We start from the raw sequence: 72089 nt of genomic DNA, 5'->3' as shown, positions 1-72089 counted from the left end.
GGCACGGAAGGATGGTTTTTACCTGATATTCATGTTGTCACGGAAGGATGGTTTTTACCTGATATTCATGTTGGCACTGAAGTATGGTTTTTACCTGATATTCATGTTGTCACGGAAGGATGCTTTTTACCTGATATTCTTGTTGTCACGGAAGGATGGTTTTTACCTGATATTCATGTTGGCACTGAATGATGGTTTTTACCTGATAGTCATGTTGGCACTGAAGGATGGTTTTTACCTGATATTCATGTTGTCACGGAAGGATGGTTTTTACCTGATATTCATGTTGTCACGGATGGGTGGTTTTTACCTGATATTCATGTTGGCACTGAAGGATGGCTTTTACCTGATATTCATGTTGTCACGGAGGAATGGTTTTTACCTGATATTCTTGTTGTCACGGAAGGATGGTTTTTACCTGATATTCTTGTTGTCACGGAAGGATGGTTTTTACCTGATATTCATGTTGTCACGGAAGGATGGTTTTTACCTGATATTCATGTTGGCACAGAAGGATGGTTTTTACCTGATATTCATGTTGGCACTGAAAGATGGTTTACCTGATATTCATGTTGTCACGGAAGGATGGTTTTTTACCTGATATTCTTGTTGTCACGGAAGGATGGTTTTACCTGATATTCATGTTGGCACTGAATGATGGTTTTTTTACCTGATATTCATGTTGTCACGGAAGGATGGTTTTTACCTGATATTCGTGTTGTCACGGAAGGATGGTTTTTACCTGATATTGTTGTTGTCACGGAAGGATGGTTTTTACCTGATATTCTTGTTGTCACGGAAGGATGATTTTTACCTGATTTTCTTCTTGTCACGGATGGATGGTTTTTACCTGATATTCATGTTGGCACGGAAGGATGTTTTTTACCTGATATTCATGTTGGCACTGAAGGATGGTTTTTACCTGATATTCATGTTGGCACTGAAGGATGGTTTTTACCTGATATTCATGTTGTCACGGAAGGATGGTTTTCACCTGATATTCATGTTGGCGCTGAATGATGGTTTTTACCTGATATTCATGTTGGCACTGAAGGATGGTTTTCACCTGATATTCATGTTGTCACGGAAGGATGGTTTTTACCTGATATTCATGTTGGCACTGAAGGATGGTTTTTACCTGATATTCATGTTGGCACTGAAGGATGGTTTTTACCTGATATTCATGTTGGCACTGAAGGATGGTTTTTACCTGATATTCATGTTGTCACGGAAGAATGGTTTTTACCTGATATTCTTGTTGTCACGGAAGGATGGTTTTTACCTGATATTCTTGTTGTCACGGAAGGATGGTTTTTACCTGATATTCATGTTGTCACGGAAGGATGGTTTCTACCTGATATTCATGTTGGCACTGAAGGATGGTTTTTACCTGATATTCATGTTGTCACGGAGGAATGGTTTTTACCTGATATTCTTGTTGTCACGGAAGGATGGTTTTTACCTGATATTCTTGTTGTCACGGAAGGATGGTTTTTACCTGATATTCATGTTGTCACGGAAGGATGGTTTTTACCTGATATTCATGTTGGCACTGAAGGATGGTTTTTACCTGATATTCATGTTGTCACGGAAGGATGGTTTTTACCTGATATTCTTCTTGTCACGGAAGGATGGTTTTTACCTGATATTCTTGTTGTCACGGACGGATGGTTTTACCTGATATTCATGTTGGCACTGAATGATGGTTTTTACCTGATATTCATGTTGGCACAGAAGGATGGTTTTTACCTGATATTCTTGTTGTCACGGAAGGATGGTTTTTACCTGATATTCTTTGTTGTCACGGAAGGATGGTTTTTACCTGATATTCTTGTTGTCACGGAAGGATGGTTTTTACCTGATATTCTTCTTGTCACGGAAGGATGGTTTTTACCTGATATTCTTGTTGTCACGGATGGGTGGTTTTTACCTGATTTTCATGTTGGCACGGAAGGATGGTTTTTACCTGATATTCATGTTGGCACAGAAGGATGGTTTTTACCTGATATTCTTGTTGTCACGGAAGGATGGTTTTTACCTGATATTCTTGTTGTCACGGATGGATGGTTTTTACCTGATATTATGTTGTCACGGAAGGATGGTTTTTACCTGATATTCATGTTGGCACAGAAGGATGGTTTTTTACCTGATATTCATGTTGGCACTGAAGGATGGTTTTTACCTGATATTTATGTTGTCACGGAAGGATGGTTTTTACCTGATATTCATGTTGTCACTGAATGATGGTTTTTACCTGATATTCATGTTGTCACTGAATGATGGTTTTTACCTGATATTCATGTTGTCACGGAAGGATGGTTTTTACCTGATATTCATGTTGGCACTGAAGGATGGTTTTTACCTGATATTCATGTTGGCCCTGAAGGATGGTTTTTACCTGATATTCATGTTGGCACTGAAGGATGGTTTTTACCTGATATTCATGTTGTCACGGAAGGATGGTTTTTACCTGATATTCTTGTTGTCACGGAAGGATGGTTTTTACCTGATATTCATGTTTTCACGGAAGGATGGTTTTTACCTGATATTCATGTTGGCATGGAAGGATGGTTTTACCTGATATTCATGTTGGCACTGAATGATGGTTTTTACCTGATATTCTTGTTGTCACGGAAGGATGGTTTTTACCTGATATTCTTGTTGTCACGGAAGGATGGTTTTTACCTGATATTCTTGTTGTCACGGAAGGATGGTTTTTACCTGATATTCATGTTGTCACTGAATGATTGTTTTTACCTCATATTCATGTTGTCACTGAATGATGGTTTTTACCTGATATTCTTGTTGTCACGGAAGGATGGTTTTTACCTGATATTCATGTTGGCACGGAAGGATGGTTTTTACCTGATATTCATGTTGGCACAGAGGGATGGTTTTTACCTATTATTCGTGTTGGCACTGAAAGATGGTTTTTACCTGATATTCATGTTGTCACGGAAGGATGGTTTTTACCTGATATTCTTGTTGTCACGGAAGGATGGTTTTTACCTGATATTCATGTTGTCACGGAAGGATGGTTTTACCTGATATTCTTGTTGTCACGGAAGGATGGTTTTACCTGATATTCATGTTGGCACTGAATGATGGTTTTTACCTGATATTCATGTTGTCACGGAAGGATGGTTTTTACCTGATATTCTTGTTGTCACGGATGGATGGCTTTTACCTGATATTCTTGTTGTCACGGAAGGATGGTTTTTACCTGCTATTCATGTTGTCACTGAATGATGGTTTTTACCTGATATTCATGTTGGCACGGAAGGATGGTTTTTTACCTGATATTCATGTTGGCACTGAAGGATGGTTTTTACCTGATATTCATGTTGTCACGGAAGGATGGTTTTTACCTGATATTCTTCTTGTCACGGAAGGATGGTTTTTACCTGATGTTCATGTTGGCACGGAAGGATGGTTTTTACCTGATATTCTTGTTGTCACGGAAGGATGGTTTTTACCTGATATTCTTCTTGTCACGGAAGGATGGTTTTTACCTGATATTCTTGTTGTCACGGATGGGTGGTTTTTACCTGATTTTCATGTTGGCACGGAAGGATGGTTTTTACCTGATATTCATGTTGGCACAGAAGGATGGTTTTTACCTGATATTCTTGTTGTCACGGAAGGATGGTTTTTACCTGATATTCTTGTTGTCACGGATGGATGGTTTTTACCTGATATTCATGTTGTCACGGAAGGATGGTTTTTACCTGATATTCATGTTGGTACAGAAGGATGGTTTTTTACCTGATATTCATGTTGGCACTGAAGGATGGTTTTTACCTGATATTCATGTTGTCACGGAAGGATGGTTTTTACCTGATATTCATGTTGTCACTGAATGATGGTTTTTACCTGATATTCATGTTGTCACTGAATGATGGTTTTTACCTGATATTCATGTTGTCACGGAAGGATGGTTTTTACCTGATATTCATGTTGGCACTGAAGGATGGTTTTTACCTGATATTCATGTTGGCACTGAAGGATGGTTTTTACCTGATATTCATGTTGGCACTGAAGGATGGTTTTTACCTGATATTCATGTTGTCACGGAAGGATGGTTTTTACCTGATATTCTTGTTGTCACGGAAGGATGGTTTTTACCTGATATTCATGTTTTCACGGAAGGATGGTTTTTACCTGATATTCATGTTGGCATGGAAGGATGGTTTTACCTGATATTCATGTTGGCACTGAATGATGGTTTTTACCTGATATTCTTGTTGTCACGGAAGGATGGTTTTTACCTGATATTCTTGTTGTCACGGAAGGATGGTTTTTACCTGATATTCTTGTTGTCACGGAAGGATGGTTTTTACCTGATATTCATGTTGTCACTGAATGATGGTTTTTACCTCATATTCATGTTGTCACTGAATGATGGTTTTTACCTGATATTCTTGTTGTCACGGAAGGATGGTTTTTACCTGATATTCATGTTGGCACGGAAGGATGGTTTTTACCTGATATTCATGTTGGCACAGAGGGATGGTTTTTACCTATTATTCGTGTTGGCACTGAAAGATGGTTTTTACCTGATATTCATGTTGTCACGGAAGGATGGTTTTTACCTGATATTCTTGTTGTCACGGAAGGATGGTTTTACCTGATATTCATGTTGGCACTGAATGATGGTTTTTACCTGATATTCTTGTTGTCACGGAAGGATGGCCTTTACCTGATATTCTTGTTGTCACGGATGGATGGCTTTTACCTGATATTCTTGTTGTCACGGAAGGATGGTTTTTACCTGCTATTCATGTTGTCACTGAATGATCGTTTTTACCTGATATTCATGTTGGCACGGAAGGATGGTTTTTTACCTGATATTCATGTTGGCACTGAAGGATGGTTTTTACCTGATATTCATGTTGTCACGGAAGGATGGTTTTTACCTGATATTCTTGTTGTCACGGAAGGATGGTTTTTACCTGATGTTCATGTTGGCACGGAAGGATTATTTTTACCTGATATTCATGTTGGCACGGAAGGATGGTTTTCACCTGATATTCTTGTTGTCACGGAAGGATGGTTTTTACCTGATACTCATGTTGTCACGGAAGGATGGTTTTTACCTGATATTCATGTTGGCACAGAAGGATGGTTTTTACCTGATATTCATGTTGGCACTGAATGATGGTTTTTACCTGATATTCATGTTGTCACGGAAGGATGGTTTTTACCTGATATTCTTGTTGTCACGGAAGAATGGTTTTTAGCTGATATTCTTGTTGTCACGGAAGGATGGTTTTTACCTGATATTCTTGTTGTCACGGAAGGATGGTTTTTACCTGATATTCATGTTGGCACGGAAGGATGGTTTTTACCTGATATTCATGTTGGCACAGAAGGATGGTTTTTACCTGATATTCATGTTGTCACTGAATGATGGTTTTTACCTGATATTCATGTTGTCACGGAAGGATGGTTTTTACCTGATATTCTTGTTGTCACGGAAGGATGGTTTTTACCTGATATTCATGTTGGCACTGAATGATGGTTTTTACCTGATATTCATGTTGGCACTGAAGGATGGTTTTTACGTGATATTCACGTTGTCACGGAAGGATGGTTTTTACCTGATATTCATGTTGGCACTGAAGGATGGTTTTTACCTGATATTCATGTTGGCACTGAAGGATGGTTTTTACCTGATATTCATGTTGGCACTGAAGGATGGTTTACCTGATATTCATGTTGTCACGGAAGGATGGTTTTTTACCTGATATTCTTGTTGGCACTGAATGATGTTTTTTTTTACCTGATATTCATGTTGTCACGGAAGGATGGTTTTTACCTGATATTCATGTTGGCACTGAATGATGGTTTTTACCTGATATTCATGTTGGCACTGAAGGATGGTTTTTACCTGATATTCATGTTGGCACGGAAGGATGGTTTTTACCTGATATTCATGTTGGCAGAGAAGGATGGTTTTTACCTGATATTCATGTTGGCACTGAATGATGGTTTTTACCTGATATTCATGTTGTCACGGAAGGATGGTTTTTACCTGATTTTCGTGTTGTCACGGAGGAATGGTTTTTACCTGATATTCTTGTTGTCACGGAAGGATGGTTTTTACCTGATATTCTTGTTGTCACGGAAGGATGGTTTTTACCTGATATTCATATTGTCACGGAAGGATGGTTTTTACCTGATATTCATGTTGGCACAGAAGGATGGTTTTTACCTGATATTCATGTTGGCACTGAAGGATGGTTTACCTGATATTCATGTTGTCACGGAAGGATGGTTTTTTACCTGATATTCTTGTTGTCACGGAAGGATGGTTTTACCTGATATTCATGTTGGCACTGAATGATGGTTTTTTTACCTGATATTCATGTTGTCACGGAAGGATGGTTTTTACCTGATATTCGTGTTGTCACGGAAGGATGGTTTTTACCTGATATTGTTGTTGTCACGGAAGGATGGTTTTTACCTGATATTCTTGTTGTCACGGAAGGATGGTTTTTACCTGATTTTCTTGTTGGCACGGAAGGATGGTTTTTACCTGATATTCATGTTGGCACGGAACGATGGTTTTTACCTGATATTCATGTTGGCACTGAAGGATGGTTTTTACCTGATATTCATGTTGGCACTGAAGGATGGTTTGTACCTGATATTCATGTTGTCACGGAAGGATGGTGTTTACCTGATATTCATGTTGGCACTGAATGATGGTTTTTACCTGATATTCATGTTGGCACTGAAGGATGGTTTTTACCTGATATTCATGTTGTCACGGAAGGATGGTTTTTACCTGATATTCATGTTGGCACTGAAGGATGGTTTTTACCTGATATTCATGTTGGCACTGAAGGATGGTTTTTACCTGATATTCATGTTGTCACGGAAGGATGGTTTTTACCTGATATTCATGTTGGCACTGAAGGATGGTTTTTACCTGATATTCATGTTGGCACTGAAGGATGGTTTTTACCTGATATTCATGTTATCACGGAAGAATGGTTTTTACCTGATATTCTTGTTGTCACGGAAGGATGGTTTTTACCTGACATTCTTGTTGTCACGGAAGGATGGTTTTTACCTGATATTCATGTTGTCACGGAAGGATGGTTTTTACCTGATATTCATGTTGGCATAGAAGGATGGTTTTTACCTGATATTCATGTTGGCACTGAAGGATGGTTTTTACCTGATATTCATGTTGTCACGGAAGGATGGTTTTTACCTGATATTCTTCTTGTCACGGAAGGATGGTTTTTACCTGATATTCTTGTTGACACGGAAGGATGGTTTTACCTGATATTCATGTTGGCACTGAATGATGGTTTTTACCTGATATTCATGTTGTCGCGGAAGGATGGTTTTTACGTGATATTCTTGTTGTCACGGAAGGATGGTTTTTGCCTGATATTCTTTGTTGTTACGGAAAGATGGTTTTTACCTGATATTCTTGTTGTCACGGAAGGATGGTTTTTACCTGATATTCTTCTTGTCACGGAAGGATGGTTTTTACCTGATATTCTTGTTGTCACGGATGGGTGGTTCTTACCTGATATTCATGTTGGCACGGAAGGATGGTTTTTACCTGATATTCATGTTGGCACAGATGGATGGTTTTTACGTGATATTCTTGTTGTCACGGAAGGATGGTTTTTACCTGATATTCTTGTTGTCACGGATGGATGGTTTTTACCTGATATTCATGTTGGCACGGAAGGATGGTTTTTACCTGATATTCATGTTGGCACAGAAGGATGGTTTTTTACCTGATATTCATGTTGGCACTGAAGGATGGTTTTTACCTGATATTCATGTTGTCACGGAAGGATGGTTTTTACCTGATATTCATGTTGTCACTGAATGATGGTTTTTACCTGATATTCATGTTGTCACTGAATGATGGTTTTTACCTGATATTCATGTTGTCACGGAAGGATGGTTTTTACCTGATATTCATGTTGTCACTGAATGATGGTTTTTACCTGATATTCATGTTGTCACTGAATGATGGTTTTTACCTGATATTCATGTTGTCACGGAAGGATGGATTTTACCTGATATTCATGTTGGCACTGAAGGATGGTTTTTACCTGATATTCATGTTGTCACGGAAGGATGGTTTTTACCTGATATTCTTGTTGTCACGTAAGGATGGTTTTTACCTGATATTCATGTTGGCACGGAAGGATGGTTTTTACGTTATATTCATGTTGGCACGGAAGGATGGTTTTACCTGATATTCATGTTGGCACTGAATGATGGTTTTTACCTGATATTCTTGTTGTCACGGAAGGATGGTTTTTACCTGATATTCTTTTTGTCACGGAAGGATGGTTTTTACCTGATATTCTTGTTGTCACGGAAGGATGGTTTTTACCTGCTATTCATGTTGTCACTGAATGATGGTTTTTACCTGATATTCATGTTGTCACTGAATGATGGTTTTTACCTGATATTCTTGTTGTCACGGAAGGATGGTTTTTACCTGATATTCATGTTGGCACGGAAGGATGGTTTTTACCTGATATTCATGTTGGCACAGAAGGATGGTTTTTACCTGATATTCATGTTGGCACTGAAGGATGGTTTTTACCTGATATTCTTGTTGTCACGGAAGGATGGTTTTTACCTGATATTCATGTTGTCACGGAAGGATGGTTTTACCTGATATTCTTGTTGTCACGGAAGGATGGTTTTACCTGATATTCATGTTGGCACTGAATGATGGTTTTTACCTGATATTCTTGTTGTCACGGAAGGATGGTTTTTGCCTGATATTCTTGTTGTCACAGATGGATGGTTTTTACCTGATATTCATGTTGTCACGGAAGGATGGTTTTTACCTGATATTCATGTTGGCATAGAAGGATGGTTTTTACCTGATATTCATGTTATCACGGAAGGATGGTTTTTACCTGATATTCATGTTGGCACTGAAGGATGGTTTTTACCTGATATTCATGTTGTCACGGAAGGATGGTTTTTACCTGATATTCTTGTTGTCACGGAAGGATGGTTTTTACCTGATGTTCATGTTGGCACGGAAGGATTATTTTTACCTGATATTCATGTTGGCACGGAAGGATGGTTTTTACCTGATATTCTTGTTGTCACGGAAGGATGGTTTTTACCTGATATTCATGTTGGCACAGAAGGATGGTTTTTACCTGATATTCATGTTGGCACAGAAGGATGGTTTTTACCTGATATTCATGTTGGCACTGAATGATGGTTTTTACCTGATATTCATGTTGTCACGGAAGGATGGTTTTTACCTGATATTCTTGTTGTCACGGAAGAATGGTTTTTACCTGGTATTCTTGTTGTCACGGAAGGATGGTTTTTACCTGATATTCTTGTTGTCACGGAGGGATGGTTTTTACCTGATATTCGTGTTGGCACAGAAGCATGGATTTACCTGATACTGATGCTAGTGACACTCCTTACCAACAAGGTGCATCCGATAAAGCAATGCGTAGTCGAGGTGTAAGGATACTTTCATTGGCAATAAACGGCCTGAGTTAAAAAATGAACTAGTTTGGGATAAATTAAAATTGTGGGTGTTAAGTATCTTACCACAGACATAAAGAGGATGATATTGTAGGTTTCAAGAATTTTTGAATCAATGAAAATGATAAATGAATGGAAAATCTCAGTTTTTGTATTAAGTGATTTTAATTTACCACACGTACCTGGGAAATTAAAGCAGCGAACATTTAATCTGAATGCATATTTATTTTTCTGTTTATGAAACACATACTAATACTTTGCAATAGTACAACTGTATCCTAATGGTAAGAAAAAAAACACGATTTAGAAATATTCTGAACCTTTCCTTCTCAAACAAAATCTGGCATATCACAATTATACCTGGATTCCTGATATTATTGATCTAATATTATTCAAGTTCTTTCTTACACAAAACAAACGTGGTGCCACTGAGTTAATAATACACATAGACCAATGAAAGTTCCCACTAATGTATTTAATGGTACTGGAAGTATGGAATAATGTGTTTCCATAACATGTTATAAAATTCAGAATGTTACATCATGCCACTGGGTTATTACACTAAAATACTTAGTAAGGTCTACATTTTTAAATTTGGTTGTGGCACAGTTTCTTACTATTAAAGAAATAAAATGTTCAACCATGAAACTTGCTGTGAAAAAATATCTTTTCACACTCCCCTTCTCGTAAAGTTTATCATAGTTAACAAACTTTGTACACGAGAACTCTGGAAAACGTTTTGTATCGTAGCTATTTTTGTCAGTATCACTTATAAAAATGAAAGATCTTGTGTAATGCAAAAGTTTTTCAATCTCATTTGGTTGTTACTGTTTGTTCGCATTTATAGTCTTTCGCTGCACATGTTACAATTACGTCACATGGAATTCGGAACGACTTAGGTAGAGGACTTGTAAGATATTAAATAATGTTTTTACAGCTGCTTCGATATTTTATCAGACCTTTTTAACTAACTTTAACAAGTAAACAATTCAATTTGTAATATTTATTATACTTATAATACTTAATATCTCTTTCAAGCATTTGATTGACACACCCAGACATAAACATGGTTTAAAATTCTAGTAAATGGATGTAGCAATAATTGAATTGATCACCTTTCAATGTGTTACCTGATTTCTCTAATTTAGTTTCAATATGTTCAACACCTTAGTATCTTCCGACATTTATACCAAAATCGAAGTCAGTGCTCTCTTGGTTTATTTACTTTGCATCCATACGTTTATTGTGCTTGAAATCACGAAATAAATTAAATGCTGATTTCAACACAGAAACAATATTGACGAAAGTGGTCAGTGTATATGCATAAACACAAGTAACTTTGACAAGATATTAACGATCAGTCGTTAAAGCATTTAAACTCCAAACTTAGATGGATATATTTTTTTCTTCCTTTTAACGAGTATTTTAATTTTGCTGTGCCAGCTCCACGAGATATGGTGAGTTTCAAAGAACAATACTGAAGATACAGTGACAGTCAAAATCAGCTAGAATAGAATCAACGGATTTTGTTAAATACCTACTTTGTTAAAAAAAGAGAATGTCTGGATTTTGTTTCTTTGTTGTTCTGTCCTCAGTACATAGGAACTAGCTAGCTGATGCGAGTTTAAGTCTGCTTTGATTGATCTATTCATTGTCATTGAGCAATTTTTTGTTATGTTCCAGGTGTAGATAATTAGATACAGCTGATTTCGGACGACTGTCAATAACATATTCGAGGAGCACAATGAAAAGAATGTAGAGAATAAAACACCAAGGAGATTAATAGCAATCTTTTCTGTAAAACGGAAATTACAAAGATGCAAGATTCTTGTTTTATTACTAATTAAAGTTCAAAGTAGCATAATCAATTAGTTGTCTTCAGATATTACTGTAAAGCAAATCTGGTTTTAATTCATGAATTCACGTACGTTTACTCAAGGACACTTTACTGTCTTCATGCCACGAGATACGTCGTAATTTCACTTTCCTTGAATGGAAAAGATCTAATTATGTCCCAAAGAATTTATGACTTACTTTACATCAGCGTAGGCAATTTGTAGTACGCTACACTCAATTATCGTCTGCTCGTTTGTTCCAGAGCAAAGCCAGACCCATATAAATTAATTAGCCATTTCCAGAAACATAGACGCTCTAGGCTCGGTAATGATATATATTTTATTTCTCTCATCATGCATTAGAAGTAACAAAAAAATATCCTCTGTAACACTTATGTCCGTTCAGGGTTTTTTTCCAAGTAGTTCGGCTTTATCGGCACGATCTTTCGCATGAACTGTTTCTTTAATGTAGTTAGACGATAAAAGGCAAGCGTTAATTGACATAAAAATCATGAAACAAGCTGCTTTCATAAATTTGTATGTAAAATTCTATTATCACATTAATGTTGAGAATTTTGCATTACTCATTGTCGTTGTTACGTGGCGTTGCTAGATGTTATGCCATGCTGTGTTGAACGTTCTTATGTCCTGAAGTTATGACGTTAATAAAGGCGAACGTTGTATGATATGCAAAATAAACTGTCGTACACCTTTCATGTGATTCATCTTCTAGGAAAAATGAATGTTATCTCTAGGTGAGTTAAAACTGCTATACAATGGAAGATTGTCTTGAACGACTGCTGATTCAACAAAATATGTGTCAAACTATATCGTCAATTGATAATTTTACGTCAAAAATGTGATGTAAAATGTTTTGAAGTATAACGAATAATTTGGAATGAATAATTGCATAAATACCAGGTATATTAACTTTAATTGAATTTTAGGGTTTAGAGCTTAAAAAAAAACAACACACCTAGCTATTAAGACGATGAGTTTTAAACCTTTCAACATAAGTTTTTATTTAGAGATGTTAAAATATTTTGGTAATTCGTGAACACATACGTTTATAAGACAGATTGTTGGTTGGCCTTATCTTTAATGCACACCAAGACAGGAAAGGTTATATGGTTCCAACGCAATCAGAGTAAAGTGGTTTGACTAGCGATACATTGAATCGGTGGCACCCGTCTGATCTTGGTAGGATACACACCACCACTCTTGTGGACCCTAGTCCGGGGAAGATTAACCAATGAGCAACCGGAGCTCTTCAGTTTAAAATCAAACACCCCAGTTCAACGGATAAAAACTGACCCTAGCGAAAAATGAATTTGGATTCTTCTGTAGAATGGACGGTAACATCTAAACCTGGGTTTGTACGAATTTTATGATTATATGTTACATCTTGGTTTTGGGTCTCGTAAGTTGAAAGTAACTGTCGGGATATGAATAGTTTTGGATGGAGGTTTATCGATCTTTGATGCGTGAGGTAAATGTATCCATAATATTGATGTATTAAGATGGTCTTTGGTAATTTTCTTAAAGTACTTGTTAAGAAAATAAAATTCATTCACAAATTATGACCGTCACGTCGATTGTGCAAGTTTGAATATTTTCAATGAATTGCACTAGAAGACTTTGATACTGATGTTGGGTGGCTAAACGTTAAATTGATAGACAATGAGGTAGTTTTACTCTGGAGGGAAGATTGTGAGGAACATTGGTACAATATTATTTTGAAAGCCTATGACAAAAGGAATCCGAAGAAAACAAAGTTGCCAATTAGTCTCGCAAAACTCAAGGCCACATTACAATGTAAAATTAATATCCTAATATAATTTATATATCTCTATAAATATCGTATTTAAATCGGCAAGATTGAAGGACGTACTGAAAACAGGACAGAATGAATGAAAGCCAAATAATGAAAGAAACATAACGCTTTCGAAAACCAACCAAAGCTAACGAGTGAGCCGTGTACTTGGGAGCACGTGTGTCGTAGTCTATAATCAAATTGACTTAAACAAATGACTGACCAATTAATTAGAATGTCAATGCTGATGTCATTGAACTTTTCTTGTTTATGTTGCATTTTATTTATCTCAATATTTTCATCAGGGTTTATGTTGTTTTTCTTAATATTTTCATCAGGGTTGATGCTGTTTATCTTGATATTTTATCAGGATTGAATTTGTTTGTCTTGATATTTTAATCAGGAATGATGCTGTTTAATCTTGATATTTTAATCAGGGTTGATGCTGTTTATCTTGATATTTTAATCAGGGTTGAATTTGTTTATCTTGATATTGTAATCAGGATTGATGCGGTTTATCTTGATATTTTATCAGGATTGAATTTGGTTATCTTGATAATTTAATCAGGATTCAATTTGTTTATCTTTATATTTTAATCAGTGTTGATGCTGTTTATCTTAATATTTTAACCAGGATTGATGATGTTTATCTTGATATTTTAATCAGGGTTGATGCTGTTTATCTTGATATTTTAATCAGGGTTGATGCTGTTTGTCTTCATATTTTATTCAGGGTTGATGGTGTTTATTATGGCATTTTCATCAGGGTTGATGCTGTTTATCTTGATATTTTAATCAGGGTTGATGCTGTTTGTCTTCATATTTTAATCAGGGTTGATGATGTTTATTATGGCATTTTCATCAGGGTTGATGCTGTTTATCTTGATATTTTAATCTCTATCGAATTTGTTTATCTTGATATTGTAATCAGGGATGCTGTTGTTTATCTTGATATTTTAATCAGGGTTGATACTGTTTATCTTGATATTTTAATCAGGGTCCATGCTGTTTATCTTGATATTTAATCAGGGTTGATGCTGTTTATCTTGACATTTTAATCAGGATTGATTTTGCTTATCTTGATATTTTAATCAGGATTGATTTTGCTTATCTTGATATTTTAATCAGGATTGAATTTGATTATCTTGACATTTTAATCAGGATTGATGATGCTTATCTTGATATTTTAATCAGGATTGAATTTGTTTATCTTGATATTTTAATCAGGATTGATTTTGATTATCTTGACATTTTAATCAGGATTGATGCTGTTTATCTTGATATTTTAATCAGGATTGATTTTGCTTATCTTGATATTTTAATCAGGATTGAATTTGTTTATCTTAATATTTTAATCAGGATTGAATTTGATTATCTTGACATTTTAATCAGGATTGATGCTGTTTATCTTGATATTTAATCAGGATTGAATATTTTTATCTTGATATTTTAATCAGGATTGATTTTAATGGATCTTGTGAAAACATCTATTTTGATATTTTATCAGGATTGAATTTGTTTATCTGATATTTTAATCAGGATTGATGCTGTTTATCTTGATATTTGATCAGGATTGAATATTTTTATCTTGACATTTTAATCAGGATTGATGCTGTTTATCTTGATATTTTAATCAGATTGATGCTGTTTATAGTGATATTTTAATCAGGATTGATGCTGTTTATCTTGATATTTTTTTCAGGACTGATGCTGTTTATCTTGATATTTTATTAGGGTTGATGCTGTTTATATTGATATTTTAAACAAGTTTGATGTTTTTTATCTTGAAATTTTAATCTGGGCTGATATTGTTTATCTTAATCTTTTAATCAGGGTTGATTTTATATATTTTTATGGTTTTATCAGAGTTGATGCTCTTTATCTTAATATTTTCATCACTGAATGCAATCTGCAAACCAGCAACATTTCTGGAACATTGCAATAAATCCTTTCATGTTTAAAATGATCATATCAACATTTGTATTGTCTTTAATATAGCTGTTTATCACTATTAACTTTCATCTCACTTTAATCCCTTAAAAGTTTAAACAAGTACACACATTGCTACTTTTTACCGACATGGTTGGTTTTAGGTCGACGTCATTTAGTGTTCATTTTAAATCTCTGAAACCTCTCTCACAAAGGTTCTGTTTATCAGAATGGTATTCAAATAATTTCAGATTATATTATGATTTGTTGTTTTTTTTTCTTCAGAACCACGCTTGTAGCATTACATCAGTTCCATTGAAAGTACTGAGTAACGTTTGAGTTGTAGAGTAGTGTTTCAAAAATATGTGGACGGGGCCCATACCACCTCATTTGAAAAATAATAACTGAGTTTGAGGTCCAGTAACATAATGGTGTTTTTTTTATTTTTTTATTTTTATGCAGTAAGAAGGTCGGTGGTCTGATGATCACGTGCACATTCTTGGAGTGTTTTTGTTGGTAGTATATGGACTCATAATACAGCAGTTATTTGAACTAATCAGTGAATCATTTTGTTTTATTTCTTGTGGTATTGGTGACGTTGCATTCGATAGACTAACATATATAAAAAAAATTCACGCCATTTGAACTGCAATTATAAGATTATATCAGAATGGCCAAAGACGAGTTTAACCGCGATGGTGCTACTCATGTTTGGTCAACATTTCGGATAGATCACGATGGTATTGTAATTGATGCTACAGTTAATGACCAACGCGCATCGACTATTATTAATAATCTTGAAGACAAAACACGATATCTGTTTAGGATAACATTTATTGCCGAACATCAGAGCCAGGATGTACCTTCGTGGATTATCCGGGATAAATTTGAACCGGTTAAATAATCACGACGACAGCATAGTGTTGTCACAGTTGACAAAAATTCTAAGGTGGCAGGGTCCAGTTTCGTAAATTGGTCCCTGGCAAATTTCTTAACTTAAGGCTATGGTGTGACTTTTTCAGCTATTATTGTTTAGTATTTATAGATATGGATATATTTGTGAACTAGGTGTTTTGGGCTTGTGTTGTTCTTGAAATTGATGTCAGGCATGTACACCTTCAATAGTTGCTCTGCAGTATGTTGATAGTGAAATACCAATAGTTGGCTAGGAAGAAGAGCTAGCCTCCCATAGTAGTAGACACGTGGGTTCAAGGCAACTAGAGTATCTCAGAAACGGCTTGGATGACAACTATTCTGAATTGCATCAAACTATTTAGTAGACAATGTTTTTCAAAATTTTCATCCAGGGAAAGGGCTTGCGTTTGCACTGTGAGCATCACATGCTGTCAAAAATGGCATTTGGATGTGAAAAATGCAAGTATAAAATAGGGGTTGGGGTGCATAAACCTATTCTGCTGTGAACTGCCATTGACTTCTCTGGTCAAGTGAATACTATTCTTATGCTTTGTTTTAATATAGGTATCTAAAAATATGGACCTTTTTGACCTCACTTGTGTATTTGATTTTTTTATGATTTTTTATACTAGGTCGCTGATTGCGGCATTAAATTTGTACATAAAAACTGGACCCTGCCCCCTAAACCAAGTACGCCGACTGGTATTGACCGACCATATTATATGAGTGCGTGTCCGGTATCCGTTCTTGTTTATGCACTTTATCGTTTAAACGATCCTGATATCAATGCTCTGCAACCGACGCGAACTGGACTGTTGAATTGTGGAGCTCAGCGAGTCAGAGAACATTATATGAACCATAAACGAGGAAACAGATTAATGGAATTGCGAATAAAAAATAAACGACTGGGCCAAGTATGTTATCAATGGCGCAAAGTATAGATGACGTCGCACTGTCGGAAAAAAATATAGAAGTTTCCAATAGTAGTAAAAACAATAACCGACGATATTTTGTACAATTCCAACTAATACGTAACACTAGGATCTTCAATAATGATAGTGGATCATACTGCTCATGCGTGGACTGAAGCAGTAACAAAATTTCCACGAGAAAAAACAACTTCAGGAGATTTATAATATTAATATAATTTAAAATATTAATAAAAGTGATCCTGTATCAGTCTGGCTATTTCGTAACGATGGATCCGATGCTGCAGATGGATATGCCGCTGATGAACCAACATTTGATCAGTTTGTGCTACCATCGGGCAAATGTTATCGGAAAGACTCATTCCAACATAAGATGAAACAAGCTGCGACAAAATATATCAACGATAATGTCACAAACATACATGAATTACTGGCGGTCTCTGGAACACAAAATATATAATCCATTTGACATGATCTTTCCTGATAATGTTGCTTTTATCGGGCTAGATTTCTTGGACATGGTGATCTGTAATTAGCGTTTTTAACGATTCGGTCATCCAGCACACGAAATAACAAGTGTAGCAATAAATGGTCCAGTGCCTGGTGTTGACTTCGTGAACAACAGTGTCTCTGACGCCTTCGACTATGATCTGACTGGATTTGCCGAGATCGAAATACTCGTCCGATTATATCCATCAGATCTGGGTGTCAGTTTAATAAACCAGATACCAGTGTTAATCTCAAATTGATGTGCAAAAAATCAACGTGATTGGGGTCCAATAGTGCTGTTACGATATCTGCTTGATGCGAAGATTCTCACGTCGTTAACTGTGACATCTGCGATAATATCATATAGGCTTACAAAGACAGTTTGGCTACCTTTCGATGATAAAGTTATATGCAGAAAAAGTATTGGAAAATCTACTGCTGGTGCATCATTTAATAATAAATGCTTCTGTACAAGATTACTTATTGACCCTGCAGAACTAGGTATTGTGATCGCAGATAAGGTGACAAACGGTGTATTGATGTCACGGCGATGCGCAAACATACCAGATGGAACAAATATTGGCACAATTGTTTGGTAAAACGATGGTAATTCACCGCATTTTACTCGTTTGAGATCTTCGATTCTTCCATATTCCTCTATAAACCCGTTGTCAATGATTAACAGATTTCCAAATGATGCTGTTAGAGTAGCCAAGGATATATATATATATATATATATATATATATATATATATATATATATATATATATATATATATATATATATATATATATATATATATATATATATAAGTCGATGAAAAATGGATCTTGTAAAAATTATCAAAGACATCGAAGACGCTGGTGGCTGCGCAACCGGCGATGGCGTCGCAGACGTTACTGCTGGCTTAGCCAATACACATTGGGGCCATTGCAGAATAATGCGCGAACAAATATGTAATGATTCTGAATAAAATGACGTTAAAACTCCTGCGGTGTATTGCTGCAACAATAAATAATCATAAACATCGCTGGGTCCGTCAGTGAATAATCCAATCGCAAGACATAAAACGTTTATCTCAATGGTCCAGTTGGTTTCGGTTAAACAGCACACGCAATATAATTATTTTGAAACTCAGATATGATTGAGCAGCGGGGAGTTAAGTCATGTACTTATTACAGTTTTTCGATGGCGTGGTGACGCTGGACCCCCCCCCCCCATGTGGCTGGGTGAGAAATTGATTAATAAAATCACCATTTAGGACGAAATGTGTACTGTGTCCAAAGACGCGTTAAAAATATTTCTCGACTGACTGTCTACAAAAAACACGGCAATTGTCATGTGTGGCAATCGAAGAAGAATCACCGCACAACTGGCTAAAAATTACGTCGACTCTTATGAGGACATATTGTACGACCATCGCTCCATCCTTGAGTCATTACGTAAGCTGAAAATGTTAATTAGACTTTAGCCGGACAGGATTCATCTTAAGATAACGCTAGTAAAATTCCAGAAACAACCATCTTGGAGTTTTTGGAATTTATGTCACCCTAATGATGTTGTAGTTGTATCACGAAAAAACGTCCGTGATTCACTTTAGCATAGATTATTTGAGCTTCAACGGGAAATATTTCCTACGCTGCCGGTTTCACTGTGTTTTCGAAGCCATCGTACTGGACTCTTGGGTATGCGATAACAATAACACTTCATTCGTAGCAGGGGTTAATAATCTCAGATACCATTATTTACATTGTCGATGATCGCATCGAATGATCAAACTTAGTCTACTTGACAGTATCCAGAGTTACAAAAATTGCTGAACTGCGGAGAATTTTCTCTGATAATTTAAATCAACCAGACACTCCAACGATTGAAACACCCACCTCCGGCACAAAGTTGAAAAAATTAACTCGTTATGCAAAAAAAGACCACAAAAAACAGAGCAAGTTTAATCTTGATTTTACATTTATTATGACGCTGAAACAACAAAAAATAATTACTGCGCATGCTGTAACAGAATATTGTGGCAATATTTTCCTTCTGACGTACAATATTTTACCATGAACAGAATCGATAGTAGTCTCGGCCACAAAAGTGATAATATCGCACTGACATGTCTTGAATGTATCAGACGTATGGGAGCAAGTTACTTCACGATAGTGTCCTTTGCTATTTCGAATCCAACCTAGTGTTAAAATGTGTATTTTCAGGAAATACTTGTAATTCTTCACGGGCAAATTCACATTGGAAATGTTATGTGTGGCTATACTCCGGACGGGATCGGTTGGTCTTTTTTACCACCTTTAGGTTCACTGGGTTCAGATAAATACCTGACTGTCAAGTTGCTGCCCAGCACTGGACTTGCTGGTAGGTGGCGCACCTTAACCAGGATGTGTTTATTTTTAACGATTGGGTTTCATAGCAATTTCACGCGTGACTTCGTTGTTTAACGTGTTTTTCACGTGAGGTAGTCTCGCAACCCATTCACGAGATCTGTCCTTGCTCAGTAACTCTTGGGTGTACTGATATTCAAGCAATCGCTCAGCAAATGTTGATTAAATCGCTCAACGATTGCCTGATCACGATGTAACGCGGTATGTCCACGACTGATTTTAGCGATATTACTACACCGACAAATTCTTTCTCAGGAGCAGCTTTTATCAACTGTGCCCATCGCAGACCACCACGTGAATAAATTCGTTCAAACGCGACTGCGACTTCATCTGCTGTTTTAGTTGATAGTGATCCGCTTTTTTGTATCTACTTGCAACGTCGAAGACAGACAGCGCATATTTGTATGTGCGCCGTTTACGTGATGTGCCAGTGACGTCATGTGATGAAAACAATATATATGATGTATTTAAGTGGGTGTGCTGACATCAGATAGTCCATGCTGAACCATGTTCGGACGTGGCACATAAATTTGCCATATTGCCTGTCGTGACAACCAATCTTCGGCAAAAGCACGTGTCACACCTGCTGCATCGGTGACTTTGATAATCGCTTCTGTACCCTTCAAGTATCCTCTTTGACTATAACAAATCGACTCTATTATTAACATTTATTGGACACAGATAACGTACAACTCATTGCTGATCTTATCAACCAGTTTGCGAATGATTTTTTAATTTTTTATAGTCATTAGCTTGCGAATGAATATGGCATCCGTGTTCTCCAGTCGACCTTCCGGACATGTTTTCAAATTTTTTCCGTGACAAAGTACAAACCATTAGAGATAAGCTTGATACCACAATTTCAATTGACTCGTCGTCACTATACAGTTGGGATACAGAATTTGAGCGGCAACCATTAGCAGTATTTGAACCTGTCTCTATGGATTTCGCACGTACAATCGTGATGAAGAGTGCACCAAAGTCATGTGAACTTGATCCAATTCCAACATCACTGCTGCTTGAGTGCTTAGATCCAGTACTGCCTTCACTAACTGATGTTATTAATACCTCTCTCTCATACGGGGAATCCCCATCATTTTTCAAAACTGCCATTGTAAAGCCTCTGCTGAAGAAACCAACACTAGACCATAACGATTTAAAGAACTACCGCCCAGTTTCTAATCTCCCATTCATATGAAAAAATCTTAGAAAAAGGTTGTTCTATCCCAGCTTGTATCTCATCTAAATTCAAACAGTCTTTTTAGCAATGTACAATCTGCATATCGCCCTTGCCACAGTACTGAAACTACTCTTTTAAAAGTAGTTAATGACATTCTCTCTGCATTGGATAGCGGAAAGATTACAGTCCTCACCCTCCATGATTTGTCTGCAGCATTTGACACAATAGACCATGATATATTACTTCACCATCTCCTGCATGTAATGGGCATTCATGATACAGCCTTACTGTGGTTCAAGTTTTACTTGGTCAACAGGACACAAATTGTATCTGCAAATGGAATACACTCCAACCCAGTTGATCTATGTTGTGGTGTTCCACAGCGGTATGTTCTTGGACCTGTTGTCTTCATTCTGTACACTCAGTCGCTCTCAAGTGTCATAGATCATCATTCAGTGTCTCATCAATTGTACGCTGATGACACGCAAATATACAAAACTAGCCACCCAACTGAAGTTGATGCTACCATCCAAGGTGTAGAGAGGTGCATTTCTGATGTGAAATCATGGATGACATGTAACAAGCTGCAGATGAATGATGATAAAAGTGAGGCCATTCTCATCACAACACAAAGACTTTCTCATTCACATACTTTACCTAAAAAAATAAATATAAGCAACGCCAACATTAAATTCACATAATCAGTACGAAACCTAGGTGTTACTCTGGACAGTACTCTCACATTTCACCAACATGTCATGAACATATGCAAGGCTGCATATCTTGAGCTGAGACGCATCAGCTCAATTCGCAAATGTCTTTCAGTTGATGCCACTAAAACACTTGTGTGTTCATTAGTACTTTCAAGACTGGACTATTGTAACTCAATTCTGTCTGGTTCATCTCAATATCTACTCCAGAAACATCAAAAAGTTCAAAACACAGCTGCTCGGATCATACTTAGAGTACCACGATCAGAGCACACCTCCCCGCTGCTCTGTACCCTACACTGGCTATCCATTCGATCCAGAATCAAACACAAAATTTGTTCTCTGTGCTACATTTCACTGTCGGACTCTAGTCCAACATATCTATCTGACCTCACCCATGTGTATACACCAGCAAGATACTTACGCTCCTCTTCTGACAATCGTATACTCATTATTCCAAGTATGAAAACAACGTCATATGGACAGCGTTCTTTTGCATACCAGGGCCCAGCAACGTGGAATGAATTGCCCACTGAACTTAGCCACAAAGATACAGTGATCACATTCAAGAGGGCTCTCAAAACTCACTTATTTCGACAGCAAGAACAAGCTTAAAGACCTAATAATGTTTCCTACCTGAAATATTCTCAGCATGTGTTTTATTTTTTTAATGTTTTTCTAATTTCATGTTGTTTGTTTTTGTAATAATATTATTATGTTTCTTATCTTATAGGTGTTGTCTAAAGTTGTAAAGCGCTTGGAGCTTCTAAAGATTAGGCGCTATACAAAGTCCTCATTATTATTATTATTATTATTATTATTATTATTATATGTCCTTGTTGCAGATCTTTATTTTTTGTACACAATGTATCGCATGCTTGATCAATCGCATTTACTGGAAATTCGCCTGGTTTTGATTGATTTTTTTCTTAAGGTCTTATATCGTGTCGGGTTCCAGGACCACAACAATTATACCCCGGGATATATTTTTCCCCCGGGTACTGAGACCATGGTGTTCCTAGTAATTTTTCCAAGTGTCGCAGCAATATCGCCGCCAGTCACCATGTCAACAGGTACAAACTTATATTTTATTATACCGCATTTAACACACTTACCTGTAAGTGTTCGCCCGTTATTTTCTGTCGTTGTTGCTTTTAACCCAGTTACATCTATGACCTACTTGCATCGAATACAATATAAACTCATGAATATAAAGAATAATATGCTCGTACAATATGAACGTGATTGACTTTTCAGCGACACGCGAGCAAGCACCGGTTATCAAATTCTATTGGAGCTATTATAATTGGTCCATTTGGGTCTGGTAACACTCAGTTGTTGCTCAACCTGATAATGAGGTGGCTTGAATGGGACAAACTTTTTTTTAGTGGCACCATCTGCGATTGACCAACCATACTAAAATGTTCTTAAGGAATTAAATGAAACCGCGGACGAAACAGGTGTTACTGAATTTATAACTGACATCGAAGATTTCAAAGGGATGGTGGTCAACAATCTTGTGGTTTATGATCATGTAATTCTTGACAAACAAATCCAACCAGGCGATTATCACGAGGCAGACATAAAATACACGTGTTATTTGCATTATACAGGCGGTCCCCAAAGTGATAAGAGATAACTGTAATTTGTTGGCTATTTTTAACGATGTTGACACACATTCATTGCGAAATATTCATCAGGCCTGGTACCAAGGCAACATGGACATAAATAAGTTTAGGAACTATTTTCACACGCTCAAAAAACCCACATGTATTTATAACATGATTTTTGCACGATCCAGCAACACGATATCGAATTAGTCTAGATAAAATATTTGGCTGACCCCAACTACCAGTAAACAATATACCGGTGTTTTTTAATATTTTAAAATAACGTATTTATGTAACTTACTTCAGTTATCAACATAATCTTAGTATTAATAATCTAACAGGCAAATTTTACTTGTGTTTATATAGACCGACTAACTAACTACATGTATAACATCATAACACTCTATTCAAATAGACTACCTGTTTTAAATCGACCAATAACGTATTACTGGCCGGGCAGGCTTATAGTAAGCGCATATTAAAACGGCTGTATAGCTCCGATAGGTACAAACGGCAAAATCAATGTGAAAGTACGTAGACATTTTTGCATGAAATGAAGCTTAGATCTTTTTGTGTGGATCACTTCGTTAAAAAAAAAGGAAAGAATAATAAATTCACTCAGTGAGAAATTTTCTTTGTGTGAGGCAATAACTTCTGTCTGTCTATCTGTCTGTCTTAATAAACTTTCTCAGTGTCGGCTTAATACATTTTCTCAATGAGATCAGTATATGTCATGTTGACAATAGAGCAAATACTTTTAGTTGGACAGCATTTTAAACTTCTAGAATTTAGTTTCGCAATCTATGAGTTTGCTGGGATGTGTGTCCACTACTATGAAGGGAAAAGAGCCCCCAGATGTTATGGTAAAAACAGAGAGTAAGACTCCATGGATAGGCAGAAATATTCACTCAAAAAAGGCCAGAAATAGAAAAGCCTCATTGTATAGTACAAGTAACGTGGGTGATATATGCGCATTTACTCATTATAAATTAATTATAAATTTTTCTTTTAAAATTTAACACTAATTTTTTTAAAACAAAGTCTATTCAATATTCAGTCCTTATTATTGAATGCTTTGCACCTTAACTGTCACCAAGAAACTTCTAGACGAAAATATTCTATCGCTATGGACATTTACAATGGTGGCTATATACTAAACTTGGGTCAAAATAAGAGCGCGTCGAGTGGAATCGTCACAATCGAAGGTAGTACGAATTTGTTTATCAATATGCGTAACTTCATTGTGACATCACTGCGCGCGACATTCAATCCGTATTGTACTGCATCACACCTTTAGGTTCATTTCGTCCAAAAATATATACGTATTTTAACATTGATTTTGCCCTTTTGTACCTATCGGACGTCTATATAATGACCTTCTAAAGGAATATTGATGTATATGAATCCAAAATGAAATGAATAATTGCCACTTAAAGGTATGTAGAATCAAATTCAACAAATGACACCTGTTACTGAAATAGCCGGTGTTAGATGCCTACAAGACCCGTATAACTTTTACTAGAGTCTACCCCCATGAAGGGACACCTTGCAACGGCAAAAATACTTAGTTATTGTTTATTGTTTGCTACAATACTATAAATAACTATATTTAATGTATAATGAAGTAGGCAATTATTAACAAAGGTTATTTCTGAAATTGAACAATTACAGCAAGATGGTCTCGCGGTTCAACTTGATGTTGAAAAAAAAATCAACGATGAAATTGAAATGATACCGCAAGAGGAAGAGGGCAGATATACATTAGCGGCAAAATATCCCGCTATCAAATTACTCGAATGAGAAATGGAAATGTCATTAGCTATGATGCCAGCTGCTCAAGAACGCGAGTTAGCTAAATTTTTTCCACTGGTAAGCGCCATCGAGAACATACGATTAGAGCTGTCTAGGCAATATGAAACACGTGTGGCTGTAAGTGCGTGTGCGAGACAGCTAGAAAAAACTTTTGAATCCAGGGCATAACAGCAACGTCACCAATACCACAAACTAAACTAAGAGTAAAAAACAATTAGCAATAAAAAAGATAAATGATTTTGTTATTGATGGTGGAATGCGCTATTATTATATTTTTTATCTTTGCCGGCGGACCATTTTATAGTGGGCCGTTTTACAGCGGACTATTTATGATCTATCACGCACATACAAATTAACAGTTAATTCTTCACTACGCGTGTCCAATAAACTACCATACTAGTCCGTCAGACGGAAATGTATTCGTGAGAACGACGGATTATGACATCGTAAATAAACATGATTAGAGGGAACTGACAAGATCAAATGACCAGGTGGGACCTCCGTAGAACAGCTGTAAAGAACATATCCTTGCTGGGCCTGCCTCGTCTGTGATCTAGACGCGGTATAACTTTTGTCGACTTCGTCACATACGAGATTTACAGAAATCGTCGACGTGGTATTAACTATATTAGGCGATGCATGACGACAACCACCTGTTGCATCGTTATTATGCCAGAGAATATCTGAAGGACATTTTAGTTTACCCCATGCCGCATTGATTTTTGGCATAAATTCATTAATTGCTGCATATTATCAATGCTAAACCGGGGTAGTCTAAATGTGCGCAGTCGGTCTCATGTGATCTTAAATTGATCAGGAAATAACTTTTTTTATGTTACGCCGCTTACACTCCTAATATTTTCACCCTTGTTAATTACTTTTTCTATCATAGATATTCGCAGGAGTTCTGCATCAGATGTCACCTGGTTCAGACGTTATACTGTCTCATTGATTCTTCGTTTAAGATCATCATTCGGATTTTCAAGTATATAATGCTCAAGCAGCTTTCTCAGATCGTCTTGTGTATTGTTTATTCTTGTGATATTCTCTTGGTAATTATTATTTTGGGAGAAACTATAATCGATTCATCTACCGTCCGTGTTACATGATCATAATATCACGACAGGTAACTAATGCGACCTAAGTCAGCCACTCCAAGCATAACCCCTATATCACTCTGTCTGTCAGAACATAACATTTCAGGTAGTATCTATACCATGGCTCTTTTATTTTGTATTTGTTTGTCTCTCAAATAATCGGATCGTTCAAGTGGCCATCCCAACACGGTTCTGATCGACGACTTATATAAGTCAAGCGCAGAATCAGGTGTTGATATTTCAATAGCAGAGCTCAGCGTTGGCTCATGTACTTCAATATAGATCTTTGATTCTTTTTGCCATTATAGATTTGATTCTACGCTGAAGTTAATCATTGATTTGTTCGTTTTGATATGATCCTGTGGGAATTCCAACGACGTTCCAGTCTGGGACGATCTAGCCACATTCATCAAGCTAGGTTTCATGAGCAAATACCAGTGAATTTTTAGCGTCTAATCCACCAGATGATCTTGCTCTGATATTTGGCCAACTATAATAAAGTCGTAACTGTGCCAGGAATTGGAATGAAACTGAATGCTTAACTTTCTCCATATATACACCGTACATTGCGATTGTATTTCGTGATGAACCCCATATGACAACATACACTGTTGATTTACGACGTACTAAGTCACGACGTGCTATATTCACATGATCTCACGCAACCAATGGGGAAGCAGCAGAATTCTTCTTGAAACTTCCATATCCCAGTCACTGAGAAACTACGCCATAAGCGCCATATTAAGTCTTATTATTACGATTAGTATTACTAATTGTCAACACGTGCGTAATCAACTAGTTATAGATCCTACGTGATTTGTGTTTTCAAAAGAACCAAATTACGTACACAATTTATAACCAAAAATATTCTATACAGTTTACGACCATGAATAAAAATTACGAAAATGATATACAATCATATACCAGAAATCGAAGTAAATATAGATATATATAACACCGGGTATCATAGTAACATTGACGTGATGATATGACATTAAAACATCATGAATGATTTGATTACATGTTTTCCACTGGTGCATCAATGACTCATTCGTTCAATAACGCCTTCAATCAACATTGTTTTCTCTGACAGCATAACATCGATTGCTCTGTAACCAGCTGGTAATCGTGCTACACGAGCTCGGAAGTGTATGTTGACCACAGATGTCCTAAACAAAGCTATGTGTTCCAACTAGAAATAATATATTGGATACAACTACGTAAAATTCCGCTAAGACATCTGCAACCCAGAATCAACCTAAATGTCATCGATCGATGATACGCACGTGCAACGTGATTATTTTCGAAATTCAGTAGCATTTCTTCAGATGGTTCTTGACGTCCATTTATTCTCAGAGAAACTTCACTAACACCGCTTGTGAATCTACTCGTGCGTTTTCCTGAAGCGCTATAAATATATGTCGTGGTGCTGAAATTCCATGATCTGATGCCATGTGTCATGTGAATAACCCAGCAACATTACATCGAATACTGTCTGTGGACGATAGCATTGACTTACCGCCGCTTTCCATGAAAAAGATCAGCCGTTATTCCTCCGTCCGTGGTGGTCATTGTTGACATCCACATCGAAAGCTTTGTAAATCTCACTTTTCCATCATCAACAGCAGCAGTATGCCAGATTGCATCGTGGTCTGTGGCTTTTTGAATTAAAATTAGTGCGTGTTTAGCACCGAAAATAACTTTTCTGACATTTCTGTAGAATCCAAAGATGTGTGATGCTGGTATTGTGCATGAAAATTCTTCTTCACGGTATGATACCAATAGACGTGCTACTAATTCTTAGTTGAAATATTCATTCATCGATGAGACCTCAGTTGCAGCGGTTTTCATTATTATGTTGTGGTTCTCGGTATGATCAGCGGTATCCTTCGCGAACATTTAGATGGACCGGCGGACCGTGAATAATCATCGCTGTACCGTGCAAACCCTATAATTGCCGTTGCAACATCGAATTTTTCGAGACATGATTCAGTATTATTTCCGTCAGTGCTGCACGTAGCACTGTTAAACAACGCCATAATACAGTTATTAACAAAACCAAATCGATCTAAAATTGCATACGCTGTATTATCTACTTTTAAAAGTTGACCTTCGGTTTCAATGAAAGCCTCAGCGGGCAAAAATATATATTTGTATCACGCACTGATTCAACTTTGAGAACTGGCGCGTCCATGTCAGATACAGGATCAGATACACGCTTGTATATACTATTATATAATATTTGTTAAAAACGACTTTCGAGACAGACTACTTCCCGTTATCAGACATGCGTTTATAAAAGAAAAAAATTCTCTCTCGGCGTCTTGTTGTTTTGTCAGTGACGTCACTCCATCTAATTCTTTCACCCGCTCATTTGCAGCTTGATTTATTACTTTAGTGACACTTGCTGGCGTCATTTCGGTCTGGGCAGTTTTACTGACTGTGGTTGATGTCATACTATACGCGAGAGTCTGTCCTTGATCGCTGACAATGCTTTACCAGCGGCATCACCAACATTGCCAATATCTTTATCATGAACAACTTCAATGGCTGTCATGTCTAATTGTTTTGCAATCGGGATCGCTTTTGATGCTATCATTCTGAATCAACCTTGAATAACATCACCGAGTCCATGTCGCAGATCATTTTATAAATGGTTAATCGTAGGTAATGTGTCTAATCATGTTATCTTGTTATCACCAATCTAATCGATCAATCGCTGTAGTGATCGTCGGTAATTTCATCTATTAGTGCCCTATAAACGCTGCTGTCCATGACACCACCGGCAAATAGCAGCTGCTTCATTGATGATTTCTTGGGAATTATTACCGGCTCGTTTTCCACCAATCAAATGTCTAGTCGATCAACATCATCGAGGACTTTATTTGAACAAAGTTTATCATGAATCATTGGAGCGGTTTGTTTCTTATGACGTCAATGTGTTTGAGCATCGCTAGTGGCATGCCGCTTCCGGTTGCTTTTCAAATGACTCGTCGATCGGATCTGCTTGTGGATCAGTAGAGCGCAGCTGGAGTACCTCTAACTATGCTTTTCTCTTTTTCTACTTTTGATTTTCTTCTTTTTTTCTACTTCTTGAAGTTTACGATTATTTTTTCCCGTCTTTCTTCCCATTTCTGTTTTACTTGTTCAGTATACTTATCTACTGCCCGGCTAAAAAGTTTAAAATCTTCATCGTTATCTCTGACCTGACGAGCACCGGAAAGAAATAGATAGACAGAGATATAAATTATCACGATTTATACTTTTAGTATATTCAGCTTTTATATATTTCTTCTTTTATTGCTACCCAAACCCAGTAATATAAAGTACTTGGTCTGGATCCTTGATGGCACTAATACCTTCCTCAGTAAATTTATATATTATGTTGGTTCTACCTCTTGGTGGTGGTAGTAGTTGATCTTCAGGTGGTGGCTCAACTGGTCGTTGTGGGGATTGAAGACGTCCAGCAGGTAATGTCTCGATAGTTTTTTGTGTTGCCTCAGTTGTAAAACGTTTTTGATTGTTCGACAATTTGTTTAAATAACTGTTCCGTACTAGCTGTAAATTCCATACGAGCTTCCTGACGCTGTTGTAGCTGACTGGAAGAGATTTCTTAATTGCCTCTAGTCGTTGGCTAGCTAATTTAGCCGTATGAGATTCCATAGTAAGCAAAGAATCACTCATTATTAGTATTACAAAAACGATATAATTACAAATCACATACAAGAAATCGGTATTTACAGTAATGTAACATACTTTCTACCCCAAACTACAACACTAGGACCCAACTTTAATGAGTCGTTAAACATCTTGCCGATAATAGTCAGATTGGCGATTTGTAACAAAAATCAATATTTTGTTAGGTCCCAATTGCATCATGGAGGTCTTATTGGCTGGTGGTAATTCGTATCATTTTTCTTCTGGACTATCTTCGTTTTTTATAGGACAAAATACAAAATTGGGACCTTGACGGGTGGGAGGCAAAGTCGACAATTCTCCTTTCTGGGTATAAGACCACCTCTTGCTGCTCCAGTTAAGCTAGAAATGTATCTTGTTGTACGAAAACTGACTTTGAAGTATGATGACAGTTAAAAAATGTTCTTCATAAAAGGACTGACATATGCATATTTACCTCTTATATAAATTCAACCTGTAATGTGAATTCATTTTTTAATACAAATTGTGGTTATTTTTTCATTCCATTTATGTCCACATATGAGCTCTGTTTCAATGAAGTGAAGTAGATTTAAATGCACGTTTAGTAGTTGTTGTTGTTGTTGTTGTTGTTGTAAGGTTTAACGCCTTTTTTCAGCACACGATAGGCTATACATGGCGGCCAGTATTAATGGTGGAGGAAGAACCAGGGAAATCTCGGAAAGAACCACCGACCCTCGAGAAGCTACTGGCAAGCTTTCTCACATACCCACATTAGCCGAATCCGAGACTCGAACCTACGCAGACAGAGGTGAGATGGCAGTGATCCGTAACGGCGTTTAGTAGTAGTAGTAGTAGTGGTTTCAGTATTAGTATTTTAGTATCCGTAAGGGCAACTTACGTTTAGTTCAATATTGTGCGCTAATTAGTCTGTACCGTTCTTCATAACGGTGTCTTAAAATGACTAACGATGAAAATGTTATTCTCCCTAATTTAATTTAATATGACAGAAAATGTAATATGCATTGAAACTTTGCGCTTCATCATATAAATACCATTCGTTTCAAATGCATTATTGATGATAACTGGTGTCCAGCTTAAATGACTATCAGTGTTCTGAGATAAAGTTCACGCATGATAGTAAACCATGATGAAAGAATTTCATGCTGCTCAGAAATGTTGGTCTTTGAAAATCAGAATATACCTTGTAGTAGTAGATGGCTGTGAATGTCTCAATATTGTTTTAATTATCGATTGCTCGACTGACATTTCTGAAACTTGGGTGGAAGCGACGATTTCTTCAGTGTAACAATGCTAATTAGCGAGAGATAGAAATAAGTGCAACACTTAATAAACTATCAGTGCAAGGCGTTACTTCTGTAAGGTCGATAACCGTATACTGTAGTTTGGAACTACAGCAAATCAAGACCTATCGAGATCAGAACTATTCTTGTTTCTCAAAAGTTACAAGATCAAGATCTGTCACAATGAAATCAGAAGCAATTAAATCAGTATAAGCTCATGTTCTTGACTACAGTGTCACAACAAAAATATCAGGAATCATAACCTATCAGTGAAGAATCTGATAATTATTGTGGTTTGCTTTTGGAAACTTTTACTACGACACACCCTATGCAAAGCATCAATAGCTCTCCTTTGGTCGCAATTTCTATTACCAATAGACAGTTGATGCTGAGTTTGAATGAAACTTTGTCGTTTAAACTTTAATCGAGAATAGCCTTCTCAAGAATTTGACGGAAGTTGTTTTGTAAGGAAAGAACAGAGTAATTATGTAGCTTACAAAAGTAGAGCACAAACACTTTCACTGACACTGAATCTTTCCATCCCGCTTGCTATTTATTTCTTAAGTTGTGGTAATATATCTGAAAGTATTAATTCTGCACAGCTATAATCTGCGCATGTTGACACTACCTAGAAGTTTCTATGGCCAAATATTCGGATCATGTTGGGATTGTTACCTTATCAGCAATGAAAATCAAGCAGCCGAGAGAATTACACGTAAGATCATGTATTAATCTGTAAGTCTAGTTTATTTCTGTCTGATACCACTGCTTTGTCGTAATTCAGAGAAATGATTTGATTGGAGACTCTGAAAGCAACCAGAACACGTTGCAGACTCGTAATAGATAGACAGAGATAAGGAAATCATCTTATCTCCCACAAGCAGAAATGTTTTCCATTATTTAGAGCATGTGCTATCCTAGTCTTAAAATGCATGAAACCTTGATTACTGAAATCTATCATGAGCATTGTTATGTTGCAATCGCATGTTACAGCATCATCATCTGTTGTCTTTTTTAACACTTGATGCAACCGTAAAAAGTCAGCTACCTCTAGGTTACATGAAGTTTGATGGCTTTCCTTGTTCCGAGATCCTGTATCACACAAATATCCCTCACCCCAACTGAACTAGAACGCTTCTTCAACACAAATATTCTTCACAGCTCGCTCGAAGAGTTTGTACCGCACAGATATCGCTCTTTCCCATTTTTCATCACATTCTGTTGTCGTGTTAAAAAAGTTTATAATTTTTTTCTCAAACCAGAAATTTACAATCACTAACTTTTGAATTAGATGTTTATTTTCCATTGTTTTATATGGTTTGCATCATGGAAGAGTACAATGTTTCTAAACATGATTAATGGGATTTAAAATATCACCAAACCGGAAAATATATTCGAAGTCCGAAGTCACAAGTATTGCTGTCCATTTTTAACTAAAAGCCGTGAGTACTGCTTTGCTAAATATTTCTGTTAAAAATATTTTGCATTGTTTGTTTACGCCTTCAGTGAGTGTAGATATAGTCATTCACCTCGAATATACAAAAAAGCAGGGAAAAGAAAGCTTAGGAATATATTTTTTATTCCATAAAATTGATGTTTGAAAACTTTAATATATAGGATTGTCGAAATTCTAAATTAAAAAAAACAACAGGATGATATCTAAATATACCCACAATGGCATCTAAATATAGTTAGGGTGGTACCTAAATATAGCCAGGATGATATCTAAATATATTCAGGGTCGTATCTAACTTATTCAAGTTTAAGATGAGTGGAGGATAATAATTACATCCATTGACATTTTAATCATTTAGAGCTTTGGATTTAAACTCATTCTGAAACCTTCTTGATAATATATTTTGTTTTTAGAATTTAATATGAGAATTTTCGTTGTCCGTGTTCTTCTTTGGTAACATTCCCTGATATTTACATCCTTCAAATCAGCGACAGCCCTATGATGTGCGGGGCCCACGGCAGCATCCGGGGCGCACGGCAGCAAGCAATGAGCGGGGCCCTAAGCAAAAAGAATTGCATTACGGAGTTGATGTCCTGAAGGTCCAAGGTGGTTGCCTCGTTTGCCTTACCCTAGGGCCGGGCCTGCTTCAAATCGTAAACTTTATAGAAAATATCAGCTGACTTCCACTCTCGGTTCATTTATAATGTAACATTAGTGAAAAGGCAGTGCCATCCCAAATATATGTTAGCATGTTTTCTTTTCTTTTTTTTCTTGAAGAAGAGATGCAGCGGAGATGCAAAGTAAATTCATGCACTTGAACGTCATATCTCACTCTATATCGGAGCTGTCTTTAGACTATACATTCCAACCAAATACAAATGGAAAACGAAATGAACTTTTCTTTAAAATATATATGCAGACAAATTTTGATAAAGAAACTAACGAGTAAGATCCAGAGCTATGTAATAAATGACAGGAAGGGTGGCGGGTAATTAACTGATCAAAATCTAATTTTCCATTATTTTTTTTTTTTGTTTTTTTTTTGGGGTGGGGTGGGGTGGTGGTATTGCTGATAACTGGTTGAAATAAATTTGCAATTATGTGAGTATACCGTGGTTACAGGTCTCTTATTCCTGTGAAATGCATTTAGGTTTCATTGACATATTTCTAAAGGTAGGATCTGTTCAACAATCACTTGTTGTATTACCATAACTGAAAGGCAATGATGTTATTTTTAATGTTAAGTGCAGAACATCAATTTTTAATGTTTTCATCACTGATTTAATTTGCTTCCATAATGAACACTGGACTATTTGGTTAATAAAATGCTAACCTTAGTATAAACTCAATATTTTTGCCAATATCAGTATAAAGTTGAGGGATTAATAAGGAAAAAAGTTGACAAGTTGAGAAAAATTGTACTTTCCATCATTACCATAGTAGCACATGGAATGGGACCCTATGCTAATTTCTTTCACTGTCAGAATCATTCATCCAAATACATATCTCAGTGTTTTCTTAATTTAACAAAATGTGTCTTAACGTTTAAAAAAAATTGCAAAAAAACAACTACACTGAGAAGTAGATTAAAGCGATGCCTGAACCTTGTATGAATAAATGAATATGGACAGCAATACTTCTGAGTTACTTTCATTTAAAATGTATATGCACATATATAACCCATACTATCTCGTAGATTGCTTACACTTGCCTTTTGTATATGAGAAATTATTTGTCTTTCAAGTATGAATCCAATACTGGGTTTTTATGATTGCTTGACTTTCATTTACATATATGCTAGTCGATGTGGCTTTTAATCCATGGGTCATCAAGCAAGAAGCTTACATTGTATAAAATGTTCTATTTATTATATTTCAAATCACGAGCTGTAAACTAATTGGAGAATAAAGATTATTTCACTCGATTAATCTGGGAGGGGTGGCCTTAAAGCTTAATATATTACATTTTAGAAAGACAATGACTTTCTTTTCGAAATACTCGAGGACTTGAAAGGATATCTAACACTAGAGAGGGGCTGTAGAAACCAACGTTTGAATGATTACTGTGACAGTCCATATGAGGCTGCTGAATTTGTATGTTGTGATCTTTGTAAAAATTGTGCACCTAGAAAAATGCAATTGGTATGAAATTTGTAACAGGGTAAAATCAAATAGATACATTATTCAAATGACTTTAAAGGAATATTTGAAAGCTGACGTATCTGGTAAAGATGCTTTTCAACTGACTGATGATTTAATTCAACATGCAACAGAAACATTTTATATCATACCTATCATAATCAGGTACATTGCTGATTCATTTAATGCATAACTTGTAGAAAACAATACGTGATTCAGATATATCCAGTAAATGTATCACCTAAATTTTCTATTAACTATGACCTCACCAACAGGGCAGAAGAATGTGGGACATGTGTTCAAATTAAAAGATGACGTGAATGACACTCGCCCCATCCAGTTTGGGATTTGATTTTAATTTTAAAAATATTATTCAAGATTCTCAGATGAACTTGAACTTGCATCATTAATATAAGGAAAAAAAGGGTTTTGTAGACAAAAAGGGAAATGCTTACTTACTCTCAAGTCCAAAAATGACACCAATTGCTGCAGAACTAGGAAATTGTATCTAAACATAAAAAGTTCTGCCCTAACATTATACCAGCTGAAGACGCTATCACTATAGATGGGGTGAGTAGGGTCTGTGCCTTGCCTTTACCTAAAATGGCCGAAAAAGTTAAGAAATGTTGTGCAGGTTACTTACTTAACTAAATCCCCACTTGTCCAAGATCTCACTTATGTGCATGTGAGGGAAATTAATATATAGTTAATATATAATCTCCACTGATTAATAAGTGTGCATGTACAAAAGGGTAACTTAAAAAGTTTGTGGCGGCATGGCCGTTGGTCCATGATTTTATCATAAGATGACTATACATAACACATCCATAACCGAGATTAAGGACAGACAATTGTAATGGATTCTATTCAGCTTTAGTTTAAAATGACCTGCTGCTCATGCTATGTATTTGTCATCACCTAACATGCATTTGTATTATGGCAGATGTAAAGAATTTCATAGGTATTGGTTTCTTGTTGAATTTATAAATTGGGTGAATATAATGTCCAGCTTTTGTGGCTGGATCTTATTTGTTGAGTATCATGATTTAATCTTCTATCATTATCCATCTAAGATTCTGTTTATCACAGCTTTTATTTTCTTGGAAATAGTTGAGAGAAATAAGAACAAATCTCTGTCATAATGGCTCAAATGTTGGACATTTCATTTGTTGCAAGTAAAAATCGTCCCAGACACCAATTGAATGAATAATGTGCATTTCAATAACCAGTAACATTTTAAAGTAGATGGGCTGTTACAAATTAAAATTCAAAGAGCCACTGTACTTCCAAATCAATAAAACATTTCACACTGAGTGCATCAACAGACAGCATAGAAATTCCTGTGTGATATCACATAGTTGGTTTAGATTAATCAAGCCATATTCGTCAATTTTGATGAGATTGTTTAAAAATGCTTCCACTGAATTGTGACAATTTCACTACTAAGTATTCCAGTTGTTGGATACAGAAATTCCAGATGCATTGTCATATATTTGTCAACCGTTATTTGCATTATTTGATTTGGAACGTTACATTTGACTTGTACGTATTTTATTTGAAGTCAGAATTGCATCAAATAATAAGAATCATTAACACCTTATAGAGCTATGTTACTATGTAAAAAATCATGTGGTTTAACAACATACAGTCAGCTGGGTGGCCAGCATATGTCCACATTCTTTTCTAAGCAATGGTGAGTGTATTTACTAGTTTAAGGTAACATTTAAACCAAGCTTTCCATGGGGGTGGGGGGCATTTTACAGGTCCCCTAATCCCACCTCCATTAACGGATACTCTGTTTTATTTGTAACGAGCCCTTGTGAGGTAAATTGGTCATATTCTCACAGACAAACCTTTTTTTGCCAAATCACCTTTAGGCAATTAATTTGAAAAATGGCAACCAAAATGTTGGTCTGTAGTAATAGTCTAAAAAAAAGTTCCAGAAAAAAGGGTAAGCAGAATTCATATGGATGCAGCCAATCAATTAAGATAATACTGTGGAAGAATGTTACGAGCTTTTTATGCCCAATTAGAATCACTAAGTGATATGTTAACGTGTTATATCAAAAATATTAAACTGCTCAGATTCAAAATCCAGTCTCACTTTGCAATAGTCATTTGAGGACTTGAACTTTAGTCTGTTTACTGAATCTGCTAGAACCTGTATACTTGTGTGCACTGAAAGACCTGTCCGAATGTGATACAAAAATTGAACTCTTTTACAGATCACGTGTTATTTTCCACTCATCACTAAAATAATTACTGTGGCCGACAACCTTCAACTCTACATTATATACACTGTCAAAATAATATGAAATGATGCCCATAATATATATTGCTTTAGATCTGGCCAGGATGATTTTTTTGTTCATAGGGCTCAGTCCTTTAAGCATCTGTTTTGTCCTTTTGGCAAGCTGTTCCATTACCTGATCTGCTGGTGTATAACTACCTCTCTGCTGCCTGATATTGCCAAAAAGGCCATATATACTTAAATATGCAGTGCACGGACTATTCGTATCAACATACAGCACAAAACCATGCATCCGATACATGCCGAAAAAGATTGGTCTGTGTACATGACATCCACCATGTTCGTCCTGGAATTGTGGAAGAGTCCCCTTGTGACCTAGCATTAAACCTTACTGTTTCTGAAAGTGAATACTTATTCCTGGTAAATTAGACATAAATCGGATATAGATTAGATTACAACAAGCTTTGACTAAATTGCTTATTACTGTCACACCGTTAGTCCGCAGGAAGGTAATTCCCCATATATTTTATGTCAAATGGGATACATACATTTCGATTAAAAGTAACAAAAATGAACTTAACAAAACAATTTGCTTCATACGTTTCATTTCGACTTCTTCTAATTTCAAAGTTGAGAAGTTTGGCCTACCGCACCTTGCATCACTGCATTCACCAACGACACCTATCACAAGTTTCAAATGTACTCTTCAATACACCATCACATCTGCACTGACTCTATAGACTACGAAATAGTTATTGGGTTGTATCCATATACAGCCTTAAGCAGCACTGATTACCGCCCACTTTTAGGGCTATTTCAAGACTACCAATGTGCTGACTGTACTATGGACGATAATAAATTATATTGTCATACAGGTTTTGGTTTGTACCAATATGTCTTAATGAATATGAGAGTTCCCTTTACTAGAGAATCAAAATTCCAATTTCTTTAAATAAAGAATCAAAATACTGGTCAGAGTGACCTAATTAGCTGCAACGCCTAATATTTTTGTGGACTATGTACGATAAATGTCATGACCTTTGAAGTCACATGTTTTATATTTTACTATTCTAGCAAGTACAATGTGGAGAAAATGGACATTTCATTTTTTCATCTGATATGAACAGTAAAACAGAAAATAATGTCAAGAGAAATCTAATTAGATTTTAAAAAAATTGCTAGCTCAGTCTAGGAAATGACATTCGGGCGTGAAAAAATCATATATAAATTTTTGGCTCGGGTGCATAAACTTGTTTTGCTGTAAACTTCCGTTGACAGTCAGGTCAAGTGAGTGTTATTATTATGTTTTGTTTCATTTCAGCTAAAATAGATCCTTTTTTACCTCGTTGCTGTGTTGAAGTTTTTATGAATTTTTAATTTAGTCAGGTCAGGTGTGTATCAAATTCGTGCTTAAAAAGTGTATTCTGCGCCCTGAATTTAATTGCATTTGCAACAATATCATCTCTACAGTGGCTTTAGCGTAGAACGTGAAGACTTTGCCAATTACGTACAAGAAACAAGTCATGAATTCTTTACTTTCAGTGAAGGATCATAGGGTTGCCGCTGTCACAAGATAGCAAAGTGCTGGATTCACAATATACAGAGAAGGTAACCATGAATCACATCTCGGCCCGCATACATAGTCTGGTTCTTTTTCCATCATTTTCATTGGATTTCAATTTATCATAAGATAAGCAATAAAGGACCCAGTCAGCAGAACAGTGTCAGAAAAGAATGATGTGCAATAAACTCAAGCGTGCACGGAGGTATTTTCGAATATAACAGCCAATATCACCTGAATTGACGAGTATCCTCGATGAAAGCTGAGAGGATGCTTGACATCATATGAGGTCATTTAGTACATAATATATAAGTATGCGAGGCGTTTTTCCAATAATTGGCGGAAAGGCCTAAGAGTGAGCGTCCCATCGGTACGATCCCGTGATACTTTTATGCTTTTGAAGAGGTCCATTGTTAATTATGATGAAAGAGAATGGGAAATTCACCAATATAGCGAAAACCATAATAACAATGACCCCTTCTGTTCAGGTCAACTTACAATGTTGGACTGATTTCATAACTCTTGCAGATAAGGATGTTATATTTCGTATAAAATATCATTCCCCGTCAGTATTTTTGTACTGACATGATGATTGTTTATTGAAGAGTCTGAGTACATGTAAGTGGGCGATTTTTATGCTCACGGCATATGCAGCTCATAATACGTTGAAAGATTTGTCTCTACAAAGCAAATTTAAATATTACTTAAACGATAGTCGATCCTATATTTCATGGACAACGTTTACATAAATGCAATAAAAAGATTATGTAAATCAAATTTACAACATGTAATATCAATGACATCTAAAAAGATGTGATTTCTTAATGTGCCGGCAGGTGATATAGATATAACTTTCTTGTAAGTCACATACAGTTACTTGGCGGAGCTCATAATAATTGCTCTCATTTTTAACATTTGTTGAATTGTAAATGGTATTTAGATAGGAACAATCTTAAACGCTGTGGTAGTTCATTGAAGAAAGAATGGTAAATTTATTCTGTTAGAAAATGGTGATTTTGATCCGACGAATACAGTTCTATGAAAACTTTAAAGATGGAAAAGAAATAAAGCCTGCGCGACATAAAGGAATACAAACATGAAGAGAACCTATTGGCTAGAACAAATAATATAAACAAAAAAAATCAAGACGAACTCCCTTGCATTACCTAACTTGTAATTTTGTGAGGATACGCACACGAAATTTGATTAACGTACAATGAATTCCTTTTATATCACTGAGAACTTTCATATCAACGCACATGGATGGTTAGTAAGATATGTGCAGCTAATATTTGTGATCGTTCGCGTGAGTGTGCAAGATAATAATAATAATAATAATAATAAAGTTATAATTTCCTAAAATTAAAACTATTGGGTGTACTAAATTATACGTTTCTTACAGGCGGAAATGCAATTTTAAAGACATAGTACCGTGTGTCAATGGAATGTAAAAGCAAGTAAAGTCATTTCACTCACTCTTTCTTCGCAGTAGTGTAACAGTGGAATGTAAAACCAAGAAAGTCATTTCACTCACTCTCTCATAGGAATAGAGCGTGTCAGAGAAAGTTAAACCAAGAAAATTCGTTTCACTCACTCTTTTCTGAATAGTGTGTCAATATAATGTAAAACCAAGAAAAGTCATTTCACTCACTCAGTCTTCGGAATAGTGTGTCAGTGAAACATGAAACCAAGAAAAGTCATTTCACCCACTCACTCTTCGGAATAGTGTGTCAGTGGAACATAAAACCAAGAAAAGTCATTTCACTCACTCAGTCTTCGGAATAGTGTGTCAGTGAAACATGAAACCAAGAAAAGTCATTTCACCCACTCACTCTTCGGAATAGTGTGTCAGTGGAACATAAAACCAAGAAAAGTCATTTCACTCACTCAGTCTTCGGAATAGTGTGTCAGTGAAACATGAAACCAAGAAAAGTCATTTCACCCACTCACTCTTCGGAATAGTGTGTCAGTGGAACATAAAACCAAGAAAAGTCATTTCACTCTCTTTCTTTTTGGAATAGAGGCAACAATCTTAGACCCTGTGATTTTCCTTAGTGAGCTTCAATTTCTTACAGCTTAGTGTCGAAATATTTTTCATATAGACCCAAAATAACAGAGGAAATGAGCACAATTAAACTGATTGATACAGAGTAAATTAACAAAATTAAAGCTAATGACCAGGCAGCATGAAAAAAGTTAAAGCTAATGATACAAGGAAAATGAAGAAATGAAAGCTAATGATACAAGGGAAAGATAAAGATAATGATACAGGGAAAATAAACAAAATTAAAGCTAATGATACAGTGAAAATGAACTAAATTAAAAGTGACGATACAGGGAAAAAAATTAAACATAATGATACAGGGAAAATAAACAAACTTAAAGCTAATGATACAGGGAAAAAATTAAAGCTAATGATACACGGAAAATGGACAAAATTAAAGCTAAGATGCAGGGAAAATAAACAAAATTGATACAAGGAAAATGAACAAAATTAAACCTAATGATACAGAGATAATAAACAAAATTAAAGCTAATGATACAGGGAACATGAACAAATTAAAGCTAATGATACAGGGAAAATAAACAAAATTAAACCTAATGATACAGGGAAAATAAACAAAATTAAAGCTAATGATACAGGGGAAATAAATAAAATTGAAGTTAAAGATACAGAGAAAATGAACAAAAATATACCTAATGACACAGGGAAAATGTACAAAATTAAAGCTAATGATACAGGGAAAATTAACAAAATTAAAGCTAATGATACAGGGGAAATAAACAAAATTGAAGTTAAAGATACAGAGAAAATGAACAAAAATAAACCTAATGATACAGGGAAAATGAACAAAATTAAACCTAATGATACAGGGAAAATAAACAAAAATAAACCTAATGATACAGGGAAAATGAACAAAATTAAACCTAATGATACAGAGAAAATAAACAAAATCAGACCCACCCACCCTGGTGCAATATAGCGACAATGGGAAAAATACATTACAGACACCACCACCTCCCACCCCCCGACGATATAGCGACAACACTTTTCAGATCACCCTGGGACGATATAGCGACAAGGGGAATTGAACATGGGGAATATTGGGGCTGTATAGCGACAATAGAAAGTGGGGTTGTTGTATAGGGTAACGGATATCGTGCAAGTTCACTGGGCACGTTTAGCGTCAATGGGAATTGAACATGAGGAATAATGGGCTTGTATACCGACAAGGGAAAGTTGGGTTGTTGTATAGGGATAATAGGAATGGAATAGGTGAGGTGACGTCACTGTACTGGACATTGACAACAATGTCCACCAGGCGTTCTATAAAAAAAAGGTGATATGACCCGCTCCGCCAATCATTCTATTCAGTTCTACGTCCCGCCCCGCCAAGCATTGTTTTATTCGTATAGTTTCACTGCTCAACTATCTAAAATTACACGCCTCGCCGAGCGTTTTAGACCTTCACGGTGATATAGCGACAAGGGAAAGGGAATAGGTGAGGTGACGTCACGGTATTAGACATTGGCAACAATGTGGCAAGGAGCTGACCTCAATTGGGCCAAACAGGGAACAGTAACAGGGAATAGCGGGTAAGTTCAGCTAGTTCAGTAGGTAGCGGGTGGCGGGTAAGTTGAGCTAGTTCAGCGGGTTGTGGGTGGCCGGTAAGTTCAGCTAGTTAAGCGGGTAGCGGGTGACGGGTAAGTTCAGCTAGTTCAACGAGTAGCGGGTAGTGGGCGGTGGGTAAGTTCAGCTAGTTCATCAACTATACCAATAAAACAACGCTTGGCTGGGGCGGGGCTGACGGGTTATAGACATAATATAGAGAAATAAAACATATACAACACCTAATCTATAAAATCGACTAATTTTTTTTAAGGGCAAGAAAACAATCTGTTCGAGGCATATGAGTGGCCCTGAAAAGGATCTTTGGTACTTTTGTTAACATCATTCCGTTATAGGTCTTCTTCTTTTCCTCAAAGTTCTTCTGACTTATGAACCGTAGATGAGGACTCTCTTGAGACATCCTTGTCTCTCCACATATATGCTTCTTTTCAAACGCTCGTACTGGCGATCTTGATGATTGTCTATGATGATTTGACATACGTGGGTGAGTCCGCTGTTATTTATAGTGGAAGATCGAATCGAAACGAAATGAGTTCTTTCATCAATCCCAATACGCGTTACAGAATTCAGTCGCAGTGTAGAGTCTGTCTTCGAATCCGAAGAGAGTTGCCTGTTACGTCACATTCCCTATATAGATGCGCTAGCGTCTGTGTGCAGTGGCTCAATGCGACAATGTTTTCAAACATGACGGAAACTAAAAAGACGACGAATTGGGGAACACCGGCCGTGGAGACGATAAGAGATTGCATAGCAGTGGCTACTAAAGTCAACACAGGCCTACTTCCAGAAGAGACCGATTTTAGTTGGGATTTAGTCGATTTTCTTTCTTTCTTCGCAATAATTTGTTCCGGTACCAGTACCTTCGTCACCTTCTCATTCCTTACCGCGCGTCGAGGATTTTAAACAGAGACAGAAAGAAGAATTGGATAATTTTTTACAGCAGCAGAAAAAAGCAGAACAAGCTTTTCTCCTTCAACAGCAAAAGCGAGAAGAAGAAGAGGCAAGAAGAAGGAAACGACAGGAAGAAGAAGAAGCAGCAAAGAAGAAACAAGGCCTAGGAGAGAAGGAGGAGAGGGAAAGTCCAACGGTGACGGTACACTTAGACATTTTGGCAGAGTTAATGAGTTGTTTATTACAATCCAATAGAAAAAGACCTTCCCGAGCCAAACAACCCAACCCTGTCTCCACGCCTGAGATACCCAACCTACTGATTTCTATCAAATCATCATCAACAGGAGCAAGTCCAGTTAAAGGCAGTTAAAGCTGACTACGTCAGAGCCAACCGTCTTTCTCGAAAAGAAATAGTTTTTCAATTGCCAAAATCAATTGAAACTCAAAATCCTTTTTCTACCCCATGGTGGATGTGTGTGAATGCGTGAGTGTAGTTCCTTACTCTAAAAATCAAGACCAAGAGACACTTACGTTTTCAGTCTGGTCTATTCTGGTACTAATATACAATCCAATATCACAACACAACAAAACTTTAAAAAGTGCAAGAGCTTCGTATGTTCCTTTGTTCACTCTCTCCTTTGTATTTGAATTTTTTCACTTCCACAGGTTTTTCCTCCTCTTCTTCCTCACTTTACTCTTGTCTTCTTTTCTTCTCTTTTTTCTCTTTATGGACATGTCGGCGTTCTTCTTTTGGGGTGGGTACCTGTTTTTCTTCCTGTACTGAACCCCTCTCTTCCTCTTGCTCCTGTTGTTTCTTAGGGCAGTCTGAAGACCAATGTCCTTTTTCTTAACAATGATAACAGGTATCTTCTCTTTTGTCTCTTCTAACACCTGTTTTGCTTTTTCACGGTCTGGACACTCTGGAGACCAATGTCATTTCTTATTACAGATATAGCAAGTATCTTGGCTTTTATCTCAAAAGGAGGGAGAATAGTCCGTCAGAAGTTTGATCTGTGCTGGCTCTTCGTTCTGGTCGGCTTGAGAGTGAAATGAATACTGGAAAGGAAGACACTGACCCTTTATATAAGAAAGACACTAGTTTTATATGAATATATAAGGGACAGATGGCGTTTAAAATGTAGTCATTTGACCTTTTGCAGTCAAGATGAAACGATCGCATCATTTCGTGGAGAAATGAGAAGAAAGTAAGAGACAGAAACATGATTTATCAACTCGCACAGTAGCTGAAGTCTTGGCTCAAATTCATGCCAGCGATTTTGAAGATGACATGAGTGAGGCCGAATCCAGACCCAGAGAGTCTATACCCAGGCAAAGTCCACCACGGTCACCAGTATACCCTGGAAGGTAGTACCACATTCGAGGGACGGAAAAGCACTCCTCAAGAAAATTTAGAACCCCGGCATACACGTACAAGGTGAAGTTTAAAGATTTAAAGTCCAACGTACCGTTGGAGAAAGCAGAAGAGTTCATCATCGAGGTGTGGGATTCTTTGTTAACCACACTGAAACAACAATGTCAAGCCAAAGAAGACGATCACTTGAGACTTTCCATTCATCACGACAATGTGAAGTCCCCCGTTTGGATTGAGTTTACCAGCCCGTCAGAACTGTCACCTTCCAAAGTTATTGACAATAATCAACACGTGCAACAATCTAGCGACAAGTTTCAGATCACCGATGGAAAAGCGACACTGTTCATGACCTACGCATCTCTTCCCCAAGGGGTCGGACAACGCAGAAAAGTGTTATTGGTAGTCGACCTTCGTAGAATCAAGCGTGGCCTCATCCAAATTAAAAGCCCTCAAGACCAGATGTGTTTAGCCAGGGCCATCGTGGTGGGTGGAACGCATGACGACAAGAACGACACAGCAGAATCGAAAAGAGCCTGGACAATTATTTAACGATTAGACCGAGCCAAACAACGAATAGAAGCAGAACTCTTGTTACAGCAAGCGGGGATATCCAACGACACACACTGTGTCATTCCTGAAATGCAAAAATTGCAAGACGCCTTGGCGCCACGCTACACCCTGAAAGTACACCCTCAAGATGTGTGCGGACCTTTGTTGTTTCCAGGCAAAGATTTCAAAGACGGAAAATACATTCACGTCTATCATCATGATGAACATTTTGATGCCATCACCAGTATCAAAGGCATTTCTGTGATACAAATATTATTGTGAGAAATGTGATTATGACTATAACAATCGAGAGGAACACAAGCATTGTGGATCGAAATGTCTTGACGAAGAACAAGGACGAATGCGTTGCCCTGCTTCCCAGAGCACGTTTGTCAGTCCAACCTGTTACCAACAACATCTGAAGACCCTAGATTCACATTACAGAAGTGCTTGCCAACTGCTGAGATTGTGCCCTACTTGTGGACGAGGCATATGTACCAATAATGCCAAGGCATGCACGTATGTTCAGCAAAGAAACGATGTCACATTTGTCACCAAATCGTAGACTTGGAACACAAATGCTACATTCAAAAATACCATTCAAAAATCAAGAAGAAGAAGATGACTAGAAGAAAGGTAATTTCATCTTTTTCGATTTAGAATGTATGCAAATGACGCATTCACATTCCTAATTTCTGCGTGGCTCATCATCGTGCGTGCGAGCAGTTCATCCAAGAGCATATCTTTAGTCATTACCGTCCATGTGGCAAGGTTCCTGGAGGACGTGAAAAAATCTTTCTAGGAACGAACACGCTGGCCGATTTTGCCCAATGGATTTTAGACCCCACTCGACAAGACGTGGAGTAAAGAGGACGTTACAGAGATTGTCATCGCCCTACGCTGATGGCTCACATTTTCTCGGGATACGATGGACAATGTCTTTTAAGATACTATACGAAAAAAGTACCGAACGTTCGAAAGTGACTTTGAACTGAGCCTAAATCATTTTTATCCAAGGGGGACAAGTGCAGTTTAAAGAATCTATGAGTTACTTGGCCATGCCTTTGAGTCGAATTTCTAAAACGTTTGGGATGACAAAAATGGCCAAAGGTTATTTTTCGCATGTTTTCAATACCGAAGCCAATCAACACGTTGTTCTACCCCATATGCCTGATACTCACTACTATGACCCCGATAACATGCGCGTCGAACAACGAAAAGCTTTCTACGCTTGGTACCTGACTCAAGCATCGGACCCCTTCGACTTTCAGGAAGAAATGTTAAAATATTGTCCTTCCGACCTGGACATTTTACGCCGTTGCTGTGGATAATTTCGAGTATCATTCATGGAACACAGAGGGATCGATCCTTTAAAAGAAGTCTGCACCATTACCAAAGCGTGTTCCTTAGTGTACCGCCAACGTTTCATGCCTGAAAACACCCTGGCTATCATAAGCCCTCAAACGACGAACTTTGTCAAACGTCAATGCTCGGTCAAAGCCCTACGCTGGCTACACTACTTGTGCTACAAGGAAGACAAATGGATCCAGCACGCTCGAAACGGAGGAGGCGAAAAGACAATCAGAAGGTGTTCGGTGGATGGCTGGCACTTAGAAAACCCCACTATCGTGTACGAGTTTAACGGATGCTTATTTCACGGATGTCACATCTGTTACCCTCAATGTGACACCAAAACTCAGTTTTTACAACGGACCATGGAAGACTTGTACGAGGCCACTTGTCAGCGGTGCTATAAGTTAGAACAGCAAGGATACCAAGTGGTGCAAATGTTCGAACACGAATACGATCACCGTTTGAAAACAGATCCCGAGTTTAAACGCATCGTGGAAAGTTACAAGCTGGTGGACCCTCTGAACTCACGGGACAGTTTGTACGGAGAGCGGACGAATGCCACCTGTTTGCTGTACCACGCCGAGGACAATAAATCAAATATTTGGACGTGTGTTCGCTGTATCCTTACGCGTGCAAATATTGTCACTTTCCCCCAGGGCACCCGCAATTACTGACCAAACAATTCGACCTGGACAACATTCGACAATACGAAGGCTTGATCAAGTGCAAAGTCTTGCCTCCCACCGACTTGTACCCTCCCGTCTTCCCTTACCATTGCCAAGAAAAATTGATGTTTCCCATGTGCAGTACTTGTGCCGAAACGTGCAACCAAGATCGACCTTGTCAGCACACATAGGAAGAACGCTCCTTGACGAAAACGTGGGTCAACGTGGAATTGTTCAAAGCTCTGGACCTGGGTAACCAACTGTTAGAAGCGTACAAAATTTACCACTTTCCCAAGACACAAAATACCATAAAGGCGACTAGTCTCTCAAAGGCATTTTCGCGGTCTACGTGGATGCCTTTTTGAAATTGAAACAAGACGCCAGCGACTATCCTTCCTGGTGCCACACTCCCGAAGACCAAAGCAAATTCAAAGAGAAATACTGGGAGCAGGAAGGCATCGCTTTAGAGCACGTGGAGAAAAACGAAGGAAGGCGATCGTTTACCAAAGTGATGTTAAATTGATTTTTGGGCAAAATGGCACAACGACCGTGGCGTTTTGAATGAAGCCTTGCAGTCTGGACAAGATGAAAACTTTAAAGTGACCACCCGTGAACAGAACAAGATTGTACGTTTATGCACACACCCAATCGTCAGTCAACCCTAGAAAAAGGTCTTTGAAATTGTGTACCAGAAGAGAGTTCGACTTCCCAACTACTTCACTTTACCGTCGGTCACGTCGATATTAGTCAGTATATAAATATTGACAACGTCCAAGACCGATAGTTCGTTGTAATTACCAACGTCAATCTAGGAAGATGAATCCTTTCAAACAGCAAGTATCGAGCAACGAGAAACTCAGGTGTGATGCTATGCCTCACGATCATATCACCAATGCAGTACCACATCTTAGTTGTTTATGTACTAACACCATGACAAACTACGTGCAACCAGTGCAACTTCCAGACCACAAGACTTTACCGTATGGACATGCTGAAATCACCCAGTATAAAAAGTGACGACTTCCAAGAACGACACTTCATTGGGAGGACAAGCTAGGAGAAAGATGAATCACTCTACGCAGATGAAAAAAGAGAAGGAACAAACTTCAATGACGTATTTCACCACCATACCGTCACAGCAAAGTGCGTCCAAGAAGGGAAAGTTTTCAGTAGACCTAAAGGAGTATTTTGGCATCGAAATGACTCACACAGCGACTTCGAGAAAATGTAAGACGGCAACTTACACCTACACGGTGAAATTTAAAGATTTCGTGTCCGACGTTCAACCCGAGGAAGTAGCAGGTTTCATTACAGACCTACTTGACTCACTACTAGAGGAACTCAAATGTCAGTGCCAAGACAATGATCGAGGTCGTTTGAGCCTATCTATGTATTACGTCAGTTTGAACTAGCCTGTATGTCTCGGGTTTAGAACACCTGCAGAACTAACTTCTTCTAAACGTTTGAGGGCTATATAAGACGTGCAGACGATGAGAGAAAAGTTTGACATCACCGATGGAACATGACCATTCAAATGGCATACGTTGTACCTCCATGGGAAGAAGACGATGACTGCACTTGATTTGCTTACCGAAAAGTGTACCAGGCACGATGGACATAACAGCAGATTTACGAATGAATGGGAGTACGTGATGAGAAACATCTACGCTAGGACACAAGTGGTAGCTGACCAGATTTTAAACAACGTTTGTATATAGAGAAACATAAACTTTGTCATATTTGATTGTTTGTTACTTCCTTTGTTTTAACTTTTTTTCGTATAAATAAACATCTAATATACATACGTTTTCTTATAAATAAACATCTAATATACATACGTTGTTTATAAAGTGATTTTTTTAGAAAGGCGTGAACTTTAATTTTAAACAGTAGTTTACTAGAACCAAGAACTAAGAACTAAATAACTCGTAAATAGGTTTGTTCCATGTCTAAATGTGTATTAAATGGATAGTGCTTACACCAAAGCACAGGCCAGAGAGCCCATGTATATACTTGAATAAATGTTTTGAACCCATACAATAAACTTTTCTTTTTCGAGTCTCTATTCGATCTGTGAGTCTTTCTTTAGAACATATATGTCCTCTTTTCTGTGTGTTTGGATGTGTCATTGTTTGTTTCTGTATGTCTATGTTTGTCACTATCAACACTTTGTAATGCATTTCTTTTTATAGATTTAAGACTTTCACTTGTTGTAATGGTATTTATGTTGTTTAGTCTGTTGCTATAAATATATATAACAAAGTGCTTAAGTTTGTTCAGTTTTCTTATTTCAAGCCCTATAAAAGAATAACAAGCTTGTCAATCAATCAATCAATTAAAGGCTTTAAGTCGCCTACTCAGCTAGTGCTTTCGCTACTGGTTAAGTCTCGAAGGTCGAGATTTTCAATTGATCGGGACTGCAGGAATGGAGCCGCTACAGTCCCGCGTTTATGTGCGAATGTCGCACTTTTTAATTCATGAACATGTCCGGCTGAGGAAAGGAGGCAAGGGACCCGTGTGACGCGAAACACCACAGGAAAGCTGTACGCCTAGAAACGGAAAAGCGCTTAAGATCAAATCAAGTCCAGTTGTACTAGTGGACAGAAATTTATTCCAATTGTGTGTAAGCCACTCGTGTAATTTTCCTAATCCTTTGAGATGTGTAACTTCATTACTATTTTTAATTAAAGTTGGAATTTGGTGTACATGGTGTACTTTTGATTTTCCGAAATGTTGTCAATCGACTGGGTGTCTTTCACCCTATACATATTTGGGTCACGCTGTGTTTACTTTCGGTTTTCACTTTTGATGGTGGTATACAAATAAGAAGGGTTGTTTGGATAGAGCCTTTTATCGAAAGAGGTCTTCAATAGTCAAAGGAAGAACCTCATATAAATTGGCAATTTGAAAGTCGATGTCCGTTTTCTTCTTTACTCCTTCTTCATTATGTGTTACCCTCTTTCTTTCTTCTTCGTGCTGTTGTAGTATTTGGCTGTTTTGATAGAGTTTGCTGTTCTGCTTCGACTTGACTTCCATTGCCTTAGATCTTGATGATTGCAACTTGTCTTTTATCGCCACGATTCTTTGTTTAATAGTTATATTGAATTTGGATGGTATATTGTGTCCCTTTTTGTTGTATAAATTAGTATGTTTGGTCTGAGTATCAATATTGGATTTACATGTCGTGTTAATAATTGGGGATTGTATTGTTGTTATTTATTTATTTAGTTCCGCCTTGTGTGGGAGACCTGATGAATGGGCTTAGGTAACCTTATAGTCTTAAGATGGTTGGGGCCTAAAAACAAATTGTGTTTATTTATACCTTACCACTCTTGTTGTCGTGTGTATCTGGGCCTGATGGCGAAGGTTTGCAACCTTTATAATATGTATACATAGTTATGGGAATATACGTGTTGTTTTTCTCGGACCATGATGCTAGCTGCATGCCTACATGCGAAAAAGAAACACACACACAACAACAACAACAACAACAATGTGCTTGCGCTTCAGCTAGTAGTCTTACCTTACTGCTTTAGCACTTCTATTAATTGTTATTATAATTACTTTCGGGTGTATTTATATGTTGCAATGTTTGTTAATGTGTTTGAGGTACCTTATTATGTTCATGTATGCGGTATTTTTTTCTTTTGGTAATCTTGGAAACCGACTCGTTGATTATGGTACCTGGGACAGGTGTTGAATACGTGGTCCAGTGTTTCTGCAGCAGGGCAATGTGGAGAGTTAGTAGTTTGGTTCAGTTCCTTCCTGAGATGTTTCCCAAAGCTGTTTCGGAGTAAAGTTTTTCCTGTTTTGTTCCTATTGATAATTCGGATATCCACGATTTCCAGGATTTTAGGTGTCTTGATTACCCTTGTGGCCTCATTTTGCAGTTGGTATAAATGTCCAGTACAGTGACGTCACCTCACCTATTCCATTCCTATTACCCCTATACAACAACCCAACTTTCCCTTGTCGGTATACAAGCCCATATTCAATTCCCATTGACGCTAAACGTGCCCAGTGAACTTACCCGCTACCCGCTACCCTATACAACAACAACCCTTCCCTTGTCGCTATAAAGGCACAATATTCCCCATGTTCAATTCCCCTTGTCGCTATTTTGTCCCAGGGTAATCTGAAAAGTCTTGTCGCCATATTGTCCGGGGTGTGTGGGTGTGCTGTTATGTATTTTCCCCATTGTCGCTATATTTCCCCAGGGTGGGTGGGTCTGTAATGTATTTTCCCATTGTCGATATATAGCCCCACTATACTACTCATCTTGCGTTTTATATATTGTAGGCACGGACTGTTTGATACGTAACATGCCGATTGGTTGAAAAGGTCCACGTTACTAGTCACTTGGACGTTGTCTGCTTTGGCGGAAACAACGCTGGATTACCTCCAATTGCAAAGCTCACAGGTAGCAATACAGTGTAAAAAGAAACTTGTAGATGGTGAATAGACGTATTTTGTCTTATTTCCAGAAAAGAAACATAATTTTCTGTTCAAAATTCCTTTGTATATGGAATAGAGGAAGAAGCATATGTCTATGTATTACTGGAGTGAACCCAGCATGTTCAAAGGTATCACTTTAATATTGGAGTGAACTCAGCATGTTCAAAGGTATCACTTTAATATCCATTCTAATACATATATTGTTTGTGAAGGTAAGTATACTTTTATATGAACATTTTCAATTGAAAAATAATGCATTATTCCATTTGTCTGCCTAGACTGAACTATTATATCAAATAATGAATATACTATATCGGCAATTACAACTATATAATGGAGTAATAATTAACAAGGAACTAGAATGTTAATTCGCCACTTTTTCCTTAACTGAGATTATTGTCATGATGTGTGACAGCTGATGTATATTCTGTATTTGCATTGTCTATTTTTTTAAGGAAGAAATAATAATATTTTATGCAAACTAGCTGAACATAGTGATATATGGCACTATAATGACATATTACATATGGTTTTGAACAAATCTACTTAGGGTAATGTACTCGGGTACAGCTTAAGGTGATAATAAGATAGCCGATACTACAGTGGTCTATATGGTTTGCTGTTTGAGCAACAGACCTGTGAGCTAGGGTCGCGGATTTTAGACCAGGTGGAGATAAGATTGCGATGGTGCGGTGGCGGTCTTCGATATGATAGAGCTTACAAAAGGAAAGCGTGATTACTAGTTAACATCCGCTTTGTTTGCGTATTAAAACAACAGGAATATAGTATCGATTTCAATGATTATCGATTGTGCTTCATTAAGTAATTGGCGATTATTTGCATATATCCATGCACACAGGTAACGTTTTGGAGTATTTTCTGGACAATGTTTATCTTTCCCTACAGAATGGTCTACATCGTCATGGTGCGTTTTGCGGTGGAGTTCCAACGTAACCCGCTCAAGTGAAAGCAATTTACGGTAGGGAGCCATTTTTTTTTTAACATTGCTTTTCAATGAGCTAATCGCGTACAAGTAACATGCAAAGTTTTGGGAAAATAACAATAATTTATCTGAATATTATCTGTTAAAATTGGCATTTTATTTTTTCCTTTATTTGAATGATAGTATAAGATCTAAATATTATGATTTTTTTAACAGAATATTGATTAAAAGGTTTGATATTGTATGCGCTATAATATAAACACTACAGACGTTTCCAGATTGTTTCCAGCTTACGTGTTTATTCACAGTAATTAACGATTTCTGTTGTCATGAATTCGTTCGAAAGTCTCTTAAGCGAGTTTGGCAGATGTTACGTGCAACCGATACGTTAGTTTTGTGTTGCCAATTTACTAGCATGACTATTCTATATAGCAAAATGTTTTGACTGATGACTTTACATGCACCAGGTAGTGCATTCTCACATAAGTCTAATGTGTGACGTAAACCGGTACAATCTCTTCGACTGAGATCAATAAGCAGTTAATGTTAATGTAAATACTTTTGTTAACACAAGATAGTATGTTCTAACTTTAGGAGATCAGGTTTTTAAGGAATAAATAAATCAGACATTAATGATCCTTGTCAGACTCGAGACACCTAACCTATCCGTTTTAGTTACTACTCTACAGCGACTATATATGAACTTCATTCTCTAGCTTTGTTTATAATCAACATGTTCCCTGTTTATATTTCAGATCGACTAGAACTATCGTTGAGATTTAAGGTTTTGAGGTTTTAAGCAGATAGTTTATGTTAATTTGGAATATTTTCTTTTTAATAATATTTTATTGTTTTTTATTGTTAATTTTGCAAAAATGGGGACTAAAAACTCAAAGTCAAACAATGTAGCTTTCTTGTTTTATCCTCTCCAAAAAAGTAAAATTTAATTGAAAATAATGGGATAAACTACTATCAGTCCATTGAAGATTGTTTTGAAAATTACATCATGATTGAGGATTGTGGATGATAATAAAATTGTTTCCAAGGATAGTTATCAAATGTTATATTGTTCTTGTAGTTACAATGACCGCTGGTCGCAAAACCACAATATTAGGATCTGTTCCATCTCTTTTATATAAAAAGTGATCAGAAGGCATGTCGAATTTTAATTAACAAAAGATGAGTATAAAAAAAGAAGAAAAAAAGACACAAATTGATGAGTTTGTGGGTGTTATGTTGAATGTACACGCTAGCACTCGTGTAGGCCTGCACCAAGACACAAGCTGAGGAGTATGTGTGTTACGTTGAATCTGCACTTAGCACTTGTGTAGGCCTGCACCAAGATACAAGTTGTGGAGCCTGTGGGTGTTATTTTGAATCTACACGTTAGCACTCGTGTTGGCCTGCACCTCACGTCCTTAATCCACGTTTGTTAGAATTGTTCGTTGGAAATAGAAAGTGCTCATTGGACTATAACATTGTTCTGGGATTATCGTGAATTATTCAAAGGAGTTTTGGACCACGAGATTTTGACACGTTATGACTGTTGTCGGACCAGTCTATTTGTGGATATGAAATGTATACGGAACTTTTCATTCTTTAGGACTCTGGTTTTTTTCAGGATTATTTTCGATTCAATACATAATACTGTAAGTTTCTCTTACATTTTTATTGTATAACATTGATAATTAAATTGTTTGCTAAGTTTTACAAAACTTGTTGGTTTTGCTACTTTCTGTTACTTAGTTTCTCACCATAGAGTCGTAAAAATAGCTTTAGGGGCTACGATGACTCATTCATAGATAGCCTGCTAGAGTCATGAGCAAAAAGTCTCAGATTTTGCACCTCGCATTGACCAGCCCGGATCGCGTGCTGCAGAACTCCTGAGCCAAGATTCGAATTCGAATTCTTCTTGGCTTGCACGGCTCGGAATTTGTTGTGTGTTCTTGGTCATGACGTTTCACTGCAAGCTGTATTCTATAAAAGAGAAAAGGTCTCTAACGAGTAAGCTGTGTCCAGGTTTTATCGAAAATTGCTCTTAAAGATGACCTCCAGAACGGTTAAAAGCAATTTGAAAAAATACACACATTTCGCTGTCCTATAACTTTTCTAAAATTGTAGAACTTTTTTAATTGATGTAGTAAGGCCGAGATTAATACCATCGGAAAAGAATCGAGAAACAAAAAAATACAAATCGTGGGATTTACCTTTATAATATACAATAAAAATAAAATCTAAATTTTTGTAGATATAAGGAAATATTTCACTCGTGAAGTGGAAACATTTTCTATTGTCACCAAAAAGAGGCGTCTATTTGAAAGGGAAATCTATTTCAACTAATTTGTTAAGTAGCATTTTATGGTGATATATATATATATATATATATATATATATATATATATATATATATATATATATATATATATATATATATATATATATATATATATATATATATATATATATATATATATATATTGTACCAGTGAGAATTTTGTAAAATGTTATGGCAACACATAACTGAATGAATCTTGACCACGGTCAGCGTGACACGTAACAAATTACATTGATGAATGAGTTTACGTACTTTATTAAGTCGCCAGGCAACGGTGTTTAAGATCCATGGCTTGGGGCATGAAAAATTATTTGTTAGAACCCATTTTGATAGATCCTAGGCACATGGACGAGGAAAGGTGAATTTGGGGTTTGAGCATCTGAGTTGAGACCATGCAGAAGAAAGTATATGCCATTTGAAACAGGTGTCACAAAATGAAAGTTTCCAGAAATTGCTATTAATAAGGACGAAATACAGAGAATTATCTTCGATGGATGTATATTAATAAGGACGTTTAGATAAATGTAATCATGAATGCTTAAGCTAAATAAGGGTGTGTATTCCCAGACGAAATTCAATGTTGTATGTATTCTCCCTCGAAAAATTAGTCAGTCCAAATTTTTCTGCGGAAGGGGAAGGTATTGACTCTGAGCTTAGTAGGAAGTAGTTTCTCGTTATAATTGCCCAAGGAACGAGCGTCTGGAAGTTTGAGGGACATGGAACCTTAAAGGTACAGAGAGATATTACGAATCAAGAATGCTAAGAAATGAGTAGTTGTAAGTCGTAGGATGTTTACGAGATGGATTGTTAGTCAGCAAAAATTACGGTTAAGACAAGAAGTGAATGTTATTGATTCATATGTATAATAAGATGTGAAATTCTTTTATCTAAGAATAGATGTTATTAGCATTAAGAGCACCTGCCGACCGACATTTAGTCTAGTTAGTGATTTATAGTCCATAACAGGGCGTAATAGCTTATTAAGAGGTCCAAATTACGTCACAGTTTAGCTAAGGATGCTGAGTAGCCCTTAGGGAGATGCATTACTTTTTATGTGTATTAGTTGTCAGGCTGCGAACTGACTCATATTAACCTTAGTTTCTGTTGAATTACTATATGAGGGTATCTGAAGTAACGAGAGAGGGGATAGTGTTCGACCTCACAAGAAAAAATCTGAGAAATAATTAAGTTGTCTATTAATTTTTTTAAAAAGGGAATAGCTCCGTATATACACTCATACAGTGGGCAAAGGGTATAGACATCCAAATTATGGTTGATGACCCGAAAGGAGGCTGGAGAAAGAGAGAAGAGGACAGGAATACGTAGATTCGAACCTGCCACTGAAGTTGAATTAGGCAAGCAACTAGGTTATGTAGGCATGCTGGGCAATTGAGTTTGATCGTTCACTCGATTTCATGATGAATGTTGTCTTATCGATATAAACAGAACGGTTAATTGCAGTTTTTTGTACAAACTTGGTAATTATTTCTAAGGAAGTGTATCATTTAAATATCATGTTTAATTTCACTTTGTTTATATAATTGATAAAATTGTTATATTCTGCATATGAGGGGCTCATGTAGTTTTATTATATATCTGTGCTCACATCTCCATTTATTCCATCTATAAATTTCATATTTAATTGTATTATTTGCTCGATTCGGGCAATAACACCGTGGTCGATCATCCTCAAGACAACGATAACCAAACCTCTATGTAACATTTATTTAGTCTCCATTCGACTTCAATCATTGAATTTTACATTGGAAATCAAGAAATTAAAGCACAGAATAACGCTCTCTCATTGGGAATTTTTTAAAAAAAATCACATTTCATGCTTGGTTCTCCTTAATATTCAAGCATTAGGATGGAGAAAAAAAAACACCGCTTCGCGGAACAAGATCGGAGAGATAACTAACGAACAACGAAATTGGGGATACACCTTCATTCCATTTGAAAGGAAAATCCATTTCAATTAATTTGTTCGTTAGTATTTTAAGGTGTTTATCATCTCTTGCTTTTTAACTATAAGTCGAATACAACAGAACAAAAAATTACATCCCCATCTTGTTGCATTTGTTTCCATTTTAAACATTGGCACGACACCTCGTGTTCCAGAAGTCAGGAAATGTTTTCTTTCAAATTATATGTTAAAAATGGGCCGTTTAGGACGGGAGTTTATCGATATCTTAGGTTTCATCTACAAGCTTTATCAAACAAAATGCCTGACAATACTTATCTTGATTACCGACTGAAGTCGACGAAAATGACGAAAGATGTATTTAATTCGAAAATAAATTCAATGATATCGTGAGAAAAATTTAAAACGATGAATTCCTTATACATGGTTTGTTACAAAACAGACGAAAACTTGATGAATGCAGATAAAAATAATTTCAAAAAAATAAATATTTTATTTTTTTCCGTCTCTGCTAATAACGGTTTGTTTAATTATTTTATTATAGATGGCGGTCATACATGCGCTTTTGAGCAGATCTAACATCAATATTACTCGCAATGCTCGCAATGACAACTGTTTAAGAAAGTAACACGCAAACTCTTTAAGGCTATTCCCTAAGTATTCATATGATTGACAGTCTCTATCACGGATTTTTGTTTAACTCAGCTTAACTGAGATTGATCTCGTCTTGTTTTTTTTTTGTTGTGGGGGGGGGGGGGAGGGTGACAGCTTAATAGGCGATCAAAAGAATGATTATTCATCATATTTTTTAATGTTTAGACGGCAAATTTTAAGTGCATTAAAATTGACAGGTGTAATATTAATTATGGAAGGAAAGACAGTTTTATAACATTCGCGAAAGTGAATGACAATTTAGTGGATAAAAATGGTTTGAAGAGCAGTGAAGTGGGATGTAATTATTTGACATGTAAAAAATCGTGTTTTATGGCAACATGCCTCCCAGTATGTAGAATAGAAAGAGTCTTTACGTTGTTAAGAAATACTTATTAATAAACTGATCCAAATGAGTTGCCCATTCAAGTAAATATAATGTTCCCCATTTGGCTCTTCATTAATTATTTCAACCATTTCTCGTCGAATAATCCTGCTGTTAAGTCTCAGCTGATCAATTATTGGCCGAACATTGAAAAGAAATGCGATTTTATTCTTGACAAAATGACGTTCTTCTGACACACTGTTGTGCTGAATATTTTTTGAGCTATTCCGTGATTGGTCGAATTTGGATGATAAACTAGATAAGTTTATATTCATTTTCTACATACATACATTATCACCTTTCAGACAAAAACAAGTATTTCTTTGTTAGAAAAATAAAATGTATAGTCTGCGTATTTAACAGTACACTAGACGTGTTGTCTTTTTGTATGGACAGGACATATCGGTATCATATTAAAATTTAAACTAAAATTGTCAAATATTTATATAAAGGAAAAATAGACTTTTTCAACCTACGTTTTCAGTATTAAAAAAATGGAAGCCTTTGTGATGGGCTGACGACTTTTATTATATGTATATACACTGTCAAATCAGAGGCCCTTGTAATGGAATGTCTAGTTTTATTCTGTAGTATATAGACGCCTTTGTGATGGACTGTCTAGTTACATTCATTTGCGCGTAGACATCTTGGTGATGGACTGCAGAGTTATATTCATTAGTATATAGACGCCTTTGTGATGGATTGTCTTGTTATATTCATTAGTATATAGACGCCCTTGTGATAGACTGTCTAGTTATATTCATTAGTATACAGATGCCTTTGTAATGTACTGTCTAGTTTTATTCATTAGAATATAGATGCCTTTGTGATGGACTGTCTAGTTATAATCATTTGCATGTTGGCGTCTTGGTGATGGACTGTCTAGATTTGCTCATTGGTATATAGACACCTTTGTTATGGAATGTATAGTTATATTCATTAGAATATAGACACCCTTGTGATAGACTGTCTAGTTTTATTCATTAGTATATAGACGCCTTTGTGATGGCTTGTCTTGTTATATTCATTAGTATATAGACGCCTTTGTGATCGACTGTCTAGTTATATTCATTAGTAATAGACGCGTTTGTGATGGATTGTCGTGTTATATTCATTAGTATATAGAAGTTTTTGTGATGGATTGTCTTGTTATATTCATTAGTATATATACGCTTTTGTGATCGACTGGCTTGTTGTATTCATTAGTATATAGACGCCTTTGTGATGGACTGTCTAGTGTTATTCATTAGTATATAGACGCCTTTGTGGTGGACTGTCTAGTTTTATTCATTAGTATATAGACGCCTTTGTAATGGACCGTCTGGATTTATTCATTAGAATATACTAGACAGAAAGAATTTTCATCTATAATATATTTTATCAATGTCTCAAATTGATATGTTCTTGAAATTCAAGATGAATTGAAGAATCATAATTTATTTTGCCTTTTAAATCAAGATTTAGTACTTCAATTATTTCATGTTTCATAAAAGCAACATATTCTAATAGCTCTGCTGTATGTGCATGATGTTTGGAATCATTCATTTTAACGTTTGGTTAGTGGACACGAAATTGCAAAATAAATTTAATTAGTATATGCACCGTTTTCGGGACATTAATTACTTCCTTTAATGTGAATTATTATCAGCTTGTTGCCCAATTATGAGTCACACTATGTAATGAATAAATAACCAAATTACTGTCCGTGTAACGGATGATGTGCGTACAATTGATTCTTCGAAAAGGCCACTTTAGGTAAACATTCACCGAATTTCGATAGTCTAAACAACGACCAGAACAAAAGTATCTGACTCCATGCCCGAAATAAATAATTGCTGTTTACGATGGATTTAAGATAAATAAAACAGGATTATAAACTTCTTAATAACAGTAATTTCAAAGTCCAGTGATGACAAAGGATTAATTATTCCAGTAGGATCATTAACGGGTAATCTACTAATAAACTATATGTAAGTACTTTTAATAGTGTTAGCATACTGTTATGAATACCGTACCTTTGGCTGGAACCGTAGCTTCTTCAGTAGTTACTAGAAAACCAACTTTTATGCAGTATTCGAACTAATTCCCATGCCGATTTCACATTCTAAATATAGCGTAGCATGAAATGTGCAAGATAATACTGTCCACACTTCAAGATGAGAAAAGTTAATATTTTCTATTTATGTCCTGCATGAATTCCTCTGCAATCGTATGAATATTAGATTACGTTGCTGAAGTAAGGAAGCCTACAGGCCAGAAGTAACGTAGTGTTGAGAGATGAGATTAAGCTGTTGGTTACATGTTAAATTCAACGAAACAAACTGAGAGCCAAATATATTTTTACACGTATTCCTGCAGACCTTTTAGTCAATTTATGCTATAGGTCAAAGATATTTAGCAAAAGATTACATCTTTTTCAGAACAGAAAGGTCAAAAAGAAAAGATGGCATGTAAATATTAATCTTCAATTTCTTCAGTCCTTGGGTATGGAAAACATTAAAAGAGAAACATCTTTAATTAAATTGTGTGTATTTTAAATTATTTCGTGTGTAGGATTGCAAACTTGGGTTCTGGCTTTATCACTATGTTGTATTTCTACCAACGACTATAAAGAAAGGCATGAGAAAATAGAAACCTTAGATTACTCTTCTAGTACAAAGGGATGTCTCACATGGTCCTATCCATCGATCGATTCATTTTATTCATGTATTTATTATTCAATCACATATTTATTCGTTAGACAGCTGACAAAGAAACAAACTTAGATGTAGTGTAAGAAGCACATGATGCAAGATGTATGACAGATAGTATATGGAAAGTTTGCTACGGTATTTAAGGACTCGCTGAAAACAAGTATGTTACCGAAACATCATACCCACAGTAGCCTCAGAACAAGGTTGATTCAGTAGCGAAGACATTTCATGCGATTACAATAAGAAGGCCATTTCACATGTCATTTCTACTTATGTGCGATTTCAACGAAATTATTTGGTATTTCAACGTATTTGTTCTCATTCTTCAATCTTTGGTTAAGATATGTTTGCCTTCTATCGATTATGTTTGCTTCTCTATAGAAAAAAAAAATGAATTTCTATATTGATACATTTGCTGTATACACCATTAGGATATTCAAGAATATTTGGTGTTAAGTTTCTCTTATTCTTGGTTGTAGTATCCAACAATGTGCATCAATAGCTTGTATATAATTCACTAATTATGTATTAATCAACTGACCTTTTCTCTCGCATAAATAAATAGACCTGAGCGAGCTTTATCTGATACACTTACATTGCAGGATATATTTGATAGATGTCATATATTGTGTGTTAATGTAGATTAAAAAATATTTGCAAATTCCATTTTTAAATCGCATGGTCTGTTAGATCGAATAGGCATTTATTTGTAAGACCATCAAGAAATCAAACCTGACTTAACTGAAATGGCACGACCCTGAATCTTTTTTAGCACCAATAAGTACTGGAGATTTGAGATAGTGTTTGCTTTGCTCTTTTAATACAGCACTGTTATCTCCTTTAATGCACTTAGAACCACTTAATTCTTTACATATAATTCATATTTTCCCTTTTAGTGAGTAAGTTTGTTGTGCTAATGGTTTTCACTTTCATAGCGTAATGTTTTCATGATTGCCATTTGTCCAGATATAATAAAATGAGTACAATACATTCGCATTGTCGTAACTCTAGTAAGCATATGCGTTAAGTTCCATTCACACCTGTAAAACCAAATATAGGAATACTTCTAAATCCATATACTTTATATCCTTGGCAGCGACGGTCTTTGCCAAAATGACCTAAAAGATGAATTCGATTACTTTGGTGGTTTTCAATGCTTGAGTAATTGATGTTGCACGCTGGCCACAAGGATGTAATCGCATCATATGCATTTCGTGATTTTTGCGGAATACAAACCCTATCAAAATTACAAACTTACAGAAGTCTTCCTAACTCCTGCATCTGTTTCAGTGTATTCATTTAAAAATATCTCAAGTAAATGAGCATACAAATAAATCTCAGATAATTGCTATTAATTGTTAGGTACCCTATTATTGGGAAGCTAGCTGAGGTATTAATATATATATATATATATATATATATATATATATATATATATATATATATATATATATATATATATATATATATATGTGGATGCTTTGTGTTTAACTCTTGTAAAAAATACAGATTATTTACAAAATGTTTATTTATGTGGAATGTTTAAGTCTAATGCTGAAGAGAAATAACAGAAAAGTATTCTGACCTTTCCTTTCTCTCTTATGGCTATTACAACTAGACACAAACAGGAAATGGAGTGGCTATATTTTGACATTATACTTCATCAATTCAGTTAAAAACACGATAATGACCTTTCCTTGTATTTATTGCAATTGATAGTCATCGATGCAACATATTTATGTTTCTTGCCACTTGACGTTATCAAATATGGCAGATGAAAATGACTGGTATGGGTAATCGGAGCTATTCTGTAATTACTCATTATGGGAACAGTACCTGTCCAGAATGCGGGTGATTCAGTCACGCCAAGACATTATTTCAAGGATAAAATGATTTACCGATAGAAAGACTGTGATATTTATGGTATCGAAGAATGCGAAGAGACTCTAAATCATTGACATAATTGAGGTAAGCATGGCTTTACTGAAGTTTGATTTACAAGAGCCTCCACAAATGGGCATAATCGATTTACCACTAATTGTTTAATAATGCATATTCGTATATAAACCGTTTTAAATAGTTTCCTTTAAGTTGTGATTTTTGAAGTTTAACGCCATTTTAAGCACTTGAGAGGCTATACATGACGATCAGTATATTTGGTAAATGAGGAGCCCGGGAAGAACCACAGACCCACGGGAAGCTACTGGCAAGCTTTCTCACATACTTTGGTCGAACCATGGCTCGAACCCACGCGGACAGAGGTGAGATGTGAGTGAACTGTAAACGTGAGGACGTTGAACTACTCGGTCTCCCCCGCTCCTTTTTAAGAAAAGCTAAGAATTAATGTAATTATGTGCTATGGAATGTGATATAGATGATCTAATTTGTATTCTGGATAGTGATAGTTCTTCATGGTTACTACTGGAAAAGATATACGTTCTAAGTGTAAATTAATACATATTGACAATAGTATTCTAATGCATACTGGCAATAATATTCTGATGCATCCTGACAATGGTATTCTAATGCATACTGACAATAGCATTCTCATGCATCCTGACAATGGTTTTCTAATTCATACTGACAGTGTTATTCTAATGCATACTGACAATGGTATTCTAATGCATGCTGACAATTATATTCTAATGCATCCTGACAATGGTATTCTAATGTATACTGTCAATAGCATTCTCATGCTTCCTGACAATGGTATTATAATGCATACTGACAATGGAATTATAATACATACTGACAATAGTATACTGATGCATATTAACAATATTATTCTAATGCATAATGACAATAGTATTCTAATGTATACTGACAGTGGTATTCAAGTTCATACTAACAATATTATTCTATTACGATGTCATTATCTTCTTCTTTGCTTACTCACCGTTATCTTACAGTACAAATTCTAAGAAAGATGATCGCCAAAAATCAACATGTCAAAACGAAAATCTAAGCATATATTTTCCTTCTTTGCACAGTTTTCCAGTAGAATGTTATCTACCCATCAAATCATGATGAAATAATTGCTAGGTATGCCATAGATAAACTGTGTGCTTTGGATGGAACGTTGGCTGTTAATATTTCAGTAGACAGTTTTTGTCTTTATTCTTTATTTTACATGTCAACTAACGATCTATACTTATTTCGAACAGACTTATTGCAGAATTAGCTGCATTAAGAATCTTTTTCACGCCCATACCCAGACACATAATCTTCTTTATGCCCACACCCAAACTAAGACTCGTCTTCATGTATATACCAAGACAAAGTATCTACTTCATGCCCATACCCAAACTTAGAATCTTTTCATGTCCATACCAAACTAAGAACCTTCTTCATATCGATACCCAAACTTAGAATCTTCTTCATGTCCATACCCAAACTTGGAATCTTCTTCATGCACGTACGACAGATTTAGAATCTTCTTCATTCCAATACCAACAATTAGAATCCACTTCATTCACATACCCATAGTTAGACTCTTCTTCATGTCCATACCAAACTAAGAATCTTCTTCATATCGATACCCAAACTTAGACCCTTCTTCATGCCCATACCCAAGCTAAGAATCTTCTTCATGCCCATACCCAAACTAAGATCGTCTTCATGCCCATACCCAAAACTAAGACTCTCCTTCATGTACATACCCAAACTAAAACTCTTCTTCATGTTCATGCCCAAACTAAGAGTCTTCTTCATGTCCATAACCAAACTAAGACTCTTCTTTAAGTACATACCCAAACTAAGAATCGTTTTCATGTCCATATCCAAATATACAATCCTCTTCATGTCCATACCCAAATCAAGAATCTTCTTCATATCCATGCCTAAACTTAGAATCTTCTTCATGTCCATACCCAAACCTGGAATCTATTCCATGTCCATATCAAAACTAAGAATCTTCTTCATATCCATACCAAGCTTACAATCTTCTTCATGTCCATACCCAAATTAAGAATCTTCTCCATGTATATACCCAAACAAAGAATGTTCTTCATGCCCACACCCAAACTAAGACTCTTCTTTATGCCCATACCCAAACTAAGACTCTTCTTCATGCCCATACCCAAATGTACAATCCTCTTCATGTCTATACCCAAACTAAGACTCTTCTTCAAACCCATATCTTAACTTACAATCCTCTTCTTGTCCATACCCAAACTAACAATCGTCTTAATGTCGATACCCAAACTAAGAATCGTCTTTATGTCCATAACTGAACTAAGAATCTTCTTTATGCCAATACCGAAACTAAGACTGTTCTTCATGCCAATACCCAAACTAAGACACGTCCTCAAATCGATACCCAAACTAAGAATCGTCTTCATGTCCATACCCAAACGAAGACACTTCTTCATGCCCATACCGAAACTAAGACTCTTCTTCATGCCAATACCCAAACTCAGACACGTCTTCAAATCCATACCCAAACTAAGAATCGTCTTCATGTCCATATCCAAACGAAGACACTTCTTCATGCCATTACCCAAACTAAGAATCTTCCTCATGTCCATACCCAAATTAAGACTCTTCTTCATGTCCATAACCAAACTAGGACTCTTCTTCATGTCAATACCCACAATTAGAATCTTCTTCGTGCCATACCCAAAACAAGAATCTTCCTCATTTCCATACACAAACTTGGGATCTTCTTCATGCACCTAACACAGAATCAGAATCTTCTTCATTCCCATACCAACAATTAGAATATTCTTCATTTCCATATCCATAATTAGACTTGTCTTCATGTCAATACCCTAACTAAGACACTTCTTCATGTACATACCTAAACTAAATATCTTCTTCATGTCCATACCGAAACTAAGACTATTCTTCATGCCCATACCAAAACAAGCATCTTCTTCATTTCCATACCCAAACGGGGCATCTTCTTCATGCAACTAACACAGATTTATAATCTTCTTCATTCCAATACCCACAACTAGATTCTTCTTCATTTCCGTACACATAATTAGACTCTTCTTTCTGCCCATAACCAAGAATAGAATCTTCTTCATGGCCATATCCAAACTAAGACTCTTCTTTATGTACATACACAAACTAAGACTCTACTTCATGTACATACCCAAACTAAGATTATTCTTCACGTGTGTACCCAAAATAAGAATCTTCTTCATATCCATGCCCAAACAAAGAATCATCTTCATGTCCATATCCAATCTAAGACTCTTCTTGATGCCCATACCCAAATTAAAACTCTTCTTCATGTCTATACCCAAACAAAGAATCTTCTTCATGTCCATACCCAAGCTAAGACTCATTTCCATGTACATACCCAAACTAAGAATCTACTTCATTTACATACCCAAATTAAGACTCTTCATCACGCCCATAACCAAAATTAGAATCTTCTTCATGTCCATACCCTAACTAAGAATCTTCTCCATGTCCGTACCATATCTAAGACTCTATTTGATGCCCATACGCAAATTAGACTCTTCTTCGTGTCCATACCCAAACTAATACTCTTCTCCATGTACATACCCAAACTAAGAATCTACTTCATATACATACCCAAACTAAGAATCGTATTCATTCCCATAACCAAAATTAAAATCTTCTTCAGGCACATAACCAAATTTAGAATCTTCTTCATGCCCATAATCAAAATTAGAATCTTCTTCATGCCCATAATCAAACTTTGAATTTTCTTCGTACTTATAACCAAACTAAGAATCTACTTCATGCCTATGCCCAACAAAGACTCTTCTCCATGTACATACCCAAACTAAGAATCTTCTTCATGTCCATACCCAAACTAAGAATATTCATGATGCCCATACCCAAACTAAGATTCTCATTCATACCCTTACCCAAACATAGACTCTTCTTTATGTACATACCCAAACTAAGAATCTACTTCATGCCCATAACCAAACGAAGACTTTTCTCCATGCACACACCCAAACTAAATTAGAATCTTCTTCATGCCCATAACAACAATTAGGATCTTCTTCATGTCCATACCCAAACTAATACTCTTCTCCATGTACATGCCCAAACTAAGAATCTTTTTCATGTCCATACCCAAACTAAAAATCTTCATGATGCCCATACCCAAACTAAGATTCTCATTCATACCCTTACCCAAACTTAGACTCTTCTTTATGTACATACCCAAATTAAGAATCTACTTCGTGTCCGTACCCAAACTAAGACTCTTCTTCATGTACACACCCAAACTAAGACTCTTCTTCATGCATATACCCAAACTAAGACTATGTTTCATGCCCATAAACTAAATTAGAATCTTCTTCATGCCCATAACAACAATTAGGATCTTCTTCATGTCCATACCCAAATTAAGACTCTTCTCCATGTACATACCCAAACTAACACTCTTCTTCAAGTCAATACCCAAACTAAGAATCTACTTCATGTACACACCAAAACTAAGACTCTTCTTCATGCCCATACCCAAACAAAGACTCTTCTTCATGTCCATACTCAAACTAAGAATCTACTTCATGTCTATACCTGAACCAAGACTCTTCTTCATGCCCATACCAAAACTATGACTCTTTTCCATATACACACCCAAACTAAGACTCTCTTCTTGATGCCCATACTCCAACGAAGACTCTTCTAGATGCCCATACCCAAACTAAAAATCCTCTTGATGCCCATACTCAAACTAAGACTCTGTTTCATGCCCATAACCTAAATTAGAATCTTTTTCATGCCCATTACAAAAATTATAATCTTCTTAATGTCCATAATTAAACATAGAATCGTCTCCATGTACATACCCAAACTAAGAATATACTTTATTTCCATACCCAAACTAAGACTCTTATTTATGCCCATATACAAACTAAGACTCTTCTTCATGCCCATACCCAAACTAAAACTCTTCTTCATGCCCATATACAAACTAAGACTCTTCTTCATGCCATACCCAAACTAAGAATCTACTTCATGTCTCTATCCGAACTAAGACTATCCTTCATGTCCATATCCAAACTAAGACTCTTCGTCTGTCCATACCCAAACTAATACTCTTTTTCATGCCCATAGCCAAGCTAAGACTCTTTTTCATGTCCATACCCAAACTAAGACTGTTTGTTCTTCATGTCCATACCCAAACTTAGACTCTTAATCATGCCCATAACCAAAATTAGAATCTTCTTCATGACCATAACCAAACATAGAATGTTCTTCATGCCCATAACAAAAATTAGAATCTTCTTGATGCCCATAACCAAAATTAGAATTTTCTTCATTCCCATAACCAAACTAAAACTCTGCTTCAAGTACATACCCAAACTAAGACTCGTCTTCATGCCCATAACCAAAATTAGAATCTTCGTAATGCCCATAACCAAAATTAGAATCTTTTTCATGCCCATACCCAAACTTAGAATTCTCTTCATGCCCATAACCAAACTTAGACTCTTCATCATTCCCATAACTAAACTTAGAATTCTCTTCATGCCCATAACCAAACTTAGACTCTTCTTCATGCCCATACCCAAACTTAGGATTCTCTTCATGCACCTAACACAGATTTATAATCTTCTTCATGCCCATACCCAAACTTAGAATTCTCTTCATGCCCATAACCAAGCTTAGACTCTTCATCATTCCCATAACCAAACTTAGAATTCTCTTCATGCCCATAACCAAACTTAGACTCTTCTTCATGCCCATACCCAAACTTAGGATTCTCTTCATGCACCTAACACAGATTTATAATCTTTTTCATTCCCATACCCAGAATTATAATTTTCTTCATGCCAATACCCAAACTTAGAATTTTCTTACATACATACATACATACATACATACATACATACATACATACATATGTGTGTGTGTGTGTGTGTGTGTGTGTGTGTGTTACTGCATTTGTATAGGAAAATATGAGCGAGTTTTTCGGATGGATACTGCACGACCTGTGGGAGTTAAAAAAATCATCCGATGAAACGATTTCATATTTTCCCATACAAATGCAGTAACCTTTTTATTATATACTCATTTTCTTATTCTACCTAAGGCTTTATTATAAAAAAATACAATACAAGAAACAAAGTAGCTGAATTTATATTGTATTCGAAAATAAATACACGACCATAGATTATCAATGCACAATAACAATATTAATGCACGTATAGCGCCGCCTACGGACCTTTGAACTTCACGTTCATTTAATTTTGAGTTCATTAAGGAGACTGTTATTGCAGTTGGAAATGTAGTCGAAATTACAGTAGAATTTTGACATGTGTAACCATGACAGAGATCAACTAATTCGGATTTGCAGAACTAAGAAAGTACATTTTGAGAAAATTCAAGATGCAAAAATGTAAGTATATTTTATTGCCATTTTTTATTACCAGCTAAAATATATGTTTATTCCTGATCACATGCTATGTTATGATATGCCTGATCACCCAAGCTATGTTATGACCTGTATGACGTCTATCGCTAGCCTAAATGCGAACCGTCGTATCAACAAAGTTAACTTGGAAAATTGCAAAGCATCTGGTGTGTGACAGTCCATTCAGCAGCTGGTGTGTGTCGAATTCTTCATCGTCTTCGCCTCTTGGTTCTGTTTCCCTTTCTTTTCTACCAACACCATCAGTTGCATTTTTCCAAGAATTTAGTACCTATAAAATGGTACGTCACCGACAAATATGCGATAGCCCTTGCCCTCAGTATGCTTTTCTATGCTATTTTTATATACCCTAGAGAACACTGGTCATAGTCTGAACCGTTCAATTAGCGAAAAGTTGCGAACATTTCTCCTAAATAACTGTTTAAATGATCAGAACGAAATTTTCAATACTGCGTCTCTCATGTTTGCTGTGGGCGTTGCGAATATCACGTTAATTCATTTGCTTGTTTGAAAGTTCCATTTATGACATTAAATTTGTCTACATTGTTCACTTTATCATCTCTACTTTCAAATAGAAGAAACATCTGCTTTAGTTCATCCACAAACAAATCTAATAAACTAAAACCTTAAGCATATACTACACTGAATTTATAGTACTGGCCGTGGGATTCCTTTTTAAGAACTACATTTCAGACATTAGCGAAAATAGGTGTCAAGTTAGTGCCTGAAATGACATTAAATGCAGCAATGTGGACTATAATTGTTTCCCATTTACCCCAAAATATCGTATGTTGACAAGTCTTTGACTTTACTAGCATGAGGCTCTGTATTTCTAAAAGATACCCATTAATAATTTAACCGAAAGGGTTCCCTATTATCAAATTAATATTTCGCACTGTGTTCATTCCCCCAACTATTTTCCCACTCAGACTTAATCCATTTTCATTTCAATGTCTCCTAAAATGCTTTCAACAATTGTCATAGCTAACGTGACAAATGTAAGATCTCGGATTTCAAGTCATTCTGGAGTGCTCCGGTACATGTCTGCATCAATTAAAAGTGTATGGTCATTATTTTTATATCATCAATAATCCTAATGAGAAATTAACAACAATAACTGCCCCCCAGGGGAGGATTTAGGAATATCGTTATGTGGTGGTGGTGCAAACAAGAAGGCCGGGGATCTTTAGGATGGAACCTCTGGTAAGGGCCCGTGGGCGTTTAAAGCATTTCCAGGGCTTAATTTATCCATTTAACTGTAAAAAAAAAAAAACCAAAGTTAGTATAGGAAACATTGTTTCACGCTCATTTTAGGTGGGCACACGCCGAACATACCCCGCTAATAAAATCACTGTGAAATATGAGTCATGCGAATTAGATCTCGAAGTTATAGTTATGTCTTATTCAGACAAGTTAACAGACATTCAGAGACCTTGGAAGTGAACATACTGTGGAGAATTTAAACGTGACAAGGGTATTCTTGCCTTAATTCATTTATTACATTCAGTTCTCTCAGGCGACAAAATCATACATTCGTCCACTTTTGGTCAAATCATCTATGTCACGTCGAGCTGGCCTCAATAACATCTGCAACTCAAGTTTGACTGCCCTGTAGCCAGCACAAGTAAAATAAAAACCACGTTCACTCCGCACTAGTTTACGTCACAGAACCGCACACGTCAAAGCAGCCCAAACCTGCCAATCATGTAATTATGTTCATGTTTACGATTGGTGTATATAGTGATCAGTGGAACCCAACAGGTAATAACCGCTGTGTTGAAGGGATGTCCAAAGTGACACTTCTTACTTCTGAATACGAGTAACTTTCTTTGGCATAACAGTTATAATAATAGCGGGTTTACTCGATTAGAGCATAATTACATTTTCACTCAAAGTTTGTAAGCAATATTTGTTCGTGAGAAAATGTAATAATTAGTATCATTTTTGCAGCAACAACTACTTCTGAATGGAATAAATGTTGAAAATTCGAAAGTGTAAGGTGATCTTGATTGAAATTAAAACCAGCCGCACACAGTGGTGTGTGATCAGACCTATGCAAACTGTTTATTCCTCTGGAAAAAATGCCCCAAATTAAGTGGTTGTTCGTTATGTCTGGTATAAATTCCTTCCAAAATAACCAACGATGTGTAAATAGCAATAATTTCACAGATGAAAGGTATTTAGCACAGACAGGATTTTAATCAGACGAAGTTGGGAGTAAACCTCATTTCCTAAGAAATGTTAAATCTTGCAGATGTGTGGCTGTTGGGTTTTAAATGTGATTTTTAAAGAGAAACCTGTTATAGGATTCGTACAGCAAGTTCCTTATATATATATATATATATATATATATATATATATATATATATATATATATATATATATATATATATATATATATATATATATATATATATGTATGTATGTATGTATGTATGTATGTATGTATGTATGTATGTATGTATCGTTTGTTTTTCTGCATTTCTGTCTAAATCCAGATCATTAGTTAGAAGTTTATATGCACCAAAAGACTACACAAATTAGAGAAACAATTTTGCGGTCAATCTTTTATTTGCAACCATACGAAGACTTAAATATATTCCAACTATGTAACAATATCGCAAATAAGTCTGTAATCAAATCTAGATTTTTTTTTCATCATTGCATTCTTAAAGTGGACGCTTACTATCTGACGTGTTTATCTATTTCACATACATGTATAGATTAATTCCATACGGATTATTATAGGATGCTTAATATTTAAAACAAATGTGTTAACGGTGATTTAGCCATGCATTGTCTTAAGCTCAGATGGCCAAGACTATTTAACTTTAATACAGCACATCAAAATGTCAGCAGCGATCAATTTTCTGGAAATAGTTTCATTCGAATAAACTGACTGTGAGATTCTTTAAGTGCAAGTGACCTTTCCTGAAGTGACCGAATCACAACTGCTTGTTTTGTTATCCTACACACAAAGCCATCACGCTAAACTCAGTAAGCGTTTTGTTCTTTTCTTTCTTCTGTATATGAATTTGTACTTCTGTGTTGGATTTTGTCCATGATTATAGATTGTAAGGGTAATTTTTATAAACAAGATATTACATAGGGTATTTTAGTCTATGACTGTAGATTATATTTTAAGATAATAATTACTAGTACGTAACCGTGTTTACATGGTCTTGAGTTCAGGACATTGATTTCTTCTCTGGAAATCCTGGCCTACCTGATGTTTGCCATGGTTTTTTTTTCCTAAGCTTTAAGTGCAGCACGTGTCATTGTTTACGTCTAAA

Source organism: Sinohyriopsis cumingii, chromosome 4, assembly GCF_028554795.1.
Source record: "Sinohyriopsis cumingii isolate HCF-2022 chromosome 4, ASM2855479v2, whole genome shotgun sequence".
Taxonomy (NCBI): Eukaryota; Metazoa; Mollusca; class Bivalvia; order Unionida; family Unionidae; genus Sinohyriopsis; species Sinohyriopsis cumingii.
This window is presented reverse-complemented; position numbering follows the sequence as displayed.